This window comes from Podarcis muralis, chromosome 6, assembly GCF_964188315.1.
Source record: "Podarcis muralis chromosome 6, rPodMur119.hap1.1, whole genome shotgun sequence".
NCBI lineage: Eukaryota > Metazoa > Chordata > Lepidosauria > Squamata > Lacertidae > Podarcis > Podarcis muralis.
In genome coordinates, this window is record NC_135660.1 from 14,382,185 (window position 1) to 14,453,528 (window position 71,344).

The window sequence follows — 71,344 nt, forward strand, 5'->3', positions numbered from 1 at the left end:
GTGTAGGCCTTCTTCTCAAGCACTAAATCAGGGATGGGGGACCTGTAGCCTTCTGGATGTTGCTGAACTCCAACTCCCAGCATCCCTGGCCACTGGCCATTCTGGATGGGGGCTGATGGGAGTTGGAGTCCCACAACTGTATTTTAACCAATTGTTTGATTTTGTGTTTTTAATGTATTATATATTTGATGTTAGCTGCCCTGAGCCCGGTGTTGGCTGGGGAGGGCGTGGTATAATTATTTATTATTATTATTATTATTATTATTATTATTATTATTATTATTATTATAACATTTGGAGGACAGGGCACTAAATGTTCCATTAAATCATTGCAATAGGTGTGATGATGCCACAGCACAAATGTAGAACGCATCAGGGAAAGAGGTTACCAAGGTTATAATAATAATAATAATAATTTATTATTTATACCCCGCCCATCTGGCTGAGTTTCCCCAGCCACTCTGGGCGGCTCCCAATCAGTGTTAAAAACAGTACAGCATTACATATTAAAAACTTCCCTGAACAGGGCTGCCTTAAGATGTCTTCTGAATATCAGGTAATTATTTATCTCTTTGACATCTAATGGGAGGGCGTTCCACAGGGCGGGCGCCACTACCGAGAAGGCCCTCTGTCTGGTTCCCTGTAGCCTCACTTCTCGCAATGAGGGAACCGCCAGAAGGCCCTCGGCGCTGGATCTCAGTGTCCGGGCTGAATGATGGGGGTGGAGACGCTCCTTCAGGTATACAGGACCGAGGCCGTTTAGGGCTTTAAAGGTCAGCACCAACACTTTGAATCGTGCTCGGAAACGTACTGGGAGCCAATGCAGGTCTCTCAGAACCGGTGTTATATGGTCCCGGCGGCCACTCCCAGTCACCAGTCTAGCTGCCGCATTCTGGATTAATTGCAGTTTCCGGGTCACCTTCAAAGGTAGCCCCACGTAGAGCGCGTTGCAGTAGTCCAAGCGTGAGATAACTAGAGCATGCACCACTCTGGCGAGACAGTTCGCGGGCAGGTAGGGTCTTAGCCTGCGTACCAGGTGGAGCTGGTAGACAGCTGCCCTGGACACAGAGTTAACCTGCGCCTCCATGGACAGCTGTGAGTCCAAAATGACTCCCAGGCTACGCACCTGGTCCTTTAGGGGCACAGTTACCCCATTCAAGACCAGGGAATCCCCCACACCAACCCGCTCCCTGTCCCCCAAAAACAGTACTTCTGTCTTGTCAGGATTCAACCTCAGTCTGTTAGCCGCCATCCATCCTCCAACCGCCTCCAGGCACTCACACAGAACCTTCACCGCCCTCACTGGTTCTGATTTAAAGGAGAGGTAGAGCTGGGTGTCATCTGCGTACTGATGAACACCCAGTCCAAACCCCCTGATGATCTCTCCCAGCGGCTTCATATAGATATTAAAAAGCATGGGGGAGAGGACAGAACCCTGAGGCACCCCACAAGTGAGAGCCCAGGGGTCTGAGCACTCATCCCCCACCACCACTTTCTGGACACGACCCAGGAGGAAGGAGCGGAACCACTGTATGACAGTGCCCCCAGCTCCCAGCCCCTCTAGACGGTCCAGAAGGATGTTATGGTCGATGGTGTCAAAGGCCGCTGAGAGATCCAGCAGAACTAGGAAACAGCTCTCACCTTTGTCCCTAGCCCGCCGGAGATCATCAACCAGCGCGACCAAGGCAGTTTCAGTCCCATGGTGAGACCTGAATCCCGATTGGAAGGGATCCAAATGGTCCGTTTCCTCCAGGCGTGCTTGGAGTTGTTCAGCAACCACCCGCTCAATCACCTTGCCCAAGAATGGTAGATTTGAGACTGGGCGATAGTTGGCCAAATTGGCCGGGTCTAAAGATGTTTTAGAATGTTTTAGGTTGTAGAAAGGCAATAAACAAGTAATTAACCCACACCTTAGTAGGTAGGTTTCTACATGTGGATTGAGTAAGATGCCAAACTCTCCTCACAGGGGCTTTGATAACTGAAATAAGAGGAGGATACTTTGAGCGGAGATCCTGTGAATGTTTTGCCTTGTCTAAGGTGATACTGACTTCAGGGTAAACAAATGCTAGATTGGGTTGCATGACTGTCGAGTGTTAGAGACTTTCCAGATCGCTTACAAGAGGCAATTAAGTCTTATTTGTGCTCCATCTCAGCATACGCACTCTTTTATGGGGGGGGGGGTTAACAATGTTTGTTTGCTGCAGTGAAAAACGCCCGTGTCTGAAAGATTAACACATTTTATTATGTCATAAGCTTTGGCACCTCACTCTTGTCAGACACATGGACTTTGAGCTTCCATTATCATGTGTGTGTCGCCAGTATATACTCATAGGAATAAGAGGAGGAGAGAATGTAAAGGTTGGAGGTAGGGATCTCAAGAGGATTTCAGTCCAGGTCGAATATTGCTATGAACTGCTCTTCATTTGTTTCATCAAACCACCTCTGCACCAGGTAAAAGCACTTTTTAAAATGGTGCAGGAAGCAGCGATATGTCACTTCCTGTGTAATTGGATACACAAAGGGATGCTCTATCTGTGACAAAATGGCTGCCCTTTTGAAGCTGTTCTAAGCAGATTTACAGAATTAAAATGTGGGGTGGGGAGATAGTAACCACTCTGTTCACCTTGTAAATACTCCACTTGTGTTTTTTGGTGATGTGCAGATTGGGGGTGTCACCAGAATTATCTTCTAAAAACTGCACAGGAACCAGATGGGAAATACTTTACTGCATCCATGTGTGGGACCGAGATAGACTGGGATTGCATCGTCTCATGGGAAGTAAATGGCAACAGAATGGGAAAAGTACAGTCTGTAAGAGTTCAGTTGGAGGATTGTCACAGAGTACAATTTATTCCACAAAAGCTTGCGCCACCAAAAAAAACCAGTCTTGATGGCTTGATGTTCTGTTCTCTGATGAGAGTGAAATTTACTTTTGAGGGCATCAAAGAGAATAAAGCAACCCATTTCTCATTGTGTTTACATATGTTACATTGCGATAGTATTGCATGCAACATCTGAATCGTGTCCTGTTTTGTCTGCCTTGCTTCCGCAGATGACTCAAGAGGAAAATGTAACCACCAGATTTAAACTGCAGGCTCTAATTTATCCAGTCCTTCAGCCGTTCGATTTCAACACCCCCTCGTACCAGCAGAACGAAGTCACGCCTGTCCTTCCCCGTTTTGTCATGGTGAAGTTCTGGTTAGACTACGTCAACGGAAATTACGACTTTGCCCATTCTATGGTGGTCAACAACCACACCGCCCTTGACGTGAGTGAGGCCAATGCCTTCAGAGAACACCTGGACTGGACTTTCCTCCTACCTTCGAGGTTCAGGAAGAACTACAAACCTGTCGCACACGCGACGGGGAAGGCAGAAATAATCCGGGACATACCTGCCTTGCTAGATGTCCGTGCCGCTCCCTTGCTAGCTGAGAAGGAGGTGTTCCGCATCCAGCCAAAGACTTATATCCTGACTTGCGAGATAGATGTTCTGAGAGATGACGCACTCATGTATGCCAAACGGTTAGAGAAAGCAGGTGTTGCGGTGACTATCGACCACTTTGAAGACTGTTTTCACGGCTGCATGATCTTCACCGTTTGGCCTACCAATTTTTCCGCAGGATTCCAAACCAGGGACAGCTACATCAAGTGGCTAAGTCAAAACCTGTGAAGGAAAGTGTCCCCCTCTTAAAAACTAAAAACTGTAACAGGTCCCCAAGTCACGTGTCCACCTTTATATGCAATCTTGTGCCATCCGTTCTGAAGACTTCGTTGGAGAGTTTTCCGTTGCAGCAGAGTCGTGTGCCACCAATGACTTGTATGATTTGCTTGGACTGTACACTGCTGGGGTTTTTTTTTGTGGGGGGGGGAGTCTTTGGGCAGTCTTGAACCCAGACCCTAAAGGCATTACAAGAGAGTCAGACCCAACCTGTAGCAGAATGAGGTGGTAGGTGAGGCTAACGCTTCAGATTGCAGGAGGAGGGATGCAAATTCTTCCATGTAGAAGCTCTCTTCAAGTGGAACATTGACACGGCAGTGTAACAAATTCTATCCTGGCCCTCTCCCTATTGAGCTTATTTTCTGCTTGCAAGGAAGGGTTTGTTTGTCAGCTGTTAGGAAGAGCTAAAAAACATGGGTTTTCCCATCTGCAAGTCTGAAATGGTATATAGTCCATTGCACCATTTATTTCTGCTGCCTATATAGAGGGTGTGTATCAAAGTGCAAGTAGATCAATAGGTATTAAAGTGCAAGTAGATCAATAGGTACCGCTCCAGCGGGAAGGTAAACAGCGTTTCCATGCGCTGCTCTGGTTTGCCAGAAGCAGCTTAGTCATGCTGGCCACATGACCTGGAAGCTGTATGCCGGCTCCCTTGGCCAATAAAATGAGATGAGCGCCGCAACCCCAGAGTCGGTCACGACCGGACCTAATGGTCAGGGGTCCCCTTACCTTTATCTTATCCAGCTAAACAGTTCTGCTAGCAAAAGCATTTTTGGCTGCTCGGCAGAATTTCCTGTCCCTCTCCTCCACCCTGTGTCCCCTAAATCTGCTCTGGAAAGTTGGTGAGGAAACCCCAGAACATATTTAGGGGGCATATTTAGAAGAGGGAGAGGCTGTTCCAGCATGCAGCCTGAAGTGCTTTTACCAGTGGAAATGCTTCGTTGGGTTCCAGCCATAGAGACTAGGCCCCAGTTATGTTCAAATTGCTGGGTAACATCCTTACTTCCCAGCACCCTTAACAAAGTACAGTGGCCAGGATTATCTGTGAGTGTTAAAGTAGTATAATAGTGCTTTGAAATGTATGGTGTGAACGTGGCCCAAATCAAAACAAGGCTGTTACTCTTAAGCGCCACTGTCACTGTTTCTCTAGGAGAAACAGCTTATCCATCAGACCTGATTTGTGACCCGGCAAGTGTAAAGCAGCCCACCCCACCCCCATTTATTGTTTCCTGCCAGCCTGCTTTTTGCCATTTTGGAGCCTTGGCAAGCCACCAGAGGCCCATGCTTAGCTTAATGGGTTGCAAGTGTTTCAGGCCTGGTGTAAATAGAAGACTGGGTCCCGTAACTGCAATCTTATCCTACGACATTTAGATTGGTTGCATCCTGTGCTGGTTGGTGCAGGTACCTTTTGGGACCAAAAGCTCCGCTTGGGATTTCGAGAGAGCGCCGTGGGCACCAGCTACAAAATGGCGACACAAAATGGCCGCCACATTTAAAAGCACAGGAAAAGAGAAAAGGAACGCAGCTTGGGATGGATGAGCATTACACTTACATACACACACAGGCAATGGGGAAAATGGACCTACGCCAGCCTCTACCATGTTTGCTCACAGAGACAAACTTTTTGCACCTCTCCTCTGTTCAGAGACGATGGGAGCATTGGTGTTCTGTGGAATGTGGGCATGTTTAAAGGGTTAGAAGAGGCCGAGCCAGAGCAGGGAAACTGTCTCTAGTGAATTGTGGATTTTGGAAGGGACATTTCTCAAGACCTTTGGAGGGTACCATAGGTGATATGGGTGGGCAGACACAGTCGTGACCCCTGGTGTGGACAGCACTGACACAGATAAGACTTCAGTACGAGGCAGTGTCCTTTGATGATAGTCTTCAAGCCACTTTTTTGTATCCTAACATCAATGCAAGAGGCTTCCTGGTAGGGCTAAGGAGTCTCTCCCAGTAAGCTCTACACTGGTTATGTACAGCTTCCTCCTTTCTGATCAGGTGTTGATCCTGGGGAGATAGGAGCCAACGAATAATGTATCTCGCTCTCCCTCTGTACCACGTCCTTCATCCTGTGTGCTGGTATTTAAAACGTTGATCGTGACTGGGGTGAACTCTTTCTTCATTTGCCTAATCTGCAGGACAAGCAGGCGCAGCTATTCAAGTTCCTCGCTAATGACAAGGGAGCATAAAATGGGCTCCCAAGGACTATATTCAATGCATACCATCAAATGGGCTTTATTCCACAAAAACTTGTGCCACCAAAAAACAGTCTTTAAGGTGCCCCATGGCTTGCCCCTGCAAAAAGCCAGGCAACTTACAATAATTTTGCAGCTAAGACTGCAATACCTTATGCTCAGCGACCGATACTTGTTTTCTTTAAAGAGGTGCCTGGCTATTGTCCATCTGTATTCGATGTACTTTTAGCTGCTTTCAAAACAAAACAAAACACCTGTGACCAATTCAGGTGCTGACCTCCTGTCGCTGGTTGGTCTTTTAAAAAGGTCACATCTGCAGACGATACCTGGAACACACCTGAAATTGTTTCCATACATTGAATGGTCAGGGTTGTTCCAGATTGCTCATGACACATATTTTGATCTTTTTTTTAAATCAGGCTATTTCTCAGAGCAGTCTTTGTTCCTGAGTCTCACATCTCTGGTCTACAGGAAAGAAGTTGTGGTGTTTTTCAGAAGGCACTCGAACGCCTCCTGCAAAATAGTTGCTGCCTGGAGTTGCCCTAATGATTCAAACCTATACACACTTTCCTAAGAGTAAGTTCTGTTGAACTCAGTGGAGCTTGCTTCCCACTAGGCATAGTTAGGATTGGAATGTAAGGCATCTCCCGCTAAGCCCTCCAGCCAGTTTTAAATTTATCAACACATGAGTGCTTTTCACTCACTGAAGAGCACAGTACTCCGGCTTCTCTGGGTTGTACTGTTATGTCTGACCCAGTGGTTAATGGCAAAAGAAGCTTATTATTCAAAATGCAGCCTTATCTGCCTCAAAAATAGCTCAGGGAAACTGGTTATTTTTGAACTTCGGATGCAAGTGAAAAGGGAATAGCCTGGAATAAGTCATGCCAGCAGGTGGCGAACTTGAAAATAGCTCCCTGGGCTGCAATTTAATACAAAGTCTTCAGCTCTAGAAATAGATGACAGTTTTCCCTGGAAACACTGAGTTGCGTTCATCCTCAAAATACTTATTTTCCCACTACCACCAGCAGGGCAGCTGATCTAGAAATGTGACTGGTTTATTTTGAAATAGACATTTAAGAGTCAAAACAAAGGTGACACTAGAGATTCATCACCATATCTTCTGATTTTTGTCTTCCTTTTAAAGCGGCTGCATACAAGTGAAGGGAGGTCTCCAATTTTGATCAGAACAGCTGTGTCTGGGTTAACCAGCCCCACATTGTTTTCTTGATTGACATTTTCCTTCCCCAAAAAGATGCAAGTACCGTATTTTTCGCCCCATAGGACGCACTTTTCCCCCTCCAAAAATGAAGGGGAAATCTGGGTGCGTCCTATGGGGCAAATGCAGGTTTCGCTGAAGCTTGGAGAGCGAGAGGGGTCGGTGTGCACCGACCCCTCTCACTCTCCAGGCTTCAGGAAGAGACATCTGCAGCCTAGGCAGCCCTGCGGGAGTTCCCGCAGGGATGTCTAGGCTGCGGATTGCAGCCTGCTTCCCGGAGCGCCGGGCGTGCTGAAAGCAGAGCGCCCGGCACTTTGGGAGCACATCCGCAGCTTAGGCAGCCCTGCGGGAGTTCCTGCAGGGCTCCCCAGGCTGCGGTTAGCAGCCTGCCGCCCGGCACACAGGGCGCCCTGAAGCAGAGCACCCCGCGCGCCGGGCAGACATCCGCAGCGTGGGGAGCCCTGCGGGATAGTAGGCTGCCGCTCGGCGCGCAGGGCACCCTGAAGCAGAGCGCCCCTCGCGCCGGGCAGACATCGGCCAACCCCACAAGCTTTCTTTCCCCCCAAAAAAACTAGGTGCATCCTATGGGGCGGAGCGTCCTATGGGACGAAAAAAAAGAAAAAGAAAATCCAGACACCAAAGTTGTTGAGCTCTCTTTAGTGAGGGGGGCAAAGTTGTTGAGCTTTTTCCTTTTTTTGCAAAATCACCCCCAAAAAGAGTTTTGGCGCTTTTTGTAAAGAAATTTGCCCTCCAAAATTTGCCACACGTCCAGGATTTCCCAGACATTTTACCGCAAACGGGGAATTCCCCCCTGGACGCAATTTGCGAGGCCAAATCCTGGATGTATGGCAGCCCTACATGGAGCTGAGCTTTATCCCTTAGCCCAGTGGTTCCCAATTAGCAAATTACTCAGGACCCTCTATTTTTTGAAAACCAAGCCATGGAGCCCCTACTTTCAAAAATATTGGTAACACTATGGTAGTTACCTGTGCAAAGCAAGTTTTGGAAGAAAATGTGGGGTAGGACCAAATACGCAAAGGATTTTAGGTATACTAAATAAAAGACCATGAAATTTGTGATATTACCACACAAAAATGACAAAGATTTAGTTGGGGGGGGCGAAATTTAATTCCTTGTGCAATTAACAAGATACCGTATTTTTCGCCCCATAGGACGCACCTAGTTTTTTGGGGCGTGAAATAAAGGGGGGAAAATTATATCCCCCCCAGACACGGGGCTGGTGCGGGGGAAGCCCGAGCTTCCCCCGACCCCAGCCCCCAGAACAGCCTGCTGTCCGCAAGCCTAGGGAGCCGCGCCGGTCTCCCCAGGCTTGCGGAGAGCTGGGCAAAGCCCAGGAGCGCTCTTTAGTACGCCCCAGGCTTCGGAGTGCAGGCAGCTCTGCGCGCCCTTTGGGAGCCCTGCGCGAAGTCGCGCTGGGCTCCCGAAGGTTGCGCAGAGTTGTGCGCCGCACGGAAGGGTTGTGCAGGGCTTCGTGAAGCCTGGAGAGCAAGAGGGGTCGGTGCGCACCGACCCCTCTCGCTTTCCAGGCTTCAGCGAAAGCCTGTATTCACCCCATAGGACGCACACACATTTCCCCTTCATTTTTGAAGGGGGAAAAGTGTGTCCTATAGGGCGAAAAATACAGTAAGTGAGTCCTCTAGCAGGGGATGATGCCGCGGACCCCTTGGGCGTGTGCCCGCCATGACTGTCTGAGTCTTGAATAACAAGCTTCGTGGGAAACATTTGTCACATCTGCACTATGCATTTAAAGTGGTATCGTACGACTTTAAGCAGTCTTCATGGCTTCCCTGCAAGAATCCTGGGAACTGTATTTGATTAAAAGTGCTGAGAGTTCTTTGGAGACTCCTATTTCCCGCACGGGACGTGGGTGGCGCTGTGGGTTAAAGCCTCAGCGCCTAGGACTTGCCGATCGAAAGGTCGGTGGTTCGAATCCCCGCTGCGGGGTGCGCTCCTGTCGCTCGGTCCCAGCGCCTGCCAACCTAGCAGTTCGAAAGCACCCCCGGGTGCAAGTAGATAAATAGGGACCGCTTACTAGCGGGAAGGTAAACGGCGTTCCGTGTGCTGCGCTGGCTCGCCAGATGCAGCTTGTCACGCTGGCCACGTGACCCGGAAGTGTCTGCGGACAGCGCTGGCCCCCGGCCTATAGAATGAGATGGGCGCACAACCCTAGAGTCTGTCAAGACTGGCCCGTATGGGCAGGGGTACCTTTACCTTTACCTTTTATTTCCCGCACAGAGCTACAATTCTCAGGGCTCCACTTCACACAGCGCATAGTCAAACTAGGGAACTGACCCCCCCCCCCCAGAAGGCAATGATGGGGCTTTAAAAAAAAAGGTTTAGGCAAATTCATGGAGGAGAGGGTTACCAGACAACAGGCCATTATGTGTAACAGCCCCCCCCCCCCAATTCTAAGGTGTCAAATCAATAGAGTAAGTGTTCAAAATACCTGAGAAATGGGAGCAGCTGGAAGGTGTGGCCCATAACTTTTGCTAGCTTTTTTATTTTCTTTGGTGGAAGTTCTGTGGGCCTTCGACAGCTGTGCAACAAGCAGAACTTCAGCTGCCAAAGTTCTCGGCTGACCTAAATTCTGCTGTTTGAACAAAACTGCTGAGCAAACCCTGCATACGCTGACGACAGGTTTCGATAAGTAAACAATGATGCCTTTGCTCAAAAGTCAAGCCGAGATGTTTTGCTGCCTGAAGGGTTTCTCAGACGATGTCCTCCAATAGGACCGTGACTTGGAATAGAAAAAAATAATTGCTGCACAGTTCAGACGCCAGTTCCTGCCTATCCCACTCATCTTGCTGCTGCCTGGAGCAAACCATAGATTTGCTTCATCTGGCTCAACCCTCTGTTCAAGGAATCCAGAGGCAGAGCATTGCCAACAGAGAGCTCTCCCACCCAGTGGTGACTGGTGGCACTGGTAGGGCAGAAAGCAGGGAGCCAGCCAGTAGGTGGCACCAGAGAGAACTAATTCGAGTTTTGTCGCCATTCGCTCCACCAAGGCAACACAGAGTTAAGAAAGAAGGTGACAGGCAGTGTCACCTGCTAGAGCAGTGTTTCCCAACTGGGGCCCCAAGGATATTCACAGGGGGCCACAGGTGAAAAAATGGGGGGCCACAGCTCAAGGCTCAGGGGCCACAGAGGGAAGTGAGAAGGGGGGGAAGCAATTTTTAAAAATAAAAAAATCCTGATATGCCGGCTATCAGCTTGGCCAATACCAAGCGGGTAAGAGGGTGGCCCACCAGGGCCTAACACTCCTTTAAATATATATATATATTTCAAAACCAAAAAAAAATTACAAACATCAAATTCAAAATCCATATTCATTTTCTAGCATAAGCCTATTACATAGATTAGCTAAATTAAAATATATCTAATTGCTCTAGGCTTCCCTTTGCTATATGTAAATACAACACAATTAACAAATTATATTATAAATTATATTATAGGTTCCCATATGCCCCCCACTCCCCTTCACGCATGTGTGATCTCAATATCTTACTTCTTCCATCTTGTGTGTTGTTATAATTTAATATAATTTAATTTTTTCAATTGATTCTATTATTATTTTCTTACTTACCCCTGCACTTTTAACACATTCTCTATTAATATTTCAATTCCGGAACCATATTTTTTCATGTATTCCTTCACTCCATCCCAGTCTCTAATTATTCTCTGCTGTTTTTCTGCTTCAACAATATTTCATCATGTTCCTGTCATTTTATGCAATTGTATTTGGTACAAATTATAAAAATTATAAATAAAACATGTTCTATTTGCAAACAAAACATTTAAATAGCTACCTTTCTACCGGTAGGACGGAGGACAGGGGATAGGTGTAGCCAGGATTTTTGATAGGGGGTAGGCTTTTATTAGGGGGGCAGTACCTCGGATTTGTATTGATTTGTATTGATTTTTACTTATTGGGGGGCAGCTGCCCCTCCTGACCCCCCTAGGCTATGCCCCAGGGGGGCACAGGAAGGAAACAAGGTCGGGAGGAGGCCACAGTTGGGGAAAGGTTGGGAAACACTGTGCTAGAGAGGTTGTAAGTAGGAAAGCAGGCAAGTGGTTGGAGGTACTTTCTGGCTGGTGGGACAATGCCCCATCAACAGAGCAGCCTCCACCTGAAGACCATATTTTAGGACCCACCCTATTCTGGTGGTAAATGGTTTGCATGTTTGCATTCCTTATGGTGAAAGACAGGTAAGAAATATGATACATAGCCATAACATTTACTAAGGGGGAAAGGTCCCTCTTAAGTTCAATGGGACTGTTTTCCAGATACCTGTGTGTGTAGAATTGCCATTTAAGACATATTATTACATTAGTCAAAGATTATAACAGGCTTAACAACTCTTCTATGGTAGGTTTTCCCTGCAGACATGCTATTTCCTTAAAGCACCCACCAAATCAGTGGTTGTTGTTTTTTCTGGTGGCACTCAAGGGTACACAGTACTGACACCTTTTTCTAGAAGAAAAGTACTGCACAAAATTTCATTTTTTAAAAAAAATGCACAACAGCCGACATGTATTTTCTCCTTGGTCAAAGTGCATGGTGTCTACAGCTTGCAAAAAATAAAGAAAAGCAAGGTAAACATATCACTGCCAAATTACCAGCAGATAGCCTTCTGTGCTTTTGTGCCTGTAAGATAAGGTGGGAAAAGGCAAAAGAGGTCGGGGCTATTGCACCTTTAATTGGTGTGTGGAAGAGCAGAGACTGCTGATATTTCTATTTCTGCACCATTATTAAAAGTTGCAGAGGTCTTGTTCTCTCTTTCTCACCTGCTGCAGCCCAAGTTGCAGAAATGAACAGGTGGAGCTTTTAAGGACATTGACCCCAAAACATGATTGCTGGCTAGTTTCTCCATATACAGAGGTCAGCAGAAGACTTGATAACCGACTATAAAAAGGGTGTTTACATGTCTGGATCTGGTTGCAGAAACGGTTTATGTGATGCAAGCAAGTTCTTTCAAAATGTCCCATGTTTACAAAGGGCTGTAAACAATGCCCAGCCACGAAGGCTTCAGAAACTGTAATCAAGGAAGCAGAGCGTTTAAAAACAAGCTTCACTGCAAATATAGCTTCATGTTTCGACTAAACTTTCTTAACCCTGGCAGAATTGCTTAGATCAAGGGTGCACAGCCTCAGACCCAGAGGCAGGCTTCCAGCCTCTCTATCTGGCCCTAGACTAGGAATTAGGGTCATTATCTCCCCCATCCTGCCCAGGCCAAATTCGACAGGTAGGTGGGGCCACCCAGCTGTCAATCCCTGGGCATCACAATGATGTCAGGTCAGCCTTTTTTGCCGATACGGTTTGAAACCATACCATGCGGGAAAATGTACAGCCTCACAAAGCACTTTTTGAAATACTTCATTTGGCTGATTGTCGGGTACCCTGAAGCCTAGCGCAAAGTGCTAGGCTTGCCCATAGAGGCAAGTGGCGCGGGGTGCCAGGGCACCAAGTTCTGGAGGGCACCAGGGAAGAGGCGGTGGCTGGACGTGGTGCCTCCTGGCATCAGCTCCCTGCCCTCGCCTGCCTCTCTAAAGCAGCGCCGTGCCCGGAGCCTCTGCCTCTTCCCCACCGGAGGAGCTGCCCTCCAGCCGCTGCCCGCCTCCTCCAGCCCTGCAAAGCTGCCAGCAGCACCTTAAAAAGGTCTGCAACTCTGGGAAACGAGGGTGGGGGCGCTGGAGGGATCTTTGCAGCACGGCGCCAGATATACTTAAGACGGCACTGTCAGGGGACCCCACAATCAGCCAACAGTCGGGTCTTGCAGAGTGCTAGGAAAAGGGGCTTTGCAAGTCCTGGCAGTCAGCTGATCGTGGTGACTTGTGAAGCTCTTTGCCCAAGGCACCACTGCAGGTACCACTGATCAGCTGATTGACACCGTCTGCAAACCTTTTTCAACTGAGCCAAGTCTTGCCCCACATATAGGATGCCAGCTGTAGGTATGTGTGGCTTGACCAAAATGGCCAGGAGGTCCAATTGGAGAGGCCCATACCTGACTTAGACTGCACCCCCTGCCTACCCCACAAGTCTCTCCAGTCTTGCTCTGATTCCTTTTGCCTAGCTTGTCCCTGTGATAATGTCTCAAGCCAGCCTGGGTGGAGAGATCTGTTCATGTAAATCTATTACTCTGCCCACTTTTCCTTCGGTCCTGTCTGTCACTGCCCTGCAGAAGGTTCTCTAGGAGGGAACGTGGCTCTTACTGCTAACGATTTCCTACCTTCAGCCCAGACCTTTTGAGGTGTCCAGCTTTCAAGTTCCAAAGCACAGGGACACCTTGGACTTGGAACGGTAAGGTTGCGTTCTCTTTACGAGGTCAGATAAGGAAACTTGGCAAATGCACTTTGTTTATAACTAGGCCTTTAGTTTTTGGCCGACCGGTCAAAGTTGTTTGCTTGCAGAAGCGCTTGGGAAATTCCACCCATCAAGTTAGTGTTTATGTGCTTTCTGGTTCCACCTCTGAGGAACGGCGCACGGCGCCAGTTTCTCAGAGAAAATAATACTCCCTTTCCTTCGAAGGCACCTTTTCTTTAAGCCCTCTTTTCTCTCTTTTGAGTCTTGCAGATCAAAACTTGCCTTGCACTGAAGCACATCATTTCCCATCAGTTGGATGTGTGCATATAGAACTAGGTCATCTGTTGATGTGACCTAATTTATTCAAGCTGTGCGTTCTTTGTGATCAGTTGCTGTTAACATCAGCACTTCACCGTGTGTTTATTGTGTAACTTGCGTCCTGATTGTAAGGATACAAAGGGTGGTCTCCTGCTGCTTTTTCACGAGGTGGGTATGAGGACCAGTAATGGTGGTCTCCCTAATCCACAAACCACACTGCCCAAGTCTTTATCAACATGGTCTTCTCCAAATGTTGGACTCCAACCCCATCACCCCTGACCATTGGCCATGCTGGATGGGGCTGGTCCTGCCCTGTGGAACTCCTCGCCTGTAGAGGTTTGGCATGAGCTATCGCTGCTCCCTCAGCTGTCAGGTGGTTAGAAAGACAAGGCCAGAGTTGGGAGTTGAGTTATGTGAGCTAGAAGCTGGACGCAAGACAGCAGGCTGGGCAGCTGAGAGACAGAGCCATGCCTGATTTCTGCTTGAATCCAAGGCTATGGGAGAAGCAAGATCCTTTTGGGCTGCTAATGCTGTGAACCCCTCCATCGTAGGCTCAGGTTGTATATGCATGAAAATAAACCGTTTATCATAAAGACACCACAGTCCTCATTCCGAGGAAACACGAACTCTGGGTAAGCACCTGGAACTGCTGGAATTTTGCACCCTTCAGAGATTGGCGTGTGTTATAAAAAAATTTTGGTCATATATATATATATAATGTTTATAAATGTAGCAAGCAAACATACAGTGGTACCTCGCAAGACGAATGCCTCGCAAGACGGAAAACCTGCAAGACGAAAGGGTTTTTTGTTTTTTGAGCTGCTTCGCAAGACGATTTTCCCTATGGGCTTGCTTCGCAAGACAGAAACGTCTTGCAAGTTTGTTTCCTTTTTCTTAACACCGTTAATACAGTTGCGACTTGACTTCGAGGAGCAACTCATAGCACGCGGTGTGGTAGCCTTTTTTGAGGTTTTTGAAGACTTTGGTGATTTTTGAAGCTTTTCCAAAACTTTTCCGACACCGTGCTTCGCAAGACGAAAAAAATCGCAAGACGACAAAACTCGTGGAACGAATTAATTTCGTCTTGCGAGGCACCACTGTATATATAAATATATACACATGTCCAAAACCCACAGGAAAAGTCCTAAAGCCATTTTGACTCTTTCAGTCACCTCAAATATTTCTTTACAAGGTCGGAACAAATGCAGAAACCTCCCCATTGTCTCTGTCCTCACAAATCCTGCCACATTTAAGGTGTGAATAGGGTGAGCCTGTGACCTGGCTCAGGAATTAAGTATTATCATTACAAAAGAATGGCCAGGCTCCCCAGGTAATCCAGTCAAGTGACCATTAACAGGTAACCTGGCAGACAGAATAAAAACAATGCACTCAGATTTCTGTTGTAGACCGCCTTTTCTGTGACGTAGGTGTGATGTATCTGGAGGGTGGTCTTGGGCTACACCCCTTCTGTGATGTATGTATGATCTTTCTGGGGGTAGTCTTGGACTCCAGGGCAGGCAATTTAAAATGTCTATATTAGGGTGGGCACACCTTTGTTCTGGGTCCTCCTCCTCTCTCCTGCATGTGAGGGAACACCCTGTTGCAACAGTTAATAAAGATCAGGCTTACTAGCTGCTTTGCTTCTCAATATTCTCTGGTTGGTCTCTGTTTTTTTCTCCTACCAATAGAGAACCTACAAAAGAACTCTATATGGGCTCTTGGGTATCCCAGAAGGGAAAAGGAGTAGTTTTTTTACTTCTATCAGCATGCAACACCAAATATAAAAGACCCTCTCTCTGCTTTTATATGTGAACAGGGTAAGCAAATTAACAAAATGCTTGTTGGCTATTTTCAGTTTAGCTCTTTTGCAAGCATTCAGTACTCTCAGTTTTAAAAGTAAATTGCCATCCACAGCAAACAAAGAGGGCGTTGGGTTTTCCACCAATTGTTTCCCTGTGCAGCAAAACAATGCCAGCAGACTTAGGTTTCAGGTTCCCATAATCCTTCCATTAGTTTCACTTTTGCCTTGGCTGCATCGTGAGAGGTTTGGATGCCAAACACAGCTAGGAAAATAGTTAACACCCTTTTTTCTGCCACTTGCCTTTCAAACTTTAGCTTACAAAGGATTTGAATGCTGCCAGTGCTGGTTACCTTTAGCCTGTTTGTTTTGTGTTTTCAAAAATTAAGGGCAGGCAAACACACACACACACCCCAACTTGCTGTGAACTTGTTAAGCGATGCTTTTCTGCCTAATTTGCCTAGACAAGTCCACACATGTGTGACCATTCAAAGACTTTTCAGTGCAACTTGTTTACAGGGCTTTGAGCATAACCTACGTTTTCAAGAACACAAAGGTGGCTGAGCCCTGAAGTACTTTTGGACTCACACAAACTCCCTTCTTGATTCCTTTCTGCCTTCCCCGTTTCCAGGCAAACCATCATTTCCCATTTTTCCAGAACTCAAAGCTATCATTCGTGCCTGTCATGAAAACCCAGTTTGGAAACCATTGTTTGATCAGGATTTCCAACTGTGGTGAGTTTTTTTTGGGGGGAGGGGATAAGCTAACCACTATTTACTGGTTCAGATGAAACAGCAAACTATGGTTTGAATAGCTCAGTTGGTTAGAGCGTTGTGCTGATAACGCCAAGGTTGCAGGTTTGATCCATGTATTGGACAATTGCATATTCCTGCATTGCAGCAAGTTGAGTTAGATGATTATCAGGGTCCCTTCCAACTATATGATTCTATGATCGATGATATAGGTAAAGGTAAAGGGACCCCTGACTGTTAGGTCCAGTCGTGACCGACTCTGGGGTTGCGGAGCTCATCTTGCTTTATTGGCTGAGGGAGCCGGCGTACAGCTTCCTGGTCATGTGGCCAGCATGACTAAGCCAGGACAAAGATAGTCTGGCCACGGTGATCCATGCGTTGATAACCTCAACACATGACCTAGTGGTGCAGCAATAGAACTACTGGCACATTGGTAAAGCTAAGCAGGGTCCAGTACAGTTTCGAACTGGATGGAGGAACCACGTGTTGAGATTCCTGCCTTGCTTCTTGAAGAAACCTGAGGCCTTTCTCCTGGGCATAGTTGACCAATTGGTGTTAAAGAAGGATAGAACTTTCTTTATGTACGCTACAACAGCAGCAAGAATACTTATTGCAAAGTATTGGAAGACACAAGATTTACCCACTCTGGAAGAATGGCAGATGAAGGTGATGGACTACATGGAATTGGCGGAAATGACTGGTAGAATCCGAGACCTGGGAGAAGAGTCAGTGGAGGAGGACTGGAAGAAATTTAAAGACTATCTACAGAGACATTGTAAAATTAATGAATGTTAGAATGATTTTGGATTGAAATTAAGTGGTTTCTAGCTAATGGTATAAAAGAATATGAAAAAAATGTTTTTTATAAGTAAAAATTTAATGTTATAACAATTTAAGATTAAAGATCTGGGTAGAATAAAGAGGGAAAGAAACTGCTGAGCTAATAAATTGAACTGGAATACAAAAAAGGGAGGTATGAGGAGGTCCGGGAAACAAGTAAATGAAAAATAATGTGATGAAAGGATTGGTTGTTTTTAACTGTTTTTATTTTGTATTTTTTCTTTTTTCTTTTTCTATTTTGTAATGTAAAAACCCTAATAAAAATTTTATTAAAAAAAAAAAAAGAGATTCCTGCCTTGCAGGGGGTTGGACGGGATGAACCTCAGGGTCCCTTCCCCCTCTACAATTCTATGATTGCAATGTGCGCTGTGTGGAGCTAGCCTTGGCCCTGGTCAGAGGCTTTAGCTGGGGCAAAACATTGTGGCTGGACTATTGATGGGGACAGATTATCACCAGCACACAAACCCATTGCTCAAAAGTCTGTGCTGGTTGTCTATACACTACCAAGCCAGGTTCAAGTTTAGTGTATTAATTTACAAGGCCCTTAATAATTTGGGTCCAGGATTTGTTGTTGTTTAGTCGTTCAGTTGTGTCCGACTCTTCGTGACCCCAAGGACCAGAGCACGCCAGGCACTCCTGTCTTCCACTGCCTCCCGCAGTTTGGTCAAACTCATGCTTGTAGCTTCGAGAACACTGTCCAACCATCTTGTCCTCTGTCGTCCCCTTCTCCTTGTGCCCTCCATCTTTCCCAACATCAGGGTCTTTTCCAGGGAGTCTTCTCTTCTCATGAGGTGACCAAAGTATTGGAGCCTCAGCTTCAGGATCTGTCCTTCCAGTGAGCACTCAGGGCTGATTTCCTTAAGAATGGAGAGGGTTGGTCTTCTTGCAGTCCATGGGACTCTCAAGAGTCTCCTCCAGCACCATAATTCAAAAGCATCAATTCTTCGGCGATCAGCCTTCTTTATGGTCCAGCTCTCTGAGAGCTGGGTCCAGGATACAGTCCCTTATATCCCTTCCTGATAACTGTCACCGGAAATCACCCCCCCCCCTTGTACACTCGTGTCGCATAAGCACCACACTCACACCTACACGCACCCCCCCTTTACTCAACCAGGGATGACCCTTTAGAGGGCTGTCTCCTAAAAGCCTTCCGTAGATAAGGAAGCGCTAACCTGTCATTTTCCCTTCGACTCTCCGTGCCGCCCTATCTTTATTATGGGTAGACCGGACGACTGAACTCCAGGTCAACCAGCAACCGCGTTAACCAATCAGCGTTACCGAACAGCGCCCCTTGCGGCGGCTACGCTGGTACTGCAGGCTGCAAGCGTCTGCTCCCTCACCTTTTGACAGCTCTCAATCGATTGTTTCCGAGTTCACTGAACCGTGACTGACCTAATCAAAATGTTACAAGTTGTTTCCGAAAAGGAAAAGTGCTTTGAACTTCAGTGACTGTGTTCTTTATAAATTCACCAAAAATCAGCCGTACTATGGATTCTCACCGGACCACTTTTATTACGCTCCATATGACAAGGACTATCAAAGGGGGGTGGACTGGGGTTGGCCGGCCATAATCCCTGAACCGTGCAGTCACGTACCAAGCTGCCCTTCTCCGGATGGCGGGGCAGCCTTGATGGCCCTCGGGAGGGCCCAGACGGTATGCCATCAGAAACACAATAAACTGCTTATGGGAGTGTATTCCACCCGACTCCGAATAAAGGACCCTGGCCGGATCCCCCTCAGGGGGTAGGAAGACTTCGCCCTTTCCTTTGTTTCTGTAAATGACTTGTGAGGAGGGGGCAGAGGAGGTCACTGCCAGGTGACCGGCTGCTCAGATTACCTAGGAAACTCCTCCTCGACTCCTCCTGTTCATTAATAAAATTATGATGTAGATATGATGTAATTCTGTGGGTGTAGTCAAGGGGATTAGTGGTTAATAAAAGTTAGGGTCTTCCATTGTTCGGGGCTTCCATCTTGCTTCACTTCGTGGACGGTGGGAGCCCTGTCGCGACAGTTTTTCCTTAATAAAGACCAAGCCTACTGGCTGCTGTTTTGCTCTAACTTGCTCTGGTCGGTGTCTTTGTTTGTCCAAGAGAGCCCTCGGATTGTCCGGTAACAGTTTTTGGCGACCGCGCTCAGGGACGCTTGGTTCTCCTACAGAGGTGAGGGGGGAGATAGAGGGGATCGGGCGCCACCGGGTAACCTTAGCTCGGGGATCCCTTTCTTCCTCTCCCTGCCTCCTCTTTGTGGGCGGTAATCAACTGTCACCAAAAGCCCAACCAGAGAGAGCAAAGGCGAGGTAAAGCCGGCTAAAGAAAGGATCCCGGGATCTACGAGGGACATCTTCGAACGTGAGTATGGTTTGAAGACAAATACATTGGGAGGGGGGTGGGAAAGTAACGTCCTCACGACAGCCAGACTTTCCTTCTGTCTTTTCCGACGTTCCCCGCGGGGTCGTCCAGGAACGTCCTTCTACTATCCTTTTCTCCCAATCCTCCCCTTTCGGAAAGTGGCCAGGGAGATTGCAGAACTATACTGTCTGACGTTCCCCCTCGGGGTCGTCCAGGAACGTCGAAACCTTTCCCTTTCTCTTCCCCAAGTTCTTACGCGGTCTGTGACCGGGGAAATTGTGGTGCTTTACTGTTTTCCGACGTTCCCCCTCGGGGTCGTCCAGGAACGTCTTAATCTCTCTATCCCTTTTCTCCCCCGTTTTCCGTCTTGGAAATAGGTCCGGGAAAGCGTGGCTCTTTACTGTCTTTCTCTGACGCCCATCCCTCGGAGTCGTCTGGAGGCGTCCCTCAAAGCTCTCTCTCTTCTTCCCTATCCTTCTATCCGCTAATTATGCAAACGAAGCCGCCCCTCCTGCCCGGCGACCTTTGTTAGGGATGACCCGGGTACGTGAGAAAGCAAGGTCGTTTGTTTCCTTTCCATACTTGACTTTTCTCGGATCCCGATCTGGCATTGCACTGCGCAAGCGTCCAGTAGGAGATTTCGAACTTAGTCCCAAAGGCTAGGCAGGAGGCTGTCGTGAAGGGAGAAGGGGCGGAACCCGGGTTGGGGCCCCACACTAGGGACAGTTGTGTAAACTGTGGTGTAAGGATCCGCTGTTGTGTGACGGGTGGAGTGAGAGACCCGGGGAATAAGGTTTGGTGTCTAAGGTTGCAAAGGTCTAAGTTGAGAAATCCAGCCAAAGGATAGGCAGGTCTAAGTTCAAGTAGAGATAATAGAGATACCTCATTTACTGAAAGAATATTATTTTTTCCTTTTTTTTCCCCCCTTGTGTATGTGTGTGTGTGTATTGTAGTCTTGTCCTCGCCCTTCCCCTGTTTGTGCTCTTTCCCTAACTATAGTAAGCAGTAGAGCGATGGGTGCCCACGCATCCCAGCACTCTGACTGGGCTCCTCCCGGTGACCAGGCATCTATGAAGCCTTGCCGCCCTGGAGAGGACTCCGATACCCCTCTACAATTTGTTCTCCTTAGTTGGAAGGAATTAAGAGGGAGAAAGGGACTCTCAAAGTCGAAACTGAGGGATCTCTGTAACATCTCGTGGGTCGCATTCACCCACCATTTAGAACCGACCTCAAGGTGGCCCCCCCACGGGTCCTTTAACATCGAGAGGATACGAGCACTTAAGACGTACTTGGCTGATGAAAAACCCCGCCAACTCTATTACCTAAATGCTTTCGTCGAAGCCCGGGACTTGTTTCAACAAAAGCAGGCTCAAGTCGTCCGACAAATGGCCGTTCTTAAGACGACCAGACCCCCCCCTTATGATGAGATTAGAGCCCAGGAGGAGCAATTGGACAGAAGTCTCATCCCCTTCTACTACTCTGGGCCACGTGCTCCCCAACCATCGGGATCAGGGACAGGAGCAGGCGGAGGAAGTGGAAGGCAAAGGGAAAGCGCAGCCAATAATACCACTGCCCCGTCCCAAGCCTTGCCAAATGCACAACCACCTAACCCCAACAACAGCCCGCCAAGCTCCAGGGGAGACGAACCGGACCTAGATCTAGGGCCCTTGCTCAATGGCCAATTACTGAACGAAGGTAGAGAGGGTCCTGTCTCCAGCAGGACCCGAAACCGAGATGTTCCGTTAAACGGAGAGGTGGAAGGTGCCTACCCCTTGCGAGCTCTGCCCATACCGCCAGTCAGAGCTGGAGACCCACCCCGCATGGTCTTCACCCATCAACCTTTCCTCACTTCGGATTTGATGAATTGGTCGGACAAAATGCCCTCCTTAAGAGACGACCCCGATAAATGTCACCGCCAGATAGCCACCATTTTCTCGACTCATAATCCTACGTGGGCGGATGTGCACATGTTACTTGGGGCCCTCTTTAACGAGGCAGAAAAAAGGGAGATACTGGCAAAGGCGGGGGAAGCCCTGACCCGGGAAGGTTACCAACCAAATCGTCCCGCCACCATGACCCCACTGACTGCTCAAACTATACTTAATGACCCGGACTGGGACTATAACACAGATAATGGAATATGGGGTCTAAAGATCTTCAAAAAGGCCATCCTAGATGGAATCAAAGCTGCTGGTCAGCGAACCGTAAACTGGACTAAAGTCCAGACCGTCCTTCAAGGACCAGAGGAACACCCGTCTGACTATTACACCCGACTAGTTTCGGCAATCAAAACCTGGGGTGGGATAGACCCAGAAAATACCCAACATGAAGTTATAGTCAAGGGCTTTTTCAAGGATCAGGCTACAGCGGATATACGGAAAGCCTTGAATTCCCACCTGGGGTACGATGGGAAAACTATAACTGAAATACTCTCCATCGCCAAATCAGTGTTCAATTCTAGGGACGAACGAAGGAAAAGGGATCAAAAACCTGACTCACCACGAGTACTGGCTTATGCGGGAGGGGTTCCCCCTTACAAGGATAAACAATGGGGACCCGACCCAAGGGAAACTCGTATTTGCTACAAATGCGAACGAAAGGGACATATCAGGAAGTTTTGCCCCTACCTTACTGGCGCGGCAGAACCAGAGTTCGGCGATAGAAAACTATCCAGAACAGACCCACCTTATGGACATAATTCAACAGTGACCCAACCACAACACCGCACCGGTCCTCCCCCTCCTCAACCTAGACCCAGGAACCACCCTCAAGACCCGACAAACCCCTTTAAACCAGCCAATCGCACTACAAATCCGGCTCACGAAATGGTAATGGACGAGTATCAATCGTACTGACAACTAAAAGCAGGTCCCGACCCTTTCCCATATCTCTGCCCCGTCTTGCAACTCTCGTCCTCTGACCCAATATGTACCCTGCAAATCGATGGACAAACCTACAATTGCCTTTTGGACACTGGGGCCACCTACTCCACCCTTACTGGTAGCCACCTAACCCCAGGGGAAGATACCCGAACCGTAATGGGACTGGACGGAATTCCCCGAAACTGCCCTCTTTCCAAACCTGCGAACGTTTCGGTTGGACCCCTATCTGTAAACCATACTTTCCTACTAACCTCTAGCCCGGTAAACCTCTTGGGAAGGGACCTGCTCTGCAAACTGAATGCCACTATACAGTGTGGCCAGGAAGGCATTTACTTACACATGCCGGATGAATCGATCTTTAATTTCCAGGGAGTCCTGCAAGAAGCCCAGACTCAAATTATTGACCTCCCGCCTGAACTTCTGAATAATGTCTCTCCAACCCTATGGGGAACAGAGTCAACCTCCGTAGGGCTCCTAAAATCTGCAACTCCAGTGATAGTCAACTACAGGCAAGATTTACCCTTTCCTTGCACTAAACAATACCCTCTCCCTCCCGAAGCAATACAGGGATTAACTCCGATGATTGAAGAATTTTTAAAAATGGGAGTTCTGGTCCCATGTGCATCCCCTTGCAATACCCCTCTCCTCCCCGTCAAAAAGCCCAATACAAGCCCGGTCAAATGGCGTTTAGTACAAGACCTTAGGCTCGTGAACTCTTTCGTCATTCCCCGACATGCTGTAGTCGCTAATCCACACCATCTCTTAAGCACCATACCGGAGGGAACTGTAGTTTACTCGGTCATAGATCTATGCTCTGCCTTTTTCAGTATCCCAGTAGATCCTAAGAGCCAATTTCTTTTTGCCTTCACGTGGCAGACCGGGCAACTAACTTGGACTCGGCTGCCCCAAGGGTATGTGGAATCCCCAGCAATTTTTTCATCAATCCTGCACCAAGATTTAGCAGATGTGACCCTACCGGGAGGCTCTGCTCTGAGGCTTTACGTCGATGACATCTTGCTCTGCGGGCGGGACTTAGACTCGTGCAAAAATGATACCATTGCCCTCCTGAACATATTAGCAGATAAGGGGCATAAGGTGTCCCCGAAAAAGATACAGTATTGTAAAGAGGAAGTCAAGTATCTAGGTCACATCTTGGGGAAAGGCACCCGCGCCCTGACCACAGATCGGATCGAAACAATCACAAAACTCCCGTTACCAAAGACAAAGAGACAACTTAGAGGGTTTATTGGAATGAGTGGATTCTGCCGAGCTTGGATTCCCCGCTACGGAGAATTCACCCGTCCCCTTACAGCAATGACACATGAAGACGCCCCAGACCAATTGCAATGGTCTGCAGAGGCACTTGAAGCGTTTGAATCTATAAAGAGGGAGCTGAGATCGGCACCCGCCCTTGGACTCCCAGACTACAGACTACCCTTTACTTTATACGTGCATGAGAACAGGGGAGTAGCTTCTGGAGTTCTTACACAACCATTCCAAGGGAAAAACAGACCCGTTGCTTACTATAGCCTCCAACTTGACACTACAGTCCTAGGGAATGTGGGATGCCTCAGAGCCGTAGCAGCGGCAGCCCTGCTCCTTGAAAAGGCACAAGAAACAGTTTTAGGACACGACCTCACCGTAAACGTTCCCCATGCGGTCGCTACCCTACTCAGCCTGCAAGGATGCCAGCGATTCACTATCCAACGCCTAAACAAATACGAAGCTATTCTCCTCAGCCCATCCAACGTTACTATAAAACGAGTAAACTCCCTAAACCCTGCTACCCTCCTTCCCCTCCCCGACGACGGGACCCCACATCATGACTGCTCCCAAATAGTCCGGCACCTAGAGAAACCCAGAGAGGACCTTGATTACCTCCCCCTTACCGACCCTGACCTCGTTCTGTACACAGACGGGAGCTCCAAAGTTGTGGGAGGGGAACGCAAAAGCGGATATGCCGTGGTCACTGACGAAGGAACCCTTGAGGCACGGCCCGTTAACGCGCGATACAGCGCACAGGCTGCTGAACTCATCGCACTAATTAGAGCCTGTGAGTTAGGAGCAGGACAGAAGATCACCATATACACAGACTCAAAATATTGCTTTGGACTGGTACATGCAACTGGCCAGATCTGGTTACAGAGGGGTTTCTTGACTTCAGCAGGCACCCAAATTGCACATGCCCCCTTAGTACAACGCCTCATGGACTCTATCCACCTCCCCGAAGCTATCGCAGTAGTCCATTGTAAAGCGCATACCAAAGGGAAGGACCCCATCTCGATAGGAAATAGATGTGCTGACCGCGCGGCACAAGAAGCCGCCCTTCAACCTCTCTCCACCGACAATGAATTCTAGGGACCCCAAATTCCATCAGATGTAAACTTCAATGAGATGTATCAAACCGCCACCAAAGAGGAGATTAAGGGGTGGGAAGAACAAGGCGCTCATTTTGACAAAGGGATCTGGTATTTCCCAGATAAAAGACTTATTATGCCAAGACTGTGGGTACCTAAACATTTAAGAGTTCTCCACCAACTCACCCACTGGGGAAGAGAGAAACTTATTGACACTATGCAACGCTGCTGGTATGCCCCGGGCTTGGCTCTTGCTGCTAAAACTGTTGTGAAAAACTGTCACACATGTCAGAGCTTTAATCCGAAGCATACCGCCAGGTGTCCCTCAGGAGCAAGACCATGGGCTTTCGTCCCATTCGAAAGCCTCCAGATAGATTTCATAGACCTACCCCCGTGTCAAGGCTATAGGCATGCTCTGGTAATCATTGATCAATTGACCGGGTGGATAGAATGCTTCCCCACCCGCAGGGCCACGGCACACGCCGTCGCAAAAAACCTCATCCAAGAAATCATACCCCGATTCGGAGTGCCTAGGCACATAGACAGCGACAGGGGTTCACATTTTACTTCAGACATAATCCGACAAGTTGCCGGTGCCTTAGGGATCAAATGGAAATTACATACCCCATACCACCCTCCCTCCTCGGGGCAAGTCGAACGGATGAACCAGCAGCTTAAAATGCAGCTAGGAAAACTTTGCAAGGACTCTGGCATGAAATGGGTTAATGCCCTTCCATTAGTTTTGCATAATCTAAGAGCCTGCCCACGCGAGAACCTAAAACTATCTCCCTATGAATTGCTATTCGGCCGACCCTCCCCTGTGTATAATACCCAATTTCCAACCTCAGAACTAGAGGTGGGCGAGTCAGAATTAACCAAATACGTAATACAACTCCAAAAACAACTCGTAACCCTCCACAAATACGCAGCCTCAGGCCAAAACATCCCCCTAGATGAAAACATCCACCCATACAAACCAGGCGACTGGATACTAGCAAAAACTTACCATAAGGTACCCCTACAGCCCACGTGGGAAGGCCCTTATCAAGTACTTTTAACCACTCCAACTTCCGTTAAGGTAGCAGAAAAAACAGCCTGGTTGCACCACACCCGCTGCAAACCTGCTCTACCACCTGAACCAGACACAGAGGAAACACCATACTGCACCCCGCCTCGCCCGCCACACCTCGACCACGTTGCAGAGGACGCCCAACAGACCGGACCAGATCGGGGCACGAATCGAGCCCAACAGACCGGACCAGATCGGGGCACGAATCGAGCCCAACAGACCGGACCAGATCGGGGCACGAATCGAGCCCAACAGACCGGACCAGATCGGGGCACGAATCGGGCCCAACAGACCGGACCAGCTCAACCACTTGCACCAACCCACTGGACCTCCGAACTTGTTCCGCCAACCGACCAGACCGACCAACCCCCGATTCGTCTTAGACTCCGTAAAACAACTCCGCTTTTGACAGCTCGGCAGTTTGACAGCTCCGCTTTTGACAGCCCGGCAGTTTGACAGCTCCGCTTTTGACAGCTCGGCAGTTTGACAGCTCCGCTTTTGACAGCCCGGCAGTTTGACAGCTCCGCTTTTGACAGCCTCACAGTTTGACAGCACCGCTTTAGACTACGTTGAAACCTCATCACGATGACAACCGCCATACTCATTTTCTCCATCCTGACCACAACCTCAGCCTTTTCTCGACACGCCATAACCACTCATGCCTCCTGCCCAGGATTACAAATGGAATACAAATACCTTGACTATGGGATTGTGGATATGGTAAAAAAGGGTACTCCAGACCGCATCGGAGATTTCGACTTCTGCTTACCTGAGACCCGCGTTCTCCTTCGCCATTGCATACTACCAACCCTTACCAATCACCAAACCTGGGAACTTTTTATCCGCTCACCCTCTTACACACCACTAGGCAAATTCGTCCTCACCAAAGATGATTCGTGGAACCGTGCCCATTGCTTCAATGGTTCATATGTGCTCTTCTCTGATGGCACCCCTCAAAGGACCCTAAACTGGACACTCCTAGACAATGGTGGCGCTGAGTCCGTTTACACGGACAAGAATCACGCCACAAACCAAATAATACACGGATTCTACTGCCAACGAGTGGACTCTGCTCCTCGTCAGACCATCCTGCAAGGAATTTGCCTCCGAAGGTACTGCTGCGTCTGGGACATCGGACTCGCTTCCGATTGGGACGGGAAAGCGTACCTTGAAGGCTGGCACCACTCAGTTCCTCCACCGACAGAATGGGACACTACCGGACCCCAAAGGTGCGGAGGACTCACCACAAACCTCACCTATCTGATGCGACAAGATCCGCTTCACCCCGCTGGCACGGCACCACGGCAAAAGGGGGAACTGTCAGTATCCGAAAACCCCCAGAATAATGACCTTTTATCTACCTGGCACTCAAACACCTACGTTAAATTAATTTCTCAAATCGCACAACAAACAACAACCAACGAATGCTGGATCTGCGCCAATGCTCCCGCACATCTTCACAGTGGCATACCATTTCTGGGAGTGCCCCTCACCCTACAACAACATCTCTCTGCGGACGTGCGATCCTGGAACCTCACCGCCGTGAACCTGACCCACCAGTACATCTACCTGACTGGACCCACTACAGGTGATCTCTGCCGAAGGTTCAGCGGAAGCGACAAAGTCATTGGCGAAAGCACCTGTAAGTACACCATTGACATTGCTTTAAATGGCAGGATCACCCTGTGGCACCAAGGCAACCCCTCCATCCACCCCAGTTTGGTAGCTGCTTGGAGGCGCGTTATGACTTTACCCACCTCCTGGACCCCCTCCCCGGTCTCCCAATGCTTTTTCCGCACCTTCCTTACCGGTCGCATTGACTCATGTTTACAAGGGTTGTTCTGGGTTTGTGGCCACCGTGGCTACGTCTGGGCTAGCCCCCACTCCCGTGGCGCTTGTTACCTCGGCCTCATCCTCCCAGGAATCCGGGTCACCCAAGAACTGCCCCTCGGGAGAAGGCGAAATAAGAGGGCAAAGGACTTGTCACAGCTCTCCGATGTAGCTGCCAATAGCGAAACATACGGCTGGGCTCTTTTTCCCGCGTACGGAGCCGGCTCTAACCATGTCGATATACTCAAATTAACGGACATCTTGTTAAATTTCATGGAGGAGTCTAACGCAGCTACTCAGTCTATCCTGACGGAACTTACGGAGGTCCGTCAGACTGCGATACAGAACCGCCTTGCTTTGGACTATGTTCTCGCCTCGACTGGAGGCGTATGTGCCCTCGTCGGAACCGAGTGTTGCACACACGTATCCGACCAAACCCTTAACATCACCGGACACTTAAACAATATCCATAAACTGGCCGACGGACTCAAGGACATTCAGCACGAAGGGCTTTCAGACATACAGCTGTGGAACTGGCTGCCTGGGTCAGGCTGGATAAAACAACTCCTAGGGAACGGACTCCTGATCCTCATCACTGTAACCATCTGCATCGCTGTTTTCTGCTGCGCGATCCACTGCTTCCCAGTGTGCTGTCAGACCTGCGGACCTTGCCTTCCCACCCCTCGTCAGCGGTCGGCTACCACTTATGGATTACCAACACCAGGAACTCGGCCACCCCTCGTTGAACTGACACCCCTGGAAAACCACTGCAATCTGGACACTAGGTATGACATGTCGAACTTTTATTGACTTATGCGGAGAGAAGGATTGCGCGGTCTGCCTACCTTCGCAATCTTATCTCCGAAGGGGGGAACTGTCACCGGAAATCACCCCCCCCCTTGTACACTCGTGTCGCATAAGCACCACACTCACACCTACACGCACCCCCCCTTTACTCAACCAGGGATGACCCTTTAGAGGGCTGTCTCCTAAAAGCCTTCCGTAGATAAGGAAGCGCTAACCTGTCATTTTCCCTTCGACTCTCCGTGCCGCCCTATCTTTATTATGGGTAGACCGGACGACTGAACTCCAGGTCAACCAGCAACCGCGTTAACCAATCAGCGTTACCGAACAGCGCCCCTTGCGGCGGCTACGCTGGTACTGCAGGCTGCAAGCGTCTGCTCCCTCACCTTTTGACAGCTCTCAATCGATTGTTTCCGAGTTCACTGAACCGTGACTGACCTAATCAAAATGTTACAAGTTGTTTCCGAAAAGGAAAAGTGCTTTGAACTTCAGTGACTGTGTTCTTTATAAATTCACCAAAAATCAGCCGTACTATGGATTCTCACCGGACCACTTTTATTACGCTCCATATGACAAGGACTATCAAAGGGGGGTGGACTGGGGTTGGCCGGCCATAATCCCTGAACCGTGCAGTCACGTACCAAGCTGCCCTTCTCCGGATGGCGGGGCAGCCTTGATGGCCCTCGGGAGGGCCCAGACGGTATGCCATCAGAAACACAATAAACTGCTTATGGGAGTGTATTCCACCCGACTCCGAATAAAGGACCCTGGCCGGATCCCCCTCAGGGGGTAGGAAGACTTCGCCCTTTCCTTTGTTTCTGTAAATGACTTGTGAGGAGGGGGCAGAGGAGGTCACTGCCAGGTGACCGGCTGCTCAGATTACCTAGGAAACTCCTCCTCGACTCCTCCTGTTCATTAATAAAATTATGATGTAGATATGATGTAATTCTGTGGGTGTAGTCAAGGGGATTAGTGGTTAATAAAAGTTAGGGTCTTCCATTGTTCGGGGCTTCCATCTTGCTTCACTTCGTGGACGGTGGGAGCCCTGTCGCGACAGTTTTTCCTTAATAAAGACCAAGCCTACTGGCTGCTGTTTTGCTCTAACTTGCTCTGGTCGGTGTCTTTGTTTGTCCAAGAGAGCCCTCGGATTGTCCGGTAACATAACTAAGGTCATCAGAGGAGGCTGTGTGTAGTATTGTGAGTCCAATTATGTGGCACTCCTTTCCTGTTGAGGCTCCATCTCTACTGAAATTCCAGTGCCGACTGAAGCCTTTAAAAAAAAATATTGCAGCAGGCATTTTAGGTTTGATTGCATGGTTTTAACCTACTTTTATCTTTTGTCCTGTATCTCTGCAAACCACTTAAGAGACTATCATACCTTGAAGTAGATCACAGCGCTTCTTTACATATTAAAAAGCAACAACCCAAAACTCTTACCCCCAGCTACTTTACACATAAAAAAGCCAAACCTCTACCCCCAAGAAGGGTAGAGACAGACAAAGACTGGCTTGAACAACACATTCCTTTCTTAGTCAGATTGCTGGCTAATAGCCCAGGATCTTTGGTTGATATTTCAACTGTGAGAGCTAATGATTAGGAGATGGCCTCCTCAAGAATGAGGAAATCTCTCTGTTTTCAAATGAAATACTCACCTGAGCTTGGAGTAGCACTGACCCAAGACATTTTGCTGCTGAGGAACAGGGCAAGATGGTGTCCTTTCCCCATTTCTGTGTACTGAAGCAAACCGGACTTACAGATCAATATTACTTCAACGGTGGCAACAGCACAGCCTCCCCTAGGCTAGTTTAGGGGCAGCAGAGCAGGGTGTGTGGTATGGTCAAGGGACTCTGGAAGAAGGGACACACATCTTCTCCCCTGAGGCCACCACCTCTCTCTGCATAATGGTAGGGCCAGGATTGCCCTATACCCATCCTTCAGAGAGGAGGGGTCAGTTGTGTAATGAGAAACAGCACTGGGCAGTTTTGAAAGCCCAGAGGCAGGGAGAGATGTCAGTCGGCGAAAGGTGACTATTACATCACTTTAAACAGTTGTGCTTCTCCCAGAGGATCCTGGGAGGTGAAAGGTGATATAGAAAAAATAGGGGTGGTTGGCTTTTGCTGCCCAGCTCCCCAAGGGACTGAGTCCCCCATGATCGGTCAGAGATGAATGGATGGAGACAGAATGTAGTGAAAACAAGGCAGATCTTTATTTTTCTGTTGCAACAGAGTTCCCTCGCCTCCAGAACCAGAACCCAGAACCAGGAAGAAACATCTCTTTTAAAGATTTGCATTTTGGTGTGGAGAAGAAGCACATCCCCTCTATAACAAAGGACCCCTGGGTATTTAAATCCAGTCAAAGGCAACTATAGAGTTTGGCGCTTATTTCGCTTTTCAGGCTGAGGGAGCCAGCGTTTGTCCACCGACAGCTTTCTGGGTCATGTGGCCAGCATGACTAAAACGCCACTGATGCACAGAGGATGAGTGCCAGAGTGCACAAAAATGCTGTTTACCTTCCCGCTGGAGCGGTATCTATTTATCTACTTGTGCTGGTGTGCTTTCGAACTGCTAGGTTGGCAGAAGCTGGGACAGATCAACAGGAGCTCACCCCATCACATGTATTTGAATCGCCGACCTTCTGATCAGCAAACCCAAGAAGCTCAGTGGTTTAGACCACAGCACCACCTGCATCCCAGATGCTAGGAACTGTAGTTTGGTAAGGGTCATCAGAGTTGCTAGGAGAGGCTAATTCTCCTCACAGAGCTACAATTTCCAGAGTTCCCAGAGAAGAGGAATAATTGAATGTTAAACCACACTGTGAGGGGAACAGGAGTCTCCTAACAATATGTCAGCAGCAGAGGCTGGAGCTATGTTACGCAAACTCTCCACCCCCTCACAAGTAAATAATAATAATAATAATAATAATAATAATAAATTATTTATACCCCACCCATCTGGCTGGGTTTCCCCAGCCAACCAAATATTAAAAACAATACAGCGTCAGACATTAAAAACTTCCCTAAACAGGGCTGCCTTCAGTTGTCTTTTAAAAGTAAAATAGTTGTTTATTGCCTTGACATCTTGTGGGAGGGCGTTCCACAGGACAGGCACCACTACCCAGAAGACCCTCTGCCTGGTTCCCTGTAACCTCACTTCTCGCAGTGAGGGAACTGCCAGAAGGCCCTCGACGCTGGACCTCAGTGTCTGGGCAGAACGATGTGGGTGGACTTGTCTAAGGCCATGCAAGGAATCTATGTCAAGGGTAGGATTTGAACCTGGTTCCCCTTTAGACCAACTCAAAAAGCATCCACGCTAACTCTCATTAGAGAAAGACCCTTCATATCTCATATTTTATGAGCATTGCCATTTTAAATATGCTGAAGATGCATGTCGCACTTTCTTGCCCTGATCTTTGACACCTGAGGAGGGGGTGGACCCACCCTATTATTGCACCTATATTTTTGATTAAAACTGTTTTTAGTGGCGCTGTGGGTTAAACCACAGAGCCTAGGACTTGCCAACCAGAAGGTTGGCGGTTCGAATCCCCGCAATGGGGTGAGCTCCCGCTGCTCGGTCCCTGCTCCTGCCAACCTAGCAGTTCGAAAGCACGAAGTGCAAGTAGATCAATAGGTACCACTCCAGCGGGAAGGTAAACTACGTTTCCATGCACTGCTCTGGTTCTCCAGAAGTGGCTTAGTCATGCTGGCCAATTGACCCGGATGCTGTACGCCGGCTCCCTCGGCCAATAAAGCGAGATGAGCGCCGCAACCCCAGAGTCGGCCACGACTGGACCTAATGGTCAGGGGTCCCTTTACCTTTTAACCTGCCCAGGGACCTAACTGTGAAAGGTGGGTGAGAAATAACAAGAACATGCAACAATCTTGAAGTTTCTTATGCATGCTTCTTGCTTCCGATATCAATAAAAATCTCTACTAAAGAAGAGCCTCAGATTCTTTAAACAATTTAAAGACCCTCAGCCCCCTTTATAGGACCATTACCCTCCCAGGATACTCTGTTAACTGTGGTCAACCTTGAACAAAGGAACTTCAAAAGACAACTTGCCTAACTACAGACTGGGAAAACGATCGCAGTTGCCTATTAGTGGTGATTCACGAACCTCGGGATGCCCACAACTCAGAACAACCACTTTATGTCTACAAAAGCTGACGCCATGATAAATTTATTAGTCTTTAAGGTGCCCCAAGGCTCTTTGGACGTTTCCAGACCGCCACTGTTTTGGGGTGAGATTCACAAAGGGGGAAATGCAGGTTGCACAGTTAAAGTTGATTTGGCACTCTTGCTCAAGAAACCTGCTCCCCGCAACCCCCCCCAAAAAAATCCCAGACTTTTTGTAATAAGGGAAGTGGGGAAATGCGTTGGAAAGTGTGGGTTAACAATTGCTTGACCCACAAGCAAAGGATGAGGGGCATAGTTCAGTAGTAGAGCATCTACTTTCCATGCGGAGGATCCTAAATATAATTCCAGTATCTCCAGCTATCCTCAGTCTCTGCAGAGCTGCTGCCTACCAGTGTAAACAATACTGCCCTAGATGGACCAATGTTCTGACAGTCTAAGGCTGTCCTAAATCAGAATGAAGTACGGTAAATAGCCAACTGGGATCAACCTCCCCACAAACTTTGTGGAAATTGATCAGGGTGAATGCTCAATAAACAGGTTGTCCGCAAGCGACCTCTATTACTTTATCTTTTGTTTGTAGCCTCTGGTTTACACAAAGAATTTGCTGAATGTAGCCTCTGTTTGCTTGGGCTCTAAGCTCGCAAGGAGGGAAACAAAGTTAAGATTAGAGTCATTCCAGTCTTTGGGGCTGTGGATATAAATAACTGACAATGCACAAGATAGTAAGTGCTTCTGATTGCTCAGGACATGTCAACAGACTCATCCTCCACAATTTCAGCATTTGGTATGTTTCTAAACTTACACAAACGGGGTTTTTTTTTGGTGAGGTAGGGCATTTCTCTTGCTTCCTAATAGTCGTAGCGCGGGGAATAAGGAGTTTACACCAGCTGCTTTCATTTCTTGGGCGTTAAAGCAGTGGCTTATTTTTTCCTTCTTCGAAAGAGGTAGTCGAGTTAGTCCGTTGCAGCAAAAACAAATGTGCCTGCCAACTTTAGGATAACAGTTCATGCATCAAGATGAAGGGGAGACTGGTTCATCCAAGCCTGAGCTATGATAAATCTGTTTGCCTAAGATGCCAGCGGAGTCTTTGATGTTCTTTTCTCCAAAGGTGCAAAGTGGACTCAGCAGGGAGCGGGGATGCACACCTCTTCAATTAAATGTCATAAAACATTGTCTACAGCTAATCTCAACCTCACACTTAAATGCAACATGAATGTTGATACGTTTGTGGGCACATGCGCTAAACCCTGTCTGTGGTGCCTACCCCTTTACCTCAAATAATGAGACAAGAGACCAGAGTATGGATTCAAATTGGCCACAACTTTATTGAGCTTCAGAAGTGTGAAACTTGGCACAGGCCTTGGAAGGTAACCCTCTCAGCCCGCCTGGCCAGTGGCGTAGCGTGGGGGGTGCAGGGGGGGCCGGCCGCACCGGGCGCAACATCTGGGGTTAGGGCAAATCCACAGGTTAGGGGGCGCAAATCCACGGGTTAGGGGGCGCAAATTACTTGCCTTGCCCCGGGTGCTGACAACCCACGCTACGCCACTGGCCCTGGCTGAGGATATGCAGGCAGATGAGGTCCAGTGAGAGGGGACTGTACTGGAAAGAAGAAAACCAAAAGAGGCTTGGACAACGGGGTCAGCCTCTCTTTTTTGACCTTAGCCCCACCCCTGGCTGGCCATCCATTGTCCTCCCTGGCCAAGGGTGGGTCAAAGGCCGGCCCAGGCAGGTGGGTGGCACCCGCCCAGGTGAGTCCCACTCGGTGCCTCAAACCCTGCCCACCTGTGGGGAAGGGAGGGTGGAAGTTACCTTAAACCACGACTCAGAAGCGCAGATTGTTCGGTTCCCTAAACTCTCTCCAGCATGACGACAACAGAGCTAAAATGCTAAAGCACAAAATGAACTCAGGCTTGCTAGAAAGGTTAAAAGCAACAAAAAAGGCTTTTATGGGTATGTTCGTAGCAAAAGGAAGAACAAAGAAACAGTGGGGTCACTCAGAGGAGAAGATGGTGAAATGCAAACAGGGGACACAGAAAGGGCTGAACTCCTCAATGCCTTCTTTGCCTCAGTCTTCTCCGATAAAGAAAACAATGCCCGACCTGAAGAATTTGGAGCAAATGATTCAGCAGAGAAAACACAGCCCAGAATAACTAAGGCGATAGTACAAGAATACCAAAGGGTGCTCATCAATGGTTCCTCTTCATCCTGGAGAAGAGTGACTAGTGGGGTGCCACAGGGTTCTGTCTTGGGCCCGGTCTTATTCAACATCTTTATCAACGACTTGGATGATGGACTCAAGGGCATCCTGATCAAATTTGCAGATGACACCAAACTGGGAGGGGTGGCTAACACCCCAGAGGACAGGATCACACTTCAAAACGACCTTGACAGATTAGAGAACTGCGCCAAAACAAACAAGATGAACTTTAACAGGGAGAAATGTAAAGTATTGCACTTGGGCAAAAAAAATGAGAGGCACAAATACAAGATGGGGGACACCTGGCTTGAGAGCAGTACATGTGAAAAGGATCTAGGAGTCTTGGTTGACCACAAACTTGACATGAGCCAACAGTGTGACGCGGCAGCTAAAAAAGCCAATGCAATTCTGGGCTGCATCAATAGGAGTATAGCATCTAGATCAAGGGAAGTAATAGTGCCACTGTATTCTGCTCTGGTCAGACCTCACCTGGAGTACTGTGTCCAGTTCTGGGCAACACAGTTCAAGAAGGACACTGACAAACTGGAACGTGTCCAGAGGAGGGCAACCAAAATGGTCAAAGGCCTGGAAACGATGCTTTATGAGGAACGGCTAAGGGAGCTGGGCATGTTTAGCCTGGAGAAGAGGAGGTTAAGGGGTGATATGATAGCCATGTTCAAATATATAAAAGGATGTCACATAGAGGAGGGAGAAAGGTTGTTTTCTGCTGCTCCAGAGAAGTGGACACGGAGCAATGGATCCAAACTACAAGAAAGAAGATTCCACCTAAACATTAGGAAGAACTTCCTGACAGTAAGAGCTGTTCGACAGTGGAATTTGCTGCCAAGGAGTGTGGTGGAGTCTCCGTCTTTGGAGGTCTTTAAGCAGAGGCTTGACAACCATATGTCAGGAGTGCTCTGATGGTGTTTCCTTCTTGGCAGGGGGTTGGACTCGATGGCACTTGTGGTCTCTTCCAACTCTATGATTCTATGATTCTATGATTCTATGGTTCAGATGTAAACCTCTTAGATCATCAGTACCAGTATTATGGTAGTGAGAGCCAGTGTTGCATAGTGGTTAGAGTGTCAGACTAGGACCCAGGAGACCAGGGTTCAAATCCCCACTCGGCTGTGAAGCTCACTAGGTGACTTTGGTCTAGTCACTGCTTCTCAGCCTAACTCACAGGATGGTTGTTGGGATTAAATGAGAAAGGGGGGGAAACCATATACTGTATACAGTGGAACCTTGTGTTACATACCGTCCTCCTTACAAACACTTCGGGTAATGAGCTCCGCTAACCCGGAAGTAGATGCCCCTTGTTGCGAACGTTGCCCCGGGATGCAAGTGGAAGTCGCGTGCCAGCGGCGCGGCAGCAGCGGGAGGTTCAAGTGCGCCTCATGTATTTTGATTATATATATTGTGGTTTTTATGTTGATCTTTTCTGTGAACCGCCCTGAGACCTCCGGGTATAGGGCTGTATATAAATTCAATAAATGATGATGATGATGATGTTTGCATTTTCTATGTATGTCATATATGTTTTGATGCAACCCATCCTTTATCCTTTATGATCTGTTGCCATTAATGTTATATTTTTCTGTACTGGAAAATTTCTAACCAATATATGGTGTCGTATGCCCATTGGCCATCCAATCCAAAACATCAGAAGGGGGGGGGGGATGAGGTTGGGGAAGGCTGGTTGTGTGTGTTCAATGCATGTATTTAATAAATGTTGTGAGTCACGTAGAAGAAGCTGTTTGTAATCAGCTAAATAAGTAACATATGCTTGCGCTTTTATCCCTTCCTTATTCTAAGGAGCTCAAGGTGGCATGAAATCTTCTCAACACTCAGCAACCCTGTGAGATAGGCTAAGCAAAGAGAGAGTGTCTGGTCTGAGCCACACAGGGAGCTTTGCGGCTGATCTAGGATTTGAACCTCAATCTCTCTTTCTTTTTTATTTTATTTTTACTTTACAATGTTGTTATTGTCCTTCACCAGATCTTAGCCTATTGCAGTACAGTGGTACCTCAGGTTACAGACGCTTCAGGTTACAGGCGCTTCAGGTTACAGACTCCGCTAACTCAGAAATAATACCTTGGGTTAAGAACTTTGCTTCACGATGAGAACAGAAATGGTGCAGCGACGCAGCAGCAGGAGGCCTCATTTGCTAAAGTAGTACCTCAGGTTAAGAACAGTTTCAGGTTAAGAACGGACCTCCAGAACGAATTAAATACGTAACCAGAGGTACCACTGTATTTGTAATAATGGATTCCAAATGTATCATTCAATATGTCCATAGCAAGTCTGTGTTTATATATGCAAGTTGTTCATATGTCGCAAGTTTGTATAAGTCTTCAATCCAATCATAGAAGGGAACTGCTTTTTAATTTTTCCAATTCATCAGTATTTGCGTTTTTTGCTGTGGTGAGGGCATGGAGAGTCCACTCCTATTGTCCTTTTGTAAGGTTCCATGTGCTGGGTATATAATTCAAGAGGATATTTTGCTCTGTAAATGTAAGGTTGTTCCGTACAGTTCTGTTGATGGTTTCAGTTACCTTCCGCCAAAAATCTTTCAATACAGGACAATGAAAAAACATATGTTTTAGAGAAGCATTAGCCCTATTGCATCTCCAGCAGTTAGATACCTTAGATAACCCTTTTTTAAACAAACGTAATGGGGACCTGTATTTTCTAAATAAGCCTCAGTTTAAGATCCAGAGAGACCCTTGTTATAGCAGTTAATGGGTTTGAACCTCAATCTAAGGCAGGGATGGGGAACCTACAGCCTTCCAGCTGCTGCTGAACTATAGCATCAGAGCATCATAGAACTGTAGAGTTGGAAGGGACCCCAAGGGTCATCTAGTCCAACCCCCTGCAATGCAGGAATCTCAGCTAAAGCATCCATGACAGACGGCCATCCAACCAACCTCTGCTTAAAAACCTCCAAAGAAGGTTGGACCCTTGACTGTGGCGGATGGAGCTGACGGGAGCTGAAGGCCATAGGATTCCCCACTCCAACCTGAGGCTATACTTCTCAGATAGATCCCCAATATAAGGCTGCTTTTGTTTGATGCCACCCTTAAAAAGGTCTCAAATGGTGGTGTCAGCTGGCCATAAATAAAGTACTGGGGCCTGCTCCTCTGCCTTCGAAGGAAGCTTGCTACACAGAAAGAAGCGGGTGAAAGAAAGTTTTTATATCAAGGAGCTGCTTCACATAACCACATACTCCTTGCTGCACTGTTTAATGCACATTCATGCTGCAGGGGCCAATTTAAAAGTTATCCATCCCAGTTCAAAGGGAGGTCACGGAAGCTCTCTCCCCGTTTTGTTCCATTCTCCCCACCTCTCTCCTTGCCCTTCATACTTCCCTTTTATTTTGCAAATGGGTATAGTCTCCTTAAAATGGCATCTTGAGGATAAAACCTAGACATCTTTCAGCTCTAACTGCCTCAGGAAGCTCTGGGGGAGGGAATTAGCAGCACAAGGAGGGAAATATTGTCAACGCATAATGATATTTTGTTTTGTACATCTGCCACCGTTATTCCGCTAACTGGCGTTTTCTAATTTAATTCTGGGAGCCAAAGGCTGGAGATAATTGCCCTTCCTTCCGGTGCTTCTTCTGCCTGTAATATAAATCAAAGAAAGTGCATGCTCTGAATTGGGGTCCTGAACCAAGAGATCATTGAGAAGACGTTTCATTTGCTAAGGGCCTTGCCAAAATAAATGGTGTGCAGCTGGACAGAAAGGTAAGCCTGGATATTGATGAGAACAAGGGTAATGAAGTCAAATGTGTCACAGACAGACTGTTGGGGGCATCCATCTCTCCCTCTTGCCACCGCCACAAGCTCAGCGTATACTAGAAATATGAAATCGCTTGAAAATGCTTCAGGATCATAAAAACCACATGCCCACAAGATTAAAGGTTCTTGTCACTGATACTGTGAAGTCCACGTTCATAAACGTTCTTCCTCCACTGGTGGAGGGGGGCGGGAAGTAGCTGTTTAGAAGGATATACAAGCCAACAGTCCAAGATCTGGCTGGTTATTCCAAATAAACACAGGACTTTTCTCTTGTCCTTCCTCTTGGCATTTTCCCAGAAGAAGAACATTCTCTGTCTGTGTACACATCGCTGTTCCCACCGCTTGGAAACACGCTGGCATTTGAAGCCATGAGCACATGACGTTAGCCACAATCCATATCTCTCCTGTGGTTTCTTGAGAAATGTTGCCGTTCGATGCATTTTCCCAAGAAACCAACTTCCATCTACTTTGAAAACATAGGTCACATACACCTCACAGCGAAGCTGAGGTGTGCGCATTTGAAGTCACTGTTGTGCTTGTGCAAGTGACAGCTTCGTGAAGAGTTTCTTAGATTTCCACATGTGCCTCCAGCATGCTGGGGGACCATTGGAACAGCCAAAGGAAAAAGGCCTGGAAGATCTGGAAATAGTAGCTGGGCAGGTGCCCCAGAAATGATGTTCCAATAGGAAGGGGCAGCAAAGGAGACCGGACAGACATTTCTAGGGTCAAAAAGAGTAATGGAGAGAAGGTGACTGACATTTGGGGATGGTTTGTGTGCCTTAAACAGCTGCATGACAAGCAGAAATCCAGGAGGTGACACTCTCCATATTGCAGTGTCAAATCACCACCTAGAATCAAAGAATTGTAGAGTTGGAAGGGACCCTAAGAGTCATCTAGTCCAACCCCAGTGCAGGTATCTCAGATCAAGTATCCAAGACAGATGGCCATCCAACCACTGCATAGAAACCTCCAGTGAGGCAGAGTACTTCTTCTTCTTCTTCTTTGGTGATCACTCGTAGCTGAGTAAGATTGCCTTCCATAAACATGGTCTTCACAGTGAGTCCGTAAGTGACTGTGGAGGCCAATTCTGGATCCACACATCCTTCCACAGTGGGGATATAGGTTTCTGGGTGGGAGTTGATCATGGTGTGGATTTGCCAAGCGTGCCTTCCTCTTAGCGCGTTTCTCTCTTGCGCCCTGAGTTTGAGTGTCTTCAAAGCCCATGACACCTTTGGTAAAAGCCAGAGGTCAGCATACTTTTTCAGCAGGGGGCCGGTCCACTGTACCTCAAACCTTGTGGGGGGCCGGACTATATTTTGAAGGGGGGGGGGAAATGAACGAATTCCTATGCCCCACAAATAACCCAGAGATGCATTTTAAATAAAAGCACACATTCTACTCATGTAAAAACACACTGATTCCCAGACCGTCTGCGGGCCGGATTTGGAAGGCAATTGGGTCAGATCCGGCCCCCGGGCCTTAGTTTGCCTACCCATGGAAAAGGCTATTCTTCAACCTCCTGAGGGAGTCCGTTCTACTGTCAATCAGCTCTTGCTCACCAGCTTAAATCACGTTCAGGAAACTGCTGTAGCAGGTCAACTGGTCAGTCTAGCCCAAAATTTATTACTTCGCTGGGAGTTAATCTCCAGAGTCTCAAGCAGAGAGACCATCCTTTAATGGAATATGCCAGCTTTCCCATCCTTTAATGGAATATGCCAGTGACTGAATCTGTGGGCGAAGCAGATGTCCTACCTCTCAGCTACACTTCCTATGGGAGAGGATCATAGCTGTGTGTGGTACATCTGCTTTGAATGCAGGAGGTTTCAGGCTTAATCTTCAGGCAGGGCTGAGATTATCACCCTGTCTGAAACCCTGAAAAGCTACTGCCCGTCAGTGTCAAAAATACTGTACTGGACCAGACGGACCCATGATCTGACTCAGAACGAGTGTCAGTTCAAGTCACCGCTTCTTCCTTATCAACATTCAGCACTGGGTGTTGCTGCCTCAGTAGCCAAAAGGCTACTTCCATCACCCACATGGAAGAAGGAAGTCTTAGCAGGCTTGAGGATGCAATGTTTGCCGAAGTGTTTGCAGAAATAATTTAAAAAAATAAACGTCAGAAAGAATACGTAAGGGAGGAGAACCCGCGATGGTTGCAGTGAGCATGGAATAATGATTCACCTTAGAAGGAATGGGAAACAAAAAAGAATAGGGAATGGAATGGAAGACAGGAGTGCCTGGTGTGCTCTGGTCCATGGGGTCACGAAAAGTTGGACTCGACTAAACGACATAGCTCGGGACGGGGGTGGCGCTGTGGGTAAAAGCCTCTGCGCCTAGGGCTTGCCGATCGAAAGGTCGGCGGTTTGAATCCCCGCGGCGGGGTGCGCTCCCATTGCTCGGTCCCAGCGCCTGCCAACCTAGCAGTTCGAAAGCACTCCCGGGTGCAAGTAGATAAATAGGGACCGCTTACTGGCGGGAAGGTAAACGGTGTTTACGTGTTTTTGGACTACAATTCCCATCATCCCTCGCTAGCAAGACCAGTGGTCAAGGATGATGCTTGCCAGATGCAGCTTTGTCACGCTGGCCACGTGACCCGGAAGTGTCTCCGGACAGCGCTGGCCCCCGGCCTCTTAAGTGAGATGGGCGCACAACCCTAGAGTCTGGCAAGACTGGCCCGTACGGGCAGGGGTACCTTTACCTTTACCTTTTAAACGACATAGCTGTCAACTTTCAGATTTGAAAATAAGGGATCAGCAGCCTCGAAAATAAGGGATCAGCAGCCTCACCTGTCCAGTCTACAGGATATCTAACAATCCGGGATAGCAGCAGGAAGCAGTGGGAAATGGCGTTGGAATAAGGGAATTTCCCGCAAAAAAAGGGAAGGTTGACAGCTATGCTAAACAACACCAACAACAAATCAACATAGGACATGGCTGGCTGATTAGAAAACTTAACACACTGCATTCTGCAACATTTTATTCCCATACCTGTTTGTTTAGCTTAGATTTATATGACATTTCCCCATATTGGACTAGTTCCTGGTTATGGGGAAGTGTGCAAGCACATTCTGGGAAATACACATTAAAGTCTCCTTCACACTTTGCCCCTCAGGGTGAAAGGTGGGGCCAGCTCCAATTCTTCCTACATGCTTGATAATGCCTGAAGAGAGCTTCTGTTGTTATAAAAAGAGCTTAACTGCTGCCAGAGGCTGGGCAAGCAAGTTCTTGAAAGATCAACAGTGGAGCTGAGACAAAACAAAACACCTATTCAAAATATACCTTGATTCCAGTTATAAGGAAATGATGTTATTGCTTCATCAAGTTGTCATTCCAGAGTTTTATTGGCCTGTACAGACTTCAGATACTCCTCAACTGCCTTTTTGAGATAATTGCTAGCTGCTGCAGTAAAACAATCTCAGTCTTTGATAGCGATCATTACAGGTTAAAGGCCTTCAGCATATCTGAACCCATTAAGTTAACTCAGTTTCCTTGATCAGAAGTTGCAAACCTACCATATTTTTCAGTGTATAAGACGAGGTTATTTTATTTTAAAATTATGCTAAAAATTTGGGGTCATCTTATACCCGGATAGTGGAGAGGTGGGATGGGCGATTGGTGGCTGCCGCGAGCAGGAGATTGTCAGTGGCGTTTTTGTGGGTGATTGGTGGGTACGGCAAGGTCCACTGGCTATTGGCTGCTGCAGCAATTGGGTGTGTGATTGGTGCTTGCTTTCATTGAGCATGCAGACGACTGGTTGCTTCGTCGATGTGCGTGCGATTGGCTGTGCCAGACCTGGAGGTGTGCGATTTTCAGCAACCCCTCTGAAAAAGCTCAATATGTCTGGGCAATCCCCCACCCCCACAAAAAAGCTCTGCAACTGTGTGCAATCCCCCCACAAAAATGCGCAACAACCCTGGGCAATCTCCCCCCCATTTTCTCAATTTGGAATCCCAAAAAAGAGAGGGCGTCTTATACATGGGGGTGGGTTATACAGTGGTACCTCTAGTTACGTACTTAATTCGTTCTGGAGGTCCATTCTTAACCTGAAACTGTTCTTAACTAGAGGCGTGCTTTCGCTAATGGGGCCTCTTGCTGCCGCTGCGGCGCCGGCACACGATTTCCGTTCTCATCCTGGGCCAAAGTTCTCAACTTGAAGTAACTCTTCTAGGTTAGCGGAGTTTGTAACCTGAAGCGTTTGTAACCTGAGGTGTTTGTAATTCGAGGTACTGTAGCACCCTGCTTGTGGTTAACGCTTAGCTGGAATGAAATATTCAACGCAGCAATAGAGAAATTAAAATAATAATTTATTTGTCAGACAAATAAATGAGAGGCACAGTGGTATATGGTTACCAAGCTCTGGCCTGCCTCCTGCCATTATGGCCAGCACTTATATTCCCTCAGCCCAGCACCCTTGCTCCTCCTTTGGCTGCATCTGTCCAATCAGCCTGGTTGAAATTCCTATTGGCTGCCTGCTATATCCAATCACAAAAGATACACCCATTTCCTATTACCTTTTATGGGAGACAGAGAGCTATATTTTCTTCTATTTATAAATGGCAAACAAGTAGCCATTAACCTCTACAAGGCACCTTAATTACCAGATAACCTTTGGCCCCTCTTTCCCTATTCCCTACAAACCAGATGGTTTTTAATCTCATTTTAAACAGAGGCTCGGCCACCATATGTCAGGAGCGCTCCGATGGTGCTTCCTGCCCGGCAGGGTCTGTAGTCTCTTCCAACTCCATGATTCCATGACTCCATGAAATAAGAATCTAACATAAGAATCTAAATTTCTAAATCCTTTGCATAATTACATTTAAGCCAATATATTTAATACATAACATATATAGTTTTTTTTTATAAGCAAAGACGTTCACAGTAAGAAAAAACTTAAAAACACTTTCTTCAGAGAGAAGCCCCCCTTTCCCTAGCCACTTGCTGTTTCCATTAGCTCCTGCCGTTTGTCCTATTTGTGGCACAATACTCTTACTATTTACCAGCTTAATTGTGTTTTTGCAACTTGATTATTCTGTAATTTGTAAGTTCAGTGACCTTGCTTCTCAGCCTTTTTATGACCGCAATAAACCAATAAACCAAAGGGGCCCTCTTTAAGATGAGCACATCTGCCGATGCACTCACTGCCTGGCACGAGAGATGCTGCCTGGCATGAGAGATACAGATATTTTAAAATATATTTTAAGCTCATTTTAAGAATACAGGTATCTGATCAAAATATAAGCCAATATAAACCTTGATTAAAAATGCAGTCTATATTCAGATGCCTCATTCCCCCCTTTCAAGCTCAAGGACCTTCATACCAAGTGTCCTTGATAGCTTGACCTTCATCATATTCCTGAGGTAAAGCTCTGTATAGGGCCATGATATGAGGTAGAGTTTCATTTGAAACCATCTTGCTAATTGTACTTCTAAAACATGAAATGATACATGGCATCATACATAAAACCATTACCACTACTGTCAAGAAAAACAAGCAAGACAATAGTATCCCTTTGAGTCCTGTGACATTAGGTAACCAATTGGTGAGCCATCCCATATCCCATCCTTCCCATGTTTGTACTGGTACATGTGCTATATTCTCCATCTTTGTAGCCAACACACGGATTGCCTCACCATTATCAGAAATGTTAAAGCAACAGGCATTCCCTGTCAAGTTCAAGACTCCACATAGGCCTCCCTGCCTGGCAAGTACATAATCCATTCCCATTTTCAGCTGCAAAATGGCGGCTCTACTTTCATCCAACTGTTGTGCAATAAGTCTCAAACTCTGGGCCGTTGCATTGGTTACAAGTTCCACTACTGCTTGCAATCGAATTATTCTGTTTAGATTATAAATAGGATCCCGTGCCCCTTGTATGAGCTCACCAGGATTCCAGGAGGCAGGATCATAATAGGCTATAATGCGCTCTGGCGGCCAATCATCAGTACCGCTCCAACTTTGGGTACTTCCTCCTGCTATACGAGAAATATCAGCATTCCTTCGTGTTCGCTTGGCCGAACTAGTGGGCATAATCCACATTGGTGGTAATACCCATCCCAGGAAACAAGTCCCACTCCATTTGGAAGGGAGTTTCTTGTATGCCCATTCTCCACATATCCACCACAACCATCGGGTCTGAGGTTTTTGGTACGTGGAGTACAGAAGGCGAAATATCAAAAGAGGTAGAGAGTTCACAGTGCAGTATGTTAGATTGCCTTTTTCTGTCACAGTTATGTTCCATACCGCTTTCCATGCATGAATAAAAGGAGGTGCACAGGGCAAGGTATTCCGAGTTCGATAGGTAGTACCGTGTGCCCAGGTATGACTATTCTTAATATAATCCCAAGTATAGTGACAATGAGAAGAGCCTATCATGGTAGAATCAGCTGCATCTGATGATTTATGTACACAGAATTCCCCTTGTACAGGTATAACTCGTAATGGTTTAGTTGAGTTCCATCCGGGGAAATTCTGTATTTCTGTTTGGTGTGGCATTTCGCTTACCATACCAATGGCATCTAATGGTATCGGTAATAAGGGCATACCTCCCTCTGAATCATCTGGCCCAAGAGAGCAAACAAGGCAATTGGTCCTATTTGCAACATTGGCTACCATTTCAGCTAAACCTACCCACATATTGTGGTCATGGCTGAATCCATATTTAGCAAATTTGGTCAGATTCAAGGACCCTTCCCCTTCCCAAGGGATCAGGATTAATAATAAAATCATGTTGATGTCTAGCATATGCATTCCTTCCACAAAAGATTACCTTATTGTGATAGCAAATAAATATTAGTCCCAATATAATTCCCCCAGTGACAGAAATGGGGAACCACCAAGACCAAAACATATATCCCGAGGATCCCCAATGAGTAATATCTCTGATAATTGTTCCACAAGGGGGGGCAGTCAATCAATTGTATAAGAGAATCTTCCCTTTCACAATCACTGGTTCAGATGCTCCTCAAGCTTCAGGCGTGCGCAGGTCAGCCAGCTTCCAGGTTGTGGCTGCAGCAGGCCGGTCGTCTAATGTTGCCCGTGACCTAGCCCGTTCCCGGTAGGGCTAGATACAGGGGTTTTTGGAGAGAGTCAGTTTTAAAGGATTAGAGGGGTCACCTTTGCACGTCCAACTGCCTTCGGACTTCTTCAAACGGGAGTGATGAATCCAGGGGGTCACCTCAGCTACCTTCACCGCTGTTGGAGTAGAGAGCAAGACGGTGTAAGGTCCACGCCACTTAGGTGCAAGTGGATCACGTTTCCACTCTTTCACCCATACGCTATCGCCAGCCTGGAACTGATGAATCGGCTCGGCAATGCTGCACGGCGTGCGCTCGAGGACCCACCTGTTAAGAGAAACAAAAACACGGGAGAGAGATTGCACTTGTCCCTGTGTCACATGGTCTCCTATTTGTTTAAGATCAGCTGGAATATCCTGAACAAAGGAGGGCGGTCTCCCATACAGGAGCTCAAAAGGTGACAACTTAAGTCTTTTTGTGGGTGCACACCGAACACGAAACAGTGTTATGGGTAACACATCTACCCATCCCAATCCCGTTTCCTGGGTTAATTTTGCCAATTGGGTTTTCAGAGTCCGATTCATTCTTTCAGTTTTCCCTGAACTCTGAGGCCTATAGGCTGCATGCAGTCTCCATTTCACTTGTAGGACTCAACATACTTCTTGTACTACTTGATCAATGAACGCTGGCCCATTATCACTTCCAATGCATCTAGGTAACCCAAACCTCGGGATCAATTCAGTGAGGAGTCTCTTAGTTACCTCTCGTGCCTTTTCAGTTCGGGTGGGAAAAGCTTCAACCCATCCGGTAAGAGTGTCTACAAACACAAGGAGATACTTGAATCCCTTAGAAGGGACCAGCTCTGTGAAGTCCACAATTAGACTTTCCATGGGGACATATCCCACATGTTGGATTCCAGGAGGTTGTACCGGTCCCTGCCTGGGATTGTTTTTAGCACAAAGAACACATTTCTGTGAAATGCAAGTTGCTAATTGTGATAGGTTAATAATATACAACTTCCGACTGAGACTCTCTCTGGTTGCAGTACCGCCAAGGTGAGTAGATTCATGATAATTTCTTACAATTGTGCCTGCTAGATGATGAGGTACATAAATCCTATTGTCCGGCAGGATCATCCAACCGTCCTTCACAACTGCTCCTTCCTGTTCAGCCCACTTCCTCTCTTCTGGGGTATAGTGAGGTTTAACTTCTTCTGGAACTACCTCTGGTATGAGGGCTGCTATAAATCCTCCCACAGGCTTTTGGGCTGCCTCTCGGGCTGCTTTGTCAGCCGCATGATTTCCTCTGGTTATTGGATCCCTTCCTCGTCCATGACCTTTGCAATGCATTACAGCAATCTGTTCTGGAGCCCATACTGCTTCTAACAGGATTTCTACTTCAGGTCCATATTTCAAGGCCTTCCCGTGGGCTCCTATTAGACCTCTTTCTTTCCATAGAGCTCCATGTGCATGCAGGGTTAAGAAGGCATATTTAGAATCAGTATAGATGTTTGCCTTACATCCGGCTGCCAATTGCAGAGCTCTAGTTAAACCTATAAGTTCAGCTTTTTGTGCTGAGGTGCCAGCAGGCAAAGCTTCAGCTTCCACAACTTCCTCATTGGTGACCACAGCATATCCTGCTCGTCTGGCACCTTCATGCAGGTAACTGCTACCATCAGTATAATATACAACATCTGGATTTTTCAATGGTTCATCTTTCAGATCGGGTCTACTGGAATAAACTTCATCCATTATTTGAAGACAATCATGTGATTCATCATCATCTACCTCTGGTAGGGGCAGCAAAGTCGCTGGATTGAGCATATTCACTACTCGTAGATGAATCCTGGGATTTTCACACAATAGGCCTTGGTATCTAGCCATCCTTGGGTTCGTTAGCCAATAACTACCCTTATATTCCATGAGTGTCAGAACAGCATGAGGTACATTCACATACATCGTCTGGCCGAAGGTAAATTTATCAGCTTCTTTGACAAGGCTTGCAGTGGCCGCTACTGCCCTTAGGCATGGAGGCCATCCTTTTGCTACTGAGTCCAATTGTTTTGACAAATAAGCTACTGGACGGTTCCAACTTCCTAATCTCTGGGTCAGGACTGCCGCTGCAATCCCATTCTGTTCATGTACATACAGCTGAAAGGGTTTTTCCGAATTAGGCAGTCCAAGGGCTGGGGCCTCCATAAGTCGTTGTTTGATAACTAAAAAGGCTTGTTGCTGCTCAGGTCCCCATACGAATGGGTCCTTTTCTGCACCTCGAGTGCTTTCATGTAAGGGCTTGGCCAGACTGCTGAAATCAGGTATCCATAGTCTACAAAACCCTGCTGTTCCCAGGAATCCTCTAAGTTGTTTCCTTGTGGTAGGTTCCTTGATAAGGCAAATAGCTTCTTTCCTCTCTGGTCTCAATGCTCGTTGTTGGTGTGAGATGTCAAAGCCCAAATATTTGACCTTTTCTAAACATAACTGTGCCTTTTTCTGGGAAACTCGGTAGCCAGCTTGCCAGAGCAAGTGGAGCAGTTCCTCTGTCCCTTCTTTACAGGTATCAAAATCCTTTGCTGCTAGTATAAGGTCATCTACATATTGCAGAACCACCTTTTCTCCAGGTATTGAGGGGTAACTTGTTAGATCCTTCGCCAAGGCAGTGCCAAATAAAGTTGGGGAATTTTTGAATCCCTGGGGCAATCTTGTCCAGGTTAGCTGGCCTTTTGTTCCTGTTAAAGGGTCTTCCCACTGGAAGGCAAATATAGGTTGGCTCTGTGGTGCCAGCCGGCAACAGAAGAATGCATCTTTCAAGTCCAATACAGTAAAAAATGTTGCTTCTGGTGGGATCAAACTCAGCAAGGTATATGGGTTTGGTACATTTGGGTGCAAGGTCTCGATAGCCTGGTTTACGAGCCTCAAGTCCTGTACTGGCCTGTATTCATCTGTCCCAGGTTTCCGAACAGGCAAAAGGGGTGTGTTCCATTCTGATTGGCAGGGCTTAAGCAGACCATATTTTAATAGGCGGTCCAAATGTTTCTGGATGCCCTCTGCTGCTCGCCGGGGTAAAGGATATTGCTTTACAGATACAGGGGTCGCCATAGGTTTTAAGGTTACTACAATTGGAGCTATATTCTTGGCCATTCCTGGTGGGCTATTTTCGGCCCATACTCCTGGTGGCACCTGTAGGGTTCGGAGGAGCTTGTTTAATTCTGTATCCAATGTGGGTTGGACTTGCAAGGCTGACATTAGGCGCCATGATTGTTCCTTAGGTACTGAGAGGGTAATTATTCCTGCTGCCTTTGATGGCAGTTTCATTTCTGGACCTCGAGGAGTGAAGGTGATTTGGGCCTGCAGTTTGGACAGCATATCTCTACCTAAGAGAGGTATTGGACACTCAGGTATATACAAAAACTGATGGGTTAAACGATGTCCCCCAATCTGGCATTCCAAAGGTTGGAGGAAAGACCTCTTAGCTGACTGACCAGTGGCACTTTTAATGACTACACTTTTGGATGCCTTTTTCTGCAATAGTTCTGGGAGTACTGAGTATTCAGCCCCAGTATCAATCATAAAGTCTATTAAATGGCTCCCTAATTGAATCGTGACCGTGGGCTCCTGGAAGCCTAACTTTATGGAGTCCGGTCGTTCCTAGTCTTGGGTAAAATCCTCCTCTGCCAGTCCAATGAAATTGTCTCTACTCTGTCCTTGTCCAGGTCTCTGATATCTTCCATTTCGGATCATTCCCCGTCCCCGTCCCTGGTTTCTTGGGCCGGAGCCTGGGCCTGGGCCTGGGCCTGGGCCTGGGCGTACTTCTTCCAACCTCAGGGGTTCAGGACACTCCCGCTTCCAATGACCCTCCTTCTTGCAATTCGCACATTGATTCCTTCCCAGTGGTGGATTCCTTCCCCGCCCTCTTCCTCCATTTAAGGGGCGGTAGTCTTGCTTCACTGCTGTGGCTAGCATTACCATCTTTTCCTTCTGCCACTTCTTCTTCTCTTGCTTCTCAGCCTCATCCCTATTCCGATAAACTCGGCGTGCAATGGCCATAATTTGGCTCATCAGCATCCCTTCCCATCCTTCTGATTTCTGAATTTTCTTACGAATGTCAGAAGCGCACTGGGCCACAAAAGTAGCAGTAATCATTCTACTGTTTTCAGGGGCTTCAGGGTCAAAAGGAGTCCATATACGATAGGCTTCCTGCAGCCTCTCTAAAAAGTCTCCCGGACTCTCATTTGGTTTCTGTTCTACTTCTGAGACTTTAGACATATTAGTGGGTTTTTGGCACGCCCTGCGGATACCTTGCACAAGCGTCTGGCGGTAGGTGGTAAGCCTGGCCAGGTGAATTGCATTGTTTGGATCCCAATTAGGATCTTCCAAGGGAAAGTTGTCTTGGAGATGACGGTCAATATTAAAAATATTTCCCACTCTGGCCTGCTCACGCAAATATATCTGTGCCTTTTCAATTATGTCTCTTCTTTCCTCAGTGGTGAAAAGAGTATTCAGGAGCTGGCGACAATCTGTCCAAGTAGGACTATGAGTATTTACTATTGAAGTCACCAAGTCCATCATAGCCTGAGGTTTTTCTGCAAAAGATGGGGTGTGTGTTTTCCAATTCATCAGATCCGTAGTTGTGAATGGAATGTACTGGAGGGTCGAAGTTCGAGGTGGCCGTGGTCCGAGTTGCCCATTAACCAGCACAGGCTCCTCAAGTGCATCAAATACTCTTCTAAGAGGGGCTACTACGTGACCTTTCTCTTCACTTTGCTCTAGGGGCCTCAAATCATAGGGGATGGTATTTGTCCCAAGGCGTTCTTTTAGCAGCTTAATACGCCTGGCTGTATTGCTTGCTGACCGATTAAGGTCTCCCTGTAACTTCTGTAATAATTCTCTAGGACTTGGATGTACAGGGGTTTGGGGTAGGCAATCAGTTGTTCCACTAAAAGAGACTGTAGATGGAGTTCTACTGGGACTCACAGATGGAATAACCACTTCTGCTTGGGCTTCATTATAGGACTCCAATGCCTCCTGAAGATATTTATCATAATCTATCAAGGAGTCAAGTTCTGTGTCTCTACCCCCATTATTCGTTCCACTTTCTTGCCTTGGGGTTACAACTGGTGGAGGGTTTGGATTAGGCTCCCTTCGATGTGGAGCATAGGGTGGAGGTGGAAGCACCTCTTCCTCTGGTCCCTCAAAAATGGGTTTGAGTTTATTTGGCAAGATTCCTTTCCTAGCTTCGGCTTTTACAGCCAATAATTTGCATCGTTGGACTTTGCATTCCCTTATCCATGGAGGATTTTTATTTAATGTGCTCAGCCAGGAATCTATATATGAAAATTGTTCTGGGCACCCTCCAGTTTCTTTGGTGATGTTAGACCAAAGTTTGCTTACTAAATTTATATCAAAAGTTCCCTGAGATGGCCATCCAGTATTTTGTTTCGGCCACTCTAATTCACATAACGTTCTCAAGCGCTCTGGCGTCATTTTGACTCCATATGCCCCTGAGAAGGCTTTCTTAAAATTATTTAACATACATTCAAGAGGTGTATTTCCCCCCTTTGAACCCCCAACTCCCATTGTATGGCCCTGTGAAGTATCCACTCAGTCACTCACACACACGCTTCGTGGGGTTTCTTGCCCAGATGGAGTCGCCTCACTGGGAACCGAAGTACTACCCACTCCACACTCAGGTCAGCTACAGATTGCTCTGTACTTTCTCACACATACAATGCGCAAGATACTTCACCACACTCTACCTCCCATTCTTCCCTTTTCCCCCACCAGACCACCATCTGATATACCCAACCACCTAGCGTACTCAGTTCCCACTTACTGAGACGCAGAAGTTTGATCAAGACTTCTCTTCCTCCCAATTAATTGGAGGGCCAAAAATCCCTTTGTGCACTTACCCTTGGTTGGTTCCGTTTCCCCCCGGTCCGTCGCCGCCAGTGAGCAGGGTATCAGACAGACGAGACTGCTGCGTTCCCCTGGAAAAAATTTTCCCATGCGCGCTGGGTAGGCAATCAGTTGTCTTCTCTCTTGTACCCTGTCCAATAGGGCGAAGGGGCTGCGTTCCAGCAGACCACTTATCCGAGTCACAGGCGCACCATAAAATGTAGCACCCTGCTTGTGGTTAACGCTTAGCTGGAATGAAATATTCAACGCAGCAATAGAGAAATTAAAATAATAATTTATTTGTCAGACAAATAAATGAGAGGCACAGTGGTATATGGTTACCAAGCTCTGGCCTGCCTCCTGCCATTATGGCCAGCACTTATATTCCCTCAGCCCAGCACCCTTGCTCCTCCTTTGGCTGCATCTGTCCAATCAGCCTGGTTGAAATTCCTATTGGCTGCCTGCTATATCCAATCACAAAAGATACACCCATTTCCTATTACCTTTTATGGGAGACAGAGAGCTATATTTTCTTCTATTTATAAATGGCAAACAAGTAGCCATTAACCTCTACAAGGCACCTTAATTACCAGATAACCTTTGGCCCCTCTTTCCCTATTCCCTACAAACCAGATGGTTTTTAATCTCATTTTAAACAGAGGCTCGGCCACCATATGTCAGGAGCGCTCCGATGGTGCTTCCTGCCCGGCAGGGTCTGTAGTCTCTTCCAACTCCATGATTCCATGACTCCATGAAATAAGAATCTAACATAAGAATCTAAATTTCTAAATCCTTTGCATAATTACATTTAAGCCAATATATTTAATACATAACATATATAGTTTTTTTTTATAAGCAAAGACGTTCACAGTAAGAAAAAACTTAAAAACACTTTCTTCAGAGAGAAGCCCCCCTTTCCCTAGCCAGTTGCTGTTTCCATTAGCTCCTGCCGTTTGTCCTATTTGTGGCACAATACTCTTACTATTTACCAGCTTAATTGTGTTTTTGCAACTTGATTATTCTGTAATTTGTAAGTTCAGTGACCTTGCTTCTCAGCCTTTTTATGACCGCAATAAACCAATAAACCAAAGGGGCCCTCTTTAAGATGAGCACATCTGCCGATGCACTCACTGCCTGGCACGAGAGATGCTGCCTGGCATGAGAGATACAGATATTTTAAAATATATTTTAAGCTCATTTTAAGAATACAGGTATCTGATCAAAATATAAGCCAATATAAACCTTGATTAAAAATGCAGTCTATATTCAGATGCCTCAGTACCACTGTACAGTGGTACCTCGGGTTACATATACTTCAGGTTGCATACGCTTCAGGTTACACACTCCGCTAACCCAGAAATAGTGCTTCAGGTTAAGAACTTTGCTTCAGGATAAGAACAGAAATTGTGCTCTGGTGGTGCAGCGGCAGTAGGAGGCCCCATTAGCTAAAGTGGTGCTTCAGGTGAAGAACAGTTTCAGGTTAAGTACAGACCTCCGGAACGAATTAAGTACTTAACCCGAAGTACCACTGTACACGGGAAAATACGGTAAGTTCACATTTGTCACCTGTGACCATTAGCCCTGCTGGCTGGGGCTGATGGGAGTTCAGCATCTGGAAGGCTACAGGTTTCCTGCTCCTTCCTGCCTTAGAGAGCAAACTAGTCAAGAAGCTAGACAAGAACTTTATTGTTTCCATCAAGAACTGAAGAGTAACAACACTATCCACGCAACACTCACTGCAGGTTTCTTAGAAAGGAACAAGAAGAACCTGCAGGATCAGGCCAATGGCCCATGTAGTCCAGCATCCTGTGCTCACAGTGGCCAACCAGATGCCTGCGGGAAACCTGCAAGCTGGACTTGAGCACAACCACACTCTCCCATCCTGTGGTTTCCAGCAACTGATGTTCAGTTGCATGCATCGCTGTTTCTGTTTCGCTGCAGTTCAGCTTCTGCCAAAAACGATGTAATTCAACTTAAAGTCTGCTGTGGTGGAATTAGGTAAATTGCACAGATGATTTACGGATAAGCTGGAGGAAGTCCTGAAAAGGAATATGTTGTGAAATTCTGATGTGAAGCTAATATGTTTCTTGTTTTTTCTTTGAAGTAAATTAATAAAAAATTATTTTTTTTAAAAAAAGGAATTAGGTAAATTGCATTACACTATTCCACCCTGTTCATTTAATTCCAAAGGGTGTGTAATGCAAATGGTGACGGGAGGACACACACAATCGATAGCATATCATTTGTAGGCTAAAGGCAACGGTAGCAAACACCAATTGTATTTGCTGGATTGGTATCAGTTCCAGACAGGGGACAAATTAGTGAACACCAGAAAGTTCCATTTTTGTCAGAATTCTCTGACATCTCTACCTGCAAGAGAAAGTTATAGCCAAACATGTTGTTCACACTTTCCCCCACCCCTCCGCTCTTTACATCTGATCTCGAGGACCATAATTATTTTATGAGAGGTCTGGAAAATAAGGTGCAATGGTCTTAACCTAGTTCACAAAGTTTAGTTTTGAAGTAGTAAAATTTGCCTACACTGAGAAGCTGCAAAATCTGATTGCTTGCTACGCTGGGGGAAATGCGTGCAGGGTTATCTCTGATACAGTAACTATGTCACAGAAAAACCAAGATTTTCAGGCCTAGAGAAACTTGTGTTAGATTTAACGTTAAATCTGCAGCAGGAGATTTAGCAAGCACCGAATTTCATGCCTGTGCCTCTCTGTTCTTTCTATGCATCCAGACCTCAAATCCACTGCCACAGCTCCCAGAATTCTTTGGGCGGAAGCCATGATGACGGCTTGAAGTGATAACAGGTAACATCTTGTCCATTTCACCCTTCAAAATGCTTCCCAGCAACAGGACGGAGCTTGGGAAATTCTTCTGGATGGAAGAACTGGAGTGTTAGAAATGTAAAGGTAAAGGTAAAGTGACCCCTGACCATTAGGTCCAGTCGTGACCGACTCTGGGGTTGCGGCGCTCATCTCGCTTTATTGGCCGAGGGAACCGGCGTACAGCTTCCGGCTCATGTGGCCAGCATGACTAAGCCGCTTCTGGCGAACCAGAGCAGTGCACGGAAATGCCGTTTACCTTCCCGCTGGAGTGGTACCTATTTATCTACTTGCACTTTGATGTGCTTTCGAACTGCTAGGTTGGCAGGAGCAGGGACCAAGCAACGGGAGCTCACCCCGTCGTGGGGATTTGAACCGCCAACCTTCTGATCGGCAAGTCCTAGGCTCTGTGGTTTAACCCACAGCGCCACCCGCGTCCCTCGTTAGAAATGTACAACTGCCCTTATTTTCACCTGTGAAGTGCTGGAGAGTGTAATGTTTGCATGTCTATTCAAAGCCATGCCCATTCGACTCTGGCGGTGAACACAGCTGGCTCACCCAACTCTTAAGGTCCATGGAAGGCTCCAGGTCACACAGCAAGTTGTTGTTTTTGCTCTGCCCCCCACAAAACACCGACAATTCAGAAGTTGTGTTTGTCATGTCAGATTGCACTCCCACAAGACAGCTTGCTGAATAGGGAAATCCTGTCTGGAACAAGATGAGGATGGGAGGGCTCTATTTTGAGTTATCACATCCCAAAGCTTTGTTTGCGGATGCAGAAAGCTTATCGCAAAGTTTAAAGTTTTAAAAAAGCACACAAGAGGAAAACAGCAAAATACAGTGCAACTTCAGCAACAGAAATGTTGGCATCTATTTCCAAACACGCCTCCAGATTGTTGCTCAAATATTATGCTAGTTATGGATAAACTGGGCATATCTAGACGGGGAGTGCTATGTTAGTTCAAATGTGTTGATTAAAGGTCTCATTCTACAAAGGCACCCATTTATTAATTTCAGTCACATCCACTCCGTATATTGAAAGCACATTAAAAATGTAAGGGATCATGGGCATAGCCAGGATTTGGGGGGGGGCAGGCCTTTTGTTTGGGGGGGCACAGAACATCAGTTAGCTATGTAATTTTATTGATATTTTTTTTTTAGGGGGAGGCACCTGCCCCCCTGCCCCCACCCAGCTACACTCATGTAAGGGGTCCCTTCTCCTTGCTCTCTACTTTTTAACTGAAAAGAACTTCTAATTGCTTTCAAGGACTATCAAGTTTAGAGGACTCTCAGTGAATCTTGCCTTATAAGTTTGGGATTCGGGTCTCATCTTGGAAGTACAACAAGGGAAATGTTGCTGTTGTTGTTCAGTCATTTAGTCGTGTCCGACTCTTCGTGACCCCATGGACCAGAGCACGCTAGGCACTCCTGTCTTCCACTGCCTCCCGCAGTTTGGTCAAACTCATGCTGGTAGCTTTGAGACCACTGTCCAACCATCTCGTCCTCTGTCGTCCCCTTCTCCTTGTGCCCTCCATCTTTCCCAACATCAGGGTCTTTTCCAGGGAGTCTTCTCATGAGGTGGCCAAAGTATTGGAGCCTCAGCTTCACGATCTGTCCTTCCAGTGAGCACTCAGGGCTGATTTCCTTCAGAATGGATAGGTTTGATCTTCGTGCAGCCCATGGGACCCTCTCAAGGGAAATAGCTAAGCAAAATACCACTATGATTAGCACAACAGATCACCCTCTGATGAATCACGATGCCCAGGCATCGTGATGTATCAGCATATACCAGTATTTAGCTGCTGAAGTATTGCCCAGCCCTAGCACTAAATCTCGGCTGCTGCTTCCCGCTTTATTACTACTACTACAGTACTACTACTTATTACTACTACTACTACCTCCTGGCAAATAGAAGGGGAAGAAATGGAGGCAGTGAGAGATTTTAATTTCTTGGGCTTCATGATCACTGCAGATGGTGACAGCAGTCACGAAATTAAAAGACGCCTGCTTCTTGGGAGAAATGCAATGACAAACTTGTTCCTCACAACTACTAACAGCTGTGACAGGACGGGTACTGCAGCCAGAACAACTGCAAAGCGGCATAAATTTTGCCCTTCGCTGCTGCTGTCTTGAGCAAGAGAGGAGAGTCACCTTTCCCACTGATATACAACAGCTGGGATTAACAGCGGACTTCTGGGTGGTGCAGGGAGGTTTTTAAAGGAACTGCCAAGATGACGTGACTTTCGGGTTAGCAATGTCTGTGCTAGGAAGGGTCAGTGTTTGAGCTTTTATTTTTCTCTGCAGGTTACTGGGAGTATAATTCTATTTGATTTGTGTCCCTGTGTTGCCAATGTTGTTATCAATGCCTTTGCTTGTTAATGTTTAACCCGCTTCTGTTTTATAATGTGTTTATGTATATGTTCCTCAGTCTAAGTCCCTTGGGAGACCTTGTAGGTGACCAGCGACTAATAAGATTAATAAATAAATACTCTGTGTGCATACACACATATTGTGCAACGTCTCCGCCATCCCCAGTTATCTCAAAGGTCCACACGCAAGTCGCAGCAAGGAACTTAATCTCTGCTTTCCTTATCAGGCATGATGCCTGCAAGGTCTGTTTCTTTTAGATGGGAAGAAGGCAGAGACCTCTCATCTGGGATAAGGCTATCAGCAGATCTCGTGCACCAATACCTTCTTGTTTGCCACAAAGGGCATTTTCCTTCTTAGAGAATAAGGACCTGCGGCTTTGCACGTTACACAAATCCCTCTTGTCTCACGCGCTTCCCCCGCAAAGCAGACCTGGTCCAACCTTTTGAGGTCCTAGGAGCTGCCTTGTCAAAATGTTTCTGTACATCAGAGATGCTGCACAGTTAGGATTTCACAGCGTAGAAGAGATAGTCTTCTTTAACATAGTATTCAATGCATCAACTGAAGCACTGGTCTTCCAGTGAGCTGTGGCCTGATCCAAGGTGGGTTGTCACAGGACTATGGCCACCATTCAAATACAGGAGCTTCCTGCCACCAATCAGAAGCCGTGATTTGGTTTACAAACGTTTTGGAAGTCGAACGGACTTCTGGAACAGATTCCATTCGACTCCCAAGGTACAACTGCATACAGTCATACCTCTTGTTAGGTTTGCTTCAGGTTAAATCTTTTCAGGTTGCGTCCCGCGGTGACCTGGAAGTACCGGAAAGGGTTACTTCTGGATTTCGCCGCTCGCGCATGCGCAGATGCTCAAAATGCCGTCACGCGCATGCGCAGAAGCGGCGAATCGCGACCTGCGCACGCGCAGACGCGGATTGCATTCTGCTCATGTTGTGAACGGGGCTCCGGAACAGATCCCGTTCGCAACCAGAGGTACCACTGTATGGTGAAAAAGTAAGAGATTTCCCTCACATTGCTACAGTTCTCAGGTTGGTTTTACAATCATTTTTTTTTTTTTTTGTCCCAGGGAGCTCTGGGAATTGCGGCTCTGTGAGGGGAATAGCAACTCTCAGCACCCTTAATGAACTACTATTCCCAAGATGCGCGGCTCTTAAAGTGGTATGACACTACTTTAAATAGTCCAGATACGGCCCTGAAGTTTGATAACAGTTCTAATCACCTCGTGTGCTTTTTGTGTGAACTGAGGAAGCTGGAAGTGCTGAAACATTATTATTTTTTTAATCCTTTAGAAATGGTGTGGGAATCCTCTTTCCTAGGAAAATAATTGACCAATGGGAAAAGCCTATTGGGTGAGTTGAGCCAGAGCCAAAACTGAGCCGTTTGTTGTACTGCACGATTCTACAGTTCTCATTCTTTCTCCCCATCCCCATTTCTGCAGGCTGCATGAAATTAGGTCGAGAGCACATGTGGTATGCATGCCATAGCAATGGCCCACATTCTAATGTTCAGAATTAGGCCATTCATTGCTGTTGCATGCATACCTCTCTGCTCAGCTTAACAGAGCTTCTTGAGGCAAGTAGCAAAAGCGCCTTGGGATTTTTTAAGGTTAAGAGGCGTGAATTAAAATTATTCCACCAAGATACACAAATGCGGTGAATCATTCAGTTAGGCCCAGGTGACTTGCAAAAGCATGCCCAAGATGTGTAAATGAGCAGTGGAGACAGGGGACTTTGAAAGACATTGTATATACAGTACTGTACTGAGAATGGGGAGTAGGGAGGGAAATGAAAGAAAGGCCTCAAAAAGAGAGCTCTGACCTCAGGCCTAGATTCTAAAACAACTCCATATATACCTTGGGTTGAAGAGCAGGGCAGCTGGATTAAGTTCAGAGGTTAAGATGTACACAATGTTTGCAACTGCCTGAAATAGTCCACTGCATACGAATAACGGAAAGTTCTACTTCGCATGTTGTTGTTGTTGTTTAGTCGTGTCCGACTCTTCGTGACCCCATGGACCAGAGCACGCCAGGCACTCCTGTCTTCCACTGCCTCCCGTAGTTTGGTCAGACTCATGCTGGTAGCTTCAAGAACACTGTCCAACCATGTCATCCCCTTCTCCTTGTGCCCTCCATCTTTCCCAACATCAGGGTCTTTTCCAGGGAGTCTTCTCTTCTCATGAGGTGGCCAAAGTATTGGAGCCTCAGCTTCACGATCTGTCCTTCCAGTGAGCACTCAGGGCTGATTTCCTTAAGAATGGATACGTTTGATCTTCTTGCAGTCCATGGGACTCTCAAGAGTCTCCTCCAGCACCATAACTCAAAAGCATCAATTCTTCAGCGATCAGCCTTCTTTATGGTCCAGCTTTCACTTCCGTACATCACTACTGGAAAAACCATAGCTTTTATTATACGGACCTTTGTTGGCAAGGTGATCTCTCTACTTTTTAAGATGCTGTATAGGTTTGTCATTGCTTTTCTCCCAAGAAGCAGGTGTCTTTTAATTTCGTGGCTGCTGTCACCATCTGCAGTGATCATGGAGCCCAAGAAAGTAAAATCTCTCACTGCCTCCATTTCTTCCCCTCCTATTTGCCAGGAGGTGATGGGACCAGTGGCCATGATCTACTTCGCATGCTTTCATTTATTTATTGAACAAAATTTGACACACGGCTGGATTGCAGAGAAAACCTGCGGCAGCTCTGCCCTTCCCTCTTTTGGGATGATATAAGAAAAAAAATTGCTCCTTTTCCCTTATGGGGCACCCAAGAGCCCATATACAGTGGTACCTCGGGTTACATACACTTCAGGTTACATACGCTTCAGGTTACAAACTCTGATAAGAACTTAAGACCTTTGATTCAGGATGAGAACAGAAATCGTGCTCCAGCGGCGCAGCAGCAGAAGGCTCCATTAGCTAAAGTGGTGCTTCAGGTTAAGAACAGACCTCCGGAATGAATTAAGTACTTAACCCGAGGTACCACTCTAGAGTCCTTTTGTAGGTTCTCTATCGGTAGGAGAAAATAACAGAGACCAACCAGAGAATACAGTGGTACCTCAGGGTTAAGTACTTAATTTGTTCCGGAGGTCTTATAACAGGGAAGTCAGTTCCCAACTTGGCTGAAGGTGGTTACATAGGGTTGCCATATATTGAAGAGCAAAAAGAGAGGGCAGCCCGAGCTGCTGCCAGCCTGAGCTGGGAAAAAGAGGTGTGCCTCTTTCTCTGGCTCGGGCTGACAGAGGCCACGGTGTGCAGAGCAGCCAGAGCCCCCCCCCCCCCAAACCTGGACATTTCCTTTAAAAGGTAAAAAAACTGCCTGGATGGGCATGTTGGCTCCCCAACAGAGGATATGTCTGGGTTTTCCCAGACGTATGACAACCCTATTGTTGTGTTCAGGGCCAGATTTAGGGTTGATGAGGCCCTAAACTACTGAAGGTAATGGGGCCCTTTATATGTCCAGCTGTCCTTTGTCAATAACAAATTGCTGCTGTTTTTTGTGTTGAATATATGCTATATGGTAATTTATGGACCTAATAGGTCCATACACAACACTAAACATTGTTGCTGTATGTAGGTTTTATTTTATTTGTTTTTTATCTTATATTTTGGAAATGTACATCCAGTTGTTTCCCCTTTAAATTTTTTAGGGGCCCCCAAGAAAGTGGGGCCCTAAGCTATAGCTTGTTTAGCTTATACGTAAATCTGGCACTGGTTGTGTTGCATCTGTGCCTGCTAATGAACCTGGCTGGCTGCCCAGCTGGCAAGAGAGGAAGTGAGTAATGGGAATGCCAGACAGGCAGAAAGACTCACTCAGCCAACCCACAATGGGGAGGGGGAGCCCCTTAGCTGGCACCACCAAGCCATTTCCATTGGTTTGAGTTTGCCATTGTGGATGTTTCAAGCTTCTAGGAGCCATTGAGCATGCAAGCGGCGACATGCGCCAACCACTGAGAGCCAAGTGAGAAGACTCTTCTGCGTGGCTCACATGCTCTCCTTTCATTGGCTCTTGGGAGGCTGACATGGGGACTTGGGGCAGGGCAGGAGGAAAGGTGAGCCATTGACGACTCCCTACAATCTGGGAGGACTATACCATCCACATAGCTCAGGGCAGGATGCTGCTTCTTGCCCCACTAACCTGCCACACATTTTGTCCTTCCCTCTGCCAAATCTGGCACTGTACTTAAGGTGTAAATAGTACTTTCCTTGAATAATCAAAGTGCTTAACACCCATTCGAACTGGAGTCCTTTCCAAAGCTTTGGTAAAAGTAAGTCAGTGTGATTACGGTATCTTCGCAACTACAGTGGTACCTCAGGTTACATACGCTTCAGGTTACATATGCTTCAGGTTACAGACTCCGCTAACCCAGAAATATTACCTCAGGTTAAGAACTTGCTTCAGGATGAGAACAGAAATTGTGCTCCAGCGGCGCGGCGGCAGCGGGAGGCCCCATTAGCTGAAGTGGTGCTTCAGGTTCAGAACAGTTTCAGGTTAAGGACGGACCTCCGGAACGAATTAAGTACTTAACCCGAGGTACAACTGTAGTACTTTATGTAAAATGGAGCACTCCCTGTTTCAGGATGCCAGCCATCCTATTTCTTTTCCCCTCCAGAGTACTTTTATAAAAGGTAAAGGTACCCCTGCCCGTACGGGCCAGTCGTGACCGACTCTAGAGTTGCGCGCTCATCTCGCTCAAGAGGCCGGGAGCCGGCGCCGTCTGAAGACACTTCCGGGTCACGTGGCCAGCGTGACAAAGCTGCAGCTGGCAAGCCAGCCCCAGCGCCGCACACGGAAATGCCGTTTACCTTCCCGCTATAAAGCGGTACCTATTTATCTACTTGCACTTTGGGGTGCTTTCGAACTGCTAGGTGGGCAGGAGCTGGGACCGAACAACGGGAGCTCACCCCGCCGCGGGGATTTGAACCGCCGACCTTACGACCAGCAAGTCCTAGGCACTGAGGTTTTACCCACAGCGCCACCCACTCCAGAACGGATCCCGTTCGCATCCCGAGGTACCACTGTACTGGGCATGCTCAGTTCTCATTGGGCTGTTTTGGGTCACCTCCCCCATTCCGAGGTTCTTGGGCCCCCTCTTGAGATTCTTCCTGCTTCTATAAACCTGGGGGTTCCCCTGACTTTTCTGAAACCTCCATCCTGAGCTGTTTGGGCTGGATCTGCAAGCATGAAAAGGCTTGCCTTGTCAGGAGACAGCAGACTCAGAATGTGAGTAGAGCTGATCGCAGTTGTGAGGTTTTATTTAAGTACTTCCTGATAGTCCACTCACTTAATCAGCATTCTCAGCTAACTGAAAAAGCAGAAGGAAACCTGTTGTTTGACCATCCATACAACTGCAACATGAGAGTCCCTCCAGTAATAGATAGAAATTAGGTAAAAGGTAAAGGTAAAGGTACCCCTGCCCGTACGGGCCAGTCGTGTCCGACTCTAGGGTTGTGCGCCCATCTCACTTAAGAGGCCGGGGGCCAGCGCTGTCCGCAGACACTTCCGGGTCACGTGGCCAGCGTGACAAAGCTGCATCTGGCGAGCCAGCGCAGCACACGGAAACGCCGTTTACCTTCCCGCTAGTAAGCGGTCCCTATTTATCTACTTGCACCCGGGGGTGCTTTCGAACTGCTAGGTTGGCAGGCGCTGGGACCGAACAACGGGAGCGCACCCCGCCGTGGGGATTCGAACCGCCGACCTTTCGATCGGCAAGCCCTAGGCACTGAGGCTTTTACCCACAGCGCCACCCGCGTCCCTTGCCTTTTGTAGTGTGTACCTAGAAATTAGGTACACACTACAAAACCCCTGAAATATCTTTCACGAGCAAGAACAACAACAGAGACTTTCAAATCAGATTTCACTGATTGGGCTACATCTTCCTGAAAAACCTGACAGAAGAGTCACATTTTCTACAAAGGATCCCACCCTCCAAACCATCTGTACAGTTCTTACAAACAGATTTATGCAAGGGTGCGTATAGAGGTTTGAATAACAGTGTTGCAGGCCACCCCAATCTCAGAGAGGTGTAAAGTTCCAGGCGCTTTCCTAGGGTTTGTGTTTCCTCAGAATGAGTGACAGCGGAGATTGTGGTGTCTTTATGATATATGGTTTATTTACACATATATACAACCTGAGCCTACAATGGAGGGTTTCACAGCCTTAATACCCCAAGGCACGGCTCTGTCTCACAGCTGCCCAGCCTGCTTCTTGCTTCTAGCTCTCTCTCACACAGCTCTGGTCTTTGTCTTCTTAACTACCAGCTAGTTGAAGGAGGGAGGCTGACGTTCTTGTCCTCTTCCTTTGTTACCTTAATGGCCCATACTTAGATGTCCACTAACAAGCAACTTTTCCAGCTATTACAGCAGTTTGAATCCTTGCTTAGATTTGCACCCATGCTGGATCCAGGAATTAGAAGGGTCTCAGGCCTTCCCCCACCCCCAAAAAACATGTCAAAACAATATGAATGTAATGACAATGTTACACTATCCTGCCCTAAAGTAACTGTGGTTTATGTTGTTGTAACAGGCAAAGGAATACATAGAATCATAGAATCATAGAATCATAGAGTTGGAAGAGACCACAAGGGCCATCGAGTCCAACCCCCTGCCAAGCAGGAAACACCATCAGAGCACTCCTGACATATGGTTGTCAAGCCTCTGCTTAAAGACCTCCAAAGAAGGAGACTCCACCACACTCCTTGGCAGCAAATTCCACTGTCGAACTGCTCTTACTGTCAGGAAGTTCTTCCTAATGTTTAGGTGGAATCTTCTTTCTTGTAGTTTGGATCCATTGCTCCGTGTCCGCTTCTCTGGAGCAGCAGAAAACAGCCTTTCTCCCTCCTCTATGTGACATCCTTTTATATATTTGAACATGGCTATCATATCACCCCTTAACCTCCTCTTCTCCAGGCTAAACATGCCCAGCTCCCTTAGCCGTTCCTCATAAGGCATCATTTCCAGGCCTTTGACCATTTTGGTTGCCCTCCTCTGGACACGTTCCAGTTTGTCAGTGTCCTTCTTGAACTGTGGTGCCCAGAACTGGACACAGTACTCCAGGTGAGGTCTGACCAGAGCAGAATACAGTGGCACTATTACTTCCCTTGATCTAGATGCTATACTCCTATTGATGAGGCCCAGAATTGCATTGGCTTTTTTAGCTGCCGCGTCACACTGTTGGCTCATGTCAAGTTTGTGGTCAACCAAGACTCCTAGATCCTTTTCACATGTACTGCTCTCAAGCCAGGTGTCACCCATCTTGTATTTGTGCCTCTCATTTTTTTTGCCCAAGTGCAATACTTTACATTTCTCCCTGTTAAAATTCATCTTGTTTGTTTTGGCCCAGTTCTCTAATCTGTCAAGGTCGTTTTGAAGTGTGATCCTGTCCTCTGGGGTGTTAGCCACCCCTCCCAGTTTGGTGTCATCTGCAAATTTGATCAGGATGCCCTTGAGTCCATCATCCAAGTCGTTGATAAAGATGTTGAATAAGACCGGGCCCAAGACAGAACCCTGTGGCACCCCACTAGTCACTCTTCTCCAGGATGAAGAGGAACCATTGATGAGCACCCTTTGGGTTCGGTCAGTCAGCCAGTTACAAATCCACTGAGTGGTAGCATAGTCAAGACTGCATTTTACCAGCTTCTTTACAAGAATATCATGGGGCACCTTGTCAAATGCCTTGCTGAAATCAAGGTAGACTACATCCACTGCGTTCCCTTCATCTACCAGGCTTGTAATTCTGTCAAAAAACGAGATCAGGTTAGTCTGACATGACTTATTTTTCAGAAATCCATGCTGACTATTGGTGATCACAGCATTCCTTTCTAGGTGCTCACAGACTGTTTGCTTAATGATCTGCTCCAGAATCTTCCCTGGTATTGATGTCAGACTGACTGGGCGGTAATTATTTGGGTCCTCTCTTTTCCCCTTTTTGAAAATAGGGACAACATTTGCCCTCCTCCAGTCTGCCGGGACTTCGCCTGTTCTCCAGGAATTCTCAAAGATGACTGCCAGTGGTTCTGAAATCACATCTGCCAGTTCTTTTAATACTCTTGGATGCAGTTCATCTGGCCCTGGAGACTTGAATACATCTAGACTAGCCAAGTATTCTTGTACTATCTCCTTAGTTATTCTGGGCTGTGTTTCCTCTGCTGCATCATTTGCTCCAAATTCTTCAGGTCGGGCATTGTTTTCTTTATCGGAGAAGACTGAGGCAAAGAAGGCATTGAGGAGTTCAGCCCTTTCTGTGTCCCCTGTTTGCATTTCACCATCTTCTCCTCTGAGTGACCCCACAGTTTCTTTGTTCTTCCTTTTGCTACGAACATACCCATAAAAGCCTTTTTTGTTGCTTTTAACCTCTCTAGCAAGCCTGAGTTCATTTTGTGCTTTAGCTTTTCTGACTTTGTGTCTACACGTGCTGGCTATTTGTTTGAATTCCTCTTTGGTGGTTTACCCCCTTTTCCATTTTTTGTACACATCCTTTTTTAATCTTAACTCAGTTAAAAGTTCTTTAGATAGCCACCCTGGCTTCTTTAGGCACCTTCCATGTTTCCGTCTCATTGGTATTGCCTGAAGTTGTGCTTTTACTATCTCCCTCTTAACAAACTCCCAGCCATCTTGAACTCCCTTTCCTTTTAGTATTACTGTCCATGGGATCTCACCCAGCACTTCCCTAAGCTTTATGAAGTCGGCTTTCTTAAAGTCGAGAAATTGAGTCCTAGTATGCTTGGCTGCTCCTTTCCGCTGTATAGTAAACTTCAGAAGAGCATGATCACTCGCGCCTAATGATCCTTCCACTTCTACCCCACTAACCAGGTCATCAACATTGGTTAGGACCAGATCTAAAATGGCTGTTCCTCTTGTTGCTTCTCCCACTTTCTGGACAATGAAGTTGTCTGCAAGGGCAGTGAGGAATCTGTTTGACCTTATGCTCTTGGCTGAGTTTGACATCCAACAAATATCCGGGTAATTGAAGTCCCCCATTACTACTATCTCCCTTCCTTTTGCATGCTTGGCCATCTGTTCCAGGAAGGCATCATCTATGTCCTCCGTTTGGCTTGGGGATCTATAGTAAACTCCCACAATGAGGTCACTGTTATTCTTCTCTCCCTTAATTTTGACCCAAATGCTCTCACTTTGGCTTTGAGGTTCTAAATCTTGGATCTCTTCACAGGTATACACATCCCTGACATATAACGCCACTCCTCCTCCTTTCTTGTCTGGTCTGTTTCTTTGAAATAGATTGTATCCCTCCATTATTACATTCCAATCGTGGGATTTATCCCACCAGGTTTCAGTGATTCCTATTATGTCATATTTAGTTTGCTGTACCAGGAGCTCAAGCTCATCTTGTTTATTTCCCATGCTTTGCGCATTAGTGTACAGACATTGAAGTCCATTAATCATTCCCCCGTATCTCTTATTTAAGGATTTTCTCCTCCCACCACTAGGTCTGCATGCTCTTTGCTCCATTCGGTCTATGACATTTGGATGATCATCTTCATCAATTGATAGACTCCTACCTTCAGGAGCACTGTCTCCCTCCCCCACATTAGTCAGTTTAAAGCCCTCCTAATGAGGTTTCTGAGATTTTTTGCAAAAACATTCCTCCCAACCGTTGTGAGGTGCAGCCCATCGCTTGCCAGAAGTCCATCTTCAAGAAACTGCATTCCGTGATCTAAGAATCCAAATCGTTCCTGTTTGCACCATTTGCGAAGCCAGTTGTTCACTTCCACTATTTTTCCCTCTCTCCCTGGGCCACGTCGTTCAAATGGGAGGACAGATGAGATGACAATTTGTGCATTTAATTGCTTCAATTTCCTGCCCAGAGCCTCGTAATCTCTTTTGATCTTCTGGAGGCTATTGCTTGCAGTGTCATTGGTTCCCACATGAACCAAGAGGAAGGGGTATTTGTCAGTGGGTTTTATGATTCCTTGCAGTCGTTCAGTTACATCTTGGATCTTAGCCCCAGGGAGACAGCACACTTCCCGAGACATCTTGTCAGGCCCACAGATCACTGCTTCTGTTCCCCTCAGTAGGGAATCCCCTATCACCACTACACGCCTCCTCTTAGGTCTGGTCGGGGTTCTTCTGTGAGCTGTCGGTTCCAAGGTCGCCTGGACATTCCCAGAGGACTGCCTTTGCTCCTCGTCTTCATATACCTGATCGACTGTAATGAGGGAGAGATCCTCAAATGGAGTCTGCTCTTCGTCTTCCATGCTAGGGGAAAGGACCTCAAAGCGATTGCGTATTTCTAAACAATCAGAGCGAACCCTGGGCCTCCTACTTCTTTGAGTCACGTTTCTCCATATATCTGACTCCTGTGTTGGTGAACTAGCCACCTTCTCAGGGGAGTCCCCTGTCTCTTCCTTGGTGGAGACGGTGTGCTCTGTTGCTTCCAAGAAGAGTTCCAGCTCTCTAATTCTTTGGAGCGTAGCTACACGTTCCTCCAGTTGCTGGACTTTGTCTTTTAAGAGGGCAATCAACATGCAATTGCTGCGGGTAAAGCTGCCTGCAACCTTTGGCAAGATGGCAAACATTGCGCAGAAACCACAGGCGACTGCAGCTGTTCCCTCACCCTCCATCTTGGGAACGTGTCGTTGGGGGTGACTACAGTGGTCCTCTATCATAAAAAGTGTGGAGACAGGACAAATAAATCCCTCCCAAAAAACCTAGGTCTCCCCCAACAAATGTTTGAGACTAGCTCCCCTAAATCTAAAATATGGATCAAACTGCGCGCGCCACTAGGCGCGCGCCGCTGCCCTAAAGCTCTGATAAGCTCCTCCCACAGCTAATCACCTACCTCAACAGAAGCCCTGCCCCCTCTGACCTTTGCCCAGAGAGAGCAGCTAATCAGCCACAAGAAACTCACACAAGAAAACCCTTTTTTTTTTTACAAGCAGGAACAGGGCCTCAAATGCAAATAATTATCTGGAACCTGGAATTTTTGTGGTGAGGCAAACATTGGGGATTAGGCAAATCCAGGGAGGATTATGGGTATTAATGGCTACAAGTCAATGCATGTATATTATGCCTCTGAATACTAGGTGCTGAGGAGAACAGCAAAGCTGGGAAACTGCCCTCACATCCTTGTGGGCTTCCCATATCCATTTGGTTAGCCACTCTGAGAACCAAGATGCTATGATACCACTTTAAGCAACCATGGCTTTCCCCCAAAGAACACTGGGAGCTGTAATTTGTTAAGGATGCTGAGAGCTGCTTATGTTGTTGTTTAGTCGTTTCCAGAGTGGTTTTCTCTTTTCGAAGGGCACTCTGTTAATTATAGCTCTGGGCACCACTCAGCACCTTTATTAAACTACAGCTCCCATAATTCCACGGGGAAGCCCTGAGTGTTTAAAGTGGTATCAAAGAGAATGGGTGTTTGGTCTGAACCAATTGGCCTCTTCTGATACCCTCAAGCGATCTGTGATTGGATTTCCTGTGTCACGTGGGTTGCTTATGGTGTGGCTGCTGTTAAGCTTCCTCTCTTTAACTCTTCTAGCTCAGTTGATTAAAGTGCGGTGGCTGGTAACGCTGAGGTTGCAGGTTCGATCCCCGTACGGGCAACTGCGTACTCCTCAGGGTCCCTTCCAACTCTAGAATTCTGTTATTCTAAGACAAGGCATTAATCTGTGGGGTTGCCTACCTCCTAACACTTTTGGAACTGACACACCGCCTTGGAGCTTTCTGGAAGCTGCCTTACACCAAGTCTGTCCATTGGGTCCATCTAACGCAGTATTGTCCACACTGACTGGCAGCTGCTCTCCAGCGGTTTAAGGCCAGGGGCATCCCAGTCCTACTTGGAGATACCAGAGACAGAACCTGGGATTTTCAGCCTTCAAAACAGATGCCATGTCGCTAAGCTGCAGCTTTCCCCCAAGAAAACAAAGTTTGCACAATGGTTTTCCTTATTTCATCATGTTTACCTAGGTTCCTCAATACTGTTTGCTGGAAAGCTTAGGATAAGCAACAGAGAAGTTGAAATAGCAGAGATAGCTGCAGGATTAAAGCAGATTTGTGTGTGTGTGTGTGTGTGTGTGTGTGTGTACATGCACACACACACACCCTGTTCAAAATGCCAGAAGAAGAAGAAGAAGAGTTTGGATTTGATATCCCGCCTTTCACCCCCCTTCAGGAGTCTCAAAGCTGCTAACAATCTCCTTTCCCTTCCTCCCCCACAACAAACACTCTGTGAGGTGAGTGAGGCTGAGAGACTTCAAAGAAGTGTGACTAGCCCAAGGTCACCCAGCAGCTGCATGTGGAGGAGCGTGGAAGCGAACCCAGTTCACCAGATTACAAGTCCACTGCTCTTAACCACTACACCACACCGGCTCTCAGTTTGGATTTTGTTTTACTTCGAAATATTAAATCTGGAGTGATCATCTTTGCGAAGCCATGTTTTAAAGTAATAGGTGAAGACAAATGTCAGTAAATGAGGCTAGCTCAAAGGCACATGTGTTCTTATTAAGCTGTTTTGGTGTTTGTAGTTTTTTTCCTGGTGAGAACAGAGTCCAAAGACTTGATGGGCTTCTTAATGTAGCTAGCAATGGGGAAAGGTAGCTCTTTCTTTCAATAAAGGTTGCCAGTGTCAGACCCTGGGAGAGCTCCTGTACCTTTACCAGGAGCTGTCCCCCCCCCCCCACGCAACCCCACGATGGCAGGTGCTCTACACAAATGTCACAGCTGCGCTGGCAAGAGGGGGGCTTTCCCACACAACTCTATTTTTACCAGTTCTCAGAAATAGACCGTGCTTCCTCTTCTGCAGAATGAGTGGACAGCAAAGGCTCTTAATTTAGTATATGAGGAAGTACAACAAGATACCTTCAGTGTAGTAAGGAGGAGGACAAGGAAGCAGTATTTCAGCTCTGTTTGCAAACAGTGTTAAAGCCACACCATTGGTCCATTTCAGCTGAGAAATTATATGTTTTATGAGTCTGCAGTGTGAAACCACCAACCAAGCGATTCAGTGCTGTCACCTGAAGGGGAACCCTTTTTCCTAATGTCCGAATCATCTTACTAATGCCAGGATGCCTTTGTTTTCACCAACATCTGTTTTTTGTTTTTGTTTTTGTGAATGAATGACCACAAAAGAGTTACATAAGAATCGCCTGTTTGTTGTTCTCTTGCCCTAAAAAGGTTGAAAAGTCTTGGGGCACCTTAAAAGACTAATAGACTCCTTGTGGGGGGAGGGCAACCAACAATAGCTGTGTTGGTGCATAAGAAAAGACCAAACTCTAAAGCCCACAGACTGGGTATTGTAATAATAATAATGATGATGATGATGATGATGATACAAACCCAAATGTCCTCCAGAGTGGGAAACTTTCATATTGCATAAGCTTTTATGGAAGGGCACTGAAGCTCATGAAAGCCCATGAAAGTTTGATAAATTTGTTACAGTGGTACCTCGGGTTAAGTACTTAATTCGTTCCGGGGGTCCGTTCTTAACCTGAAACTGTTCTTAACCTGAAGCACCACTTTAGCTAATGGGGCCTCCTGCTGCTGCCGCGCCGCCGGAGTACGATTTCTGTTCTCATCCTGAAGCAAAGTTCTTAACCTGAAGCACTATTTCTGGGTTAGCGGAGTCTGTAACCTGAAGCGTATGTAACCCGAGGTACCACTGTAGTTGGTGCTGCAAGACTCTGGAGTAATTATTACTATCTCTCATTTCCCTCTGAACTCACATTTTCCAACGTGGAGGATCTGAGAAGGCGGGCAAATAGACCTTTGCATTCAAAAAGGTCCCAGATTCAATCCCTGACAAGATCCAAGCTGGACTGACAGAGATCCTGGACAGCTGCTGCCAACCAGTGCCAACAATACTTCATTGGGTGGCCCAAAGCATTTGCAAACCTGATGCAAGCTCTTGCTCAAATATTTGTATAACAACACGTTCTGCTCATGGTTCTTTGGATCCAGCCTCCTCCCTTGTGGTCTTGAACATGTCACTATTTTTCACCAGCTTTAAAAGTCACAATATTTCTCATTAACAATTATTGAGGGCATGGGAAGCTGTCCTATACCACAGCAGAGACCACTGGTCTATCAAGGCAGGCCTGGCCCTACCATTGGACGTTGTGAGGCCTTTGCGCCAAGCAGCAAAATGCCTCGGGCCAGCCCTGCTTCTGGGTCAGTACTTTGCAAAACACAAAAAGCACAGCAGCTCATTCCGGAGCGTTAGCAATAAACACAGCTGCTGCCTGCAGCTTTCTGTCCCTTCCTCCTCTCTCTTTCCTTTAAAAAGTCCTTAAAACAGTGATGTCCAAACTTTTTTTCAAAGAGGGCCAGATTTGATGAAGTGAAGGGCCGTGAGGGCCAAACAAAGGGCCAATCAAAGTTGTTGACCTTTTACCTTTTTTTTTTTTTAGGATTCAAGTTTGTAGCTTTTTTATGATTTTACCCCAAAGTTGTTGAGCTGGTTTTAAGATTCAGGTAGTTGAGCTTTTTTTAGGATTGAAGTTGTGGAGGTTTTTTTTTTAGGATTTTACCCCAGGAAATAAACCAGCAGGCCGGATTAGGTCCCCGAAACGGACTTTGGACATGCCTGGTCTACACTGACTGGTAGCTGCTCTCCAGGGTTGCAAATATAAGTCTTTCCAGGCGTACCTGGAGATGAAGGGGGTTAAACCAAGGACCTTCTGTGCCCAATGGTTGTG

At 47.1% G+C, this 71,344-nt stretch overlaps 2 protein-coding genes across 2 annotated transcripts in view; one reads left to right on the forward strand and one right to left on the reverse strand.

The window, feature by feature from the left end:
* NCEH1 (neutral cholesterol ester hydrolase 1) overlaps window positions 1-4,159 on the forward strand; it is a 23,130-nt gene extending 18,971 nt beyond the window's left edge. The window contains exon 5 of the mRNA XM_028731582.2: window positions 3,053-4,159. Within this exon, the coding sequence (XP_028587415.2) occupies window positions 3,053-3,670 (618 nt within the window). The 3' untranslated portion in view covers window positions 3,671-4,159. The remainder of the gene's footprint in view (window positions 1-3,052) is intronic.
* Window positions 4,160-42,861: 38,702 nt separating this feature from the next.
* LOC144327946 (uncharacterized) lies at window positions 42,862-52,710 on the reverse strand. Its single transcript, XM_077929771.1, has one exon. It carries the CDS (start codon window positions 51,163-51,165, stop codon window positions 49,237-49,239), a length of 1,929 nt encoding a protein of 642 aa, XP_077785897.1. The 5' UTR covers window positions 51,166-52,710; the 3' UTR covers window positions 42,862-49,236.
* Window positions 52,711-71,344: the final 18,634 nt, after the last annotated feature.

Excerpts from the sequence above, each read along its gene's own strand:
- LOC144327946 (XM_077929771.1), bottom strand. The coding sequence starts at position 51,165 with ATGGGAGTTGGGGGTTCAAAGGGGGGAAATACACCTCTTGAATGTATG.